This window comes from Rhincodon typus, chromosome 7, assembly GCF_021869965.1.
Source record: "Rhincodon typus isolate 14 chromosome 7, sRhiTyp1.1, whole genome shotgun sequence".
In the NCBI taxonomy this organism is placed as follows: domain Eukaryota; kingdom Metazoa; phylum Chordata; class Chondrichthyes; order Orectolobiformes; family Rhincodontidae; genus Rhincodon; species Rhincodon typus.
In genome coordinates, this window is record NC_063338.1 from 92,389,434 (window position 1) to 92,460,990 (window position 71,557).

Consider the following 71,557-nt stretch of genomic DNA (forward strand, 5'->3'; position numbering starts at 1 on the left):
CCCCTCCCTCGGTTTCCCCCTCCCTCGGTTTTCCCCTCCCTCGGTTTCCCCCTCCCTCGGTTTCCCCCTCCCTCGGTTGCCTTGCTTGCTCTTTGATGAACCTCCCACACAGCAGCAGCTGGCACCAAACCACAAGCAAAGATTCTTCGCTGTGAGGACCCACCCAGTGTTCGAAGGGAAATTCAATAATATCACATGATCATCTGTCAACAATCAACCATCACACAATCAGACATCATATGGTCAGCAATGATGCGTCTGAATCTCCAGAAATACCTCCAAACAGAGTTGTCTCGCTGGTCCAATATTACAAGCATTGAGCAATCAAATTCTTTGACATTTAACTTCACCTTGCTCTGATCACAGCTGATGTTATCACTGGAAAAGTCAGATCCCAGACTGAAATCTGGCTTAGAAGATCATTGTTTGTTTTGTTTTGGCTTTAATGATGTTGTCTCTCACTGATACTGAAGCACGCAATGTTGCAGATATTGATGTAGCAATAAAACAGAAGTGAATTAAGCAAAAAAAATTTAGATAAAATAGATTAATCTGGTCTATTAAATATAACAGAAATTTGAAGATTTTTAAACACACAGCAAAAGTATAATCTCAAAAACACTTCACAACAATTTTTAAAGAAATCCTTGTACAGTATTTACACTAAAACCCCTTTGTCTATTATAAAGGTAAAGTTATTATAGTCCTAGAGAGCTGCTCTCCCACTCGACAGAAAGAGAGAGATGACTGGTGACGAGTTCAACTTAAGGATCTCTGTGCCTCAGGCATGGAGTAAGATAGGACCTTCATGGTAACCTGAGCCAATGCAGGAATTGAACGCACACTGTTACTATCAGACAGACCAGCTATCCAGACAACTGAGCGAACCAACTCTTGTTTCTCTACCACCTTGATACGCTTGAGGTAACTAACTTTAACACCTATCTTGGAACCTCTGATAGCTTATTCCTGGAATTATCATACATTTAAATAAATTCAGCTTCAATTCCTCTTCAGGGTTTTATCTCAACACTTCCGTACTGAAACTATCACTCATTCCTTCCTCTATGGTCAATTGGCTGGATGGCTGGTTTGCATTGCTGGGTGATGCTAACAGTGTGGGCTCAATTCATAGACCAGCTGAGGTTATTATTCACCTTCTCAACCTCTCCCTTTATCTGAGATGTAGTAACCCTCAGGTTAAGCCAGCATTCATTGTCTCTCTGTAATGAGAGAGCAGCCCTATGGTCTGGTAGAATTATGGTGACTTTACCTTTACCTTTGATCTGAATCCATTTGTCAAGATGTTTGCATTAGACAAGTCAACTTCCCTGAGGATTTGATCTAAATTGCCTTAGTTTCTCACTTCAATTTCACTTTAGACAGAAAGGGGTTAGGTTCTGAGGAAGAGTCACCGGACCCGAAACATTAACTCTGATTTTCTCTTCACAGATGCTGCCAGACCTGCTGAGCTTTTCCAGCAACTTCTGATTTTGTTCCTGAAGGGGTTAACTGAGATTGTCACATTAGCTTCCTCAATGGAAGGCAATCCTCAGGACAAGAACATTGCTGACAAATTAATGGGTTTTTCTGCATTTACCATGGCAACAAACTTCTGTGCTTTCAAACTGGAGGGGAGGGGGTTGGAGCATTTGCTGTTTATAATATATAAAGGGAGAAGTCATTTGTGACCCAACTTGGAGCTTGTTAGGTTTTTCTTGGGAAGTGTAGTTGGCTAGAAGGCGAAAACATTATGTTTTATTTTGTTAACAAGAAGCTGACTTGGTGGAATTGGGCAAGGAATCTCGCCCTCTACTGGAAAGTGTCCAGGCAAAGCTACCTTGAGGGGTTGGAGACCTGGACAGCTGGTTTTTGAAGAAGATAGACTTGTGTTTATTTCACTCAAGCATCCCAGTTTTCAAGTACAGTGAAATGCAGTCACTGTCGTGATGGAAGAAACAAAGAAGGCAGCTTGTGCACAGTGAGATCCCACAACCTGCAATGCGATGGATGACCAGATAACCAATTCTTAAGTAAACTTGGTAGAGGGATATACATTGATCGCTGGTTACCAGGGAGAATTCCCCTCCCGCTGTTCTTCAAAGTGGAGGTTTGGAATTTTCTTTTTAATCCAACTGCAAATGAAGTAAGCAAGGGAAAGAAAAATGGCTTAGTTTATTTAAAAGTGCCTTAGTGGGTAGCACTCTTTCTTCTAAGTCAGAATGTCTCAGACCTTGGCAATGAAAACACAACTGCTGCACCACTGACAACGTGCAGCGCTGTTGGAGAGGCCATCCCGTAGAAGAGATGTTACACCAAAGCCTTGTTATTTCGGATCAGTCACCCATTAGACATCTCTTACCCCAGTTTTTGGGAGAACTGACCCGATGCTGCTTGGTTAAAACGTCCACACAAGGTGCAAATGGCCGCCATACTTGTTGTAGCAGAGGTTCCTGGAACCCTGACTGCTCTCAGCCTCATCACCAGCCTTCCTCTACCCTCACCCCCACAGACCAGGAAACAGCATGGCGCTGACCATGAGATTCGGTAAAGTTTAATTCGCCCAGTTGGGTAGATATTTTTAATCAAGCTGTTCAGACATTTTGAGCTGGGGCAGCAGGGCTTCTGGCCCAGAGGTTGGGATACTAATTCTGCAGCTTAAGAGTCCTTACCTGATTGGGTAGATTAACCCACAAAGCCATTGGTTCAAAAACAACTTTGCCAACATTCTAACCCAAACATAGAGATGCCAATTTGAACTTTTAACCCTGCTCCACTATTCAAGATATAATAAGGCTGATCTCCTAGCTCAATTCTCCCGCCCTACACTAACCCTGTATTCCTTCATTATGTCAGTAACCAAAAACATAATCAGCCTCTGTCTTGATAATATCCATCACCTGAGCATCCACAGTTTTCTGAGGTGGAGAATTATAAAAGGTTAAAGTAGGGAAATTTCTGCTCCTCTTGGTCCTATTTGGCCAATCATTTATGTTGAGACTGACTAATTGCGTTAGATTCCCCAGCCAGGGATAACATTACATAAAATTGCACAGGAACTAAGGCACAGAACAAGGCCACTCAACCTAAACAGTGAGCCATCTCCCACATTTCCTCACCTGAATCTATTGTCAAAACCCTCAATTTCCTTCATTTTCATATCCTTCTCTAGTTTCCGAAAATCATTTTTTTAATCACTGCATCCACTCCCTGTAGCAAGTTTCGCATTCCAACCATTGACGGTGTTAAGATTTTCTTTCTGATTTCCCTATTAGGTTTCTTGAGGATTACCATATATTGGTAGCCTCTAGTTCTGCTCTTCTCCACAACAGGAAACATTGTCTCTGCATGCACACAATCAAAACTGAAACAACTCTACTGAGCCTGGTATCCCATCACCAAGACACCCTTTATTTACACTTGAACAGTCCATGACTAAAGCTATGCCTCATTCAGAGTCAGATATCAGAGTGTCAGTATCTCCGACACTCACCCATTTTATGTCAGCCAGGGATCCCTGATTGGACCAGATTAACATCCCCAATGAGGGAACTCATATTCTATGAGGTCCGGCTAACTGACCTCATTGCAATCACTACAAAAACTTTCCATCATTTTAAAGACATCTATGAGGTTTTAGTACACATCCTGCAATAATATTGCACTTTAAGATAAACAAAATTTCCAAGGCACTCCATAACAATGTAATGAAATAAAAAGTTGACACTATGGAGAAGAAGATGACATTATGCCAGGTGACTAAACAATTAATCAAAGACAATGATCTTAGGAAGCATTTTGTAGGAGGAGGGATAGATTATGAAATTTAGGGAGGGAATTCCAGAGTTTTAACCTGCATCAGAGGCATAAAATCCCTTCAGTGTGGAAGCAGGCCATTTGGCCCATTGAGAATCCACATTAAACCTCCAAACAGCATCCAACATAGACCCAACCCCTACCCTATCCTTGTAACCCTGCATTTCCCATGGCCAGCCCACCTAACCTGCACATCTTTGGACTGTGGGAGGAAACCGGAGCACCCAGAGGAAACCCACACAGACACAGGGAGAATGTACAACTTCCACACAGATAGTCACCCAAGACTGGAATCAAACCCAGGTCCCTGGCGCTGTGAGGCAGCAGCACTAACCACTGAGCCACCATGCTGCCCTGTCTGAATCATTGTAGCATCGCACTTTGACATGCATGTGGTAGCCTGGAGCTATAGATAATGATGATAGAGGCACCCATTATTTTCCATCACATGGCTAACCTTCTTTCACCGCCTGTTACTGACATAAATTGATAGAGTCATAAAGCTGTACTGCATGGACACAGACACTTCAGTCCAACTCGTTCATGCCGACCAGATATCCTAATTAATCTAGTCCCATTTGCCAGCATTTGGCCCATATCCCTCTAAACCCTTCCTATTCATATACCCACCCAGATGCCTTTTAAATATAGTAATTGTACCAGCCTCCACCACTTCTTCTGGCAGCGCACTCCATACACACCTCACCCTCTGCATGAAAAAGTTCCCCCACAGGTCCCTTTTAAATTTTTTCCCCTCTCACCTTAAACTTATGTTCTCCCCTAACCTGGGAAAAAGACCTTGACTATTCACCCTATCCATGCCCCTCATGATTTTATAAGCCTCTATAAGGTCACCCCTCAGCCTCTAATGCTCCAGGGAAAATAGCCCCAGCCTGTTCACCTCTCCCTATAGCTCAAACCTTCCAACCCAGGCAACGTCCTTGTAAATCTTTTCTGAACCCTTTCAAGTTTAACAACATCTTTCCTTCAGCAGGAAAACCAGAATGAACACAGTATTCCAAAAGTGGCTGAAACAACATCCTGCACAGATGCAACATCATCTCCCAACTCTTATACTCAATGCATTGAGCCAATAAAGGCAAGGGTACCAAATGCTTTCTTTACTAGCCTGTGTTGGACATGCATTGAAAGGGTTTGTAGATTGATACTCAACTAATTTGATTGTGTTATGAGAACACCTTTCTTGACCATCAGGTCCTGGGGTGCAACTCAAATCCAGAGCTTCTGGCTCAGAGACAGGGACACTATACACTATGCCAGGAGATCTCCAAGCCTCTTTCCTCTATCTATACCTTTTGGTTATAGACCCCTTAACAATGGTCAACACACAGACTCCCTATCCACTTTATCAAGATGCTCATTATTTTAGTCAGTTCTGAGGAAGGGTCACCGGATCCAAAATGTTAACTCTGTTTTCTCCTCCACAGGCGCTGCCAGACCTGCTGAGCTATTCCTGCAGCTTTGTTTTTGTTGCTCATTATTTTAGATGCATTAATTCATTATTTCAGCCCCCTTTGCGCTCAAAAGAAACTACCCCAACCTATCAAATCTTTTCTCATAACTAAAACTCTCCAGTTCAGGCCATATGTAAATCTGCTCTAGTTCCTCTCTTGTGCAATCACAGTGTTTCTCTAAACCAGAACTGCATTCAATATTGCAGCTGTAACCTAATCAATACTTGATACAGCTCTTATATTTTTCCCAATTAACCTGTTCAGAGATGTTACTACACACTGCTGGAGCAGGTGAGATTTGAACCTGGGACTCCTGGCTTGATGCTGGGAAACTACCACCACACCCCAAGACCCCTATCAGGGTAGCTTTTAACTCCAGTTTTTCCTTTTAACTGAATTTGGATTTCCCATCAGTCATAATGGGATTTGAATCCATATCCCAGAAAATGAGGCTGGGGCTCTGGAATAGCAATCTAGTGATGTTACCTCTACACTGCCTCCTCCCCCTGTGCCTTTTTAACCATATTACCCATCTGTTCAATATCCTGTAGGAGGTCCGTGGGCAGAATTCACAGGTAAGCACAGGGGGAGCAGAATTCTTAAAATGCATTGGGGGGAATTACCATTATAGGTGCTCCAATAGAACCCATCATTGTCATGAACCCACTCCGCTTGCTGAGACTGTGGGGATATTCTTCTGATAAAAGATCAAACAGCTGAGACTCTGTTCTCTAGGTGTAACCTAATTGATTTTGAAGGGACTTCGTAGGGCAGATGCAGACAAATAATTTCCACTTGTGGGAAACTCCCAAACTGGGGGTTCGATAGACTAAATTTGAAATTCAGGAAAATGGTGAGAACACGAAACTTGCGACAGCACAATGTGATTGAAACAAATATTTTTTTTAATTCATTCATGGGATGTGGGCTTCACTGGCTTTTATTGTCCTAATGGCCTAGAGTGCAGTTAAGAATCAACCACATTGCTGTGGGTCTGGAGTCACAAGTAGATTAGACCAGGTAAGGATGGCAGTTTCTTTCCCCTAAAGGATATTAGTGAACCAGATGGGTTTTTCTCCAACAATTGATAATGGATTTGTGGTCATCACTGGGCACTTTATTCCAGATTTTCTTGTTATTGAATTCAAATTCCACCATCTGCCACAGCGGGATTTGAACCTAGGTCCCCAGAACATTACATGGGTCTCTGGACTAACAGCCCAGCAATAATACTACTAGGCTATTACCTATATTGATGCATTTATGGGGAAGCTATATAAGCACATGAAAGAGCAATTGATATAAGGATCAATGAAGAAGAGTGTCAGGATGGTCATGTGGAGCATAAATACCAGCATCTACTCACTGTGAAGAACGGCCATTTTTATATTGAAGATCGCATGCTGTATAATCTAACCAATTTGACATTCAGTACATCAAGCGCTAATGGATCCAATTGTGAAAAACGAGGCAGGAATAGAATGTAAATGAAAAGACAAGTGGAAGAGTGATGGGAACAACATTTAACCTCCTTGCCATTTTTAACAATTTTATATTTTGTTCCTGATGCCGTGTTGATGTTACGTAGTTCCTCAGACTAAACGTCTCATGTCTAGGATCTGTCCAGTGTCAACAGACTTGCCTTGAGGGGGTAGGTGCCCAGTGGAGAGGCAGCACAGTGAGAACGGAAACATCAGGAGCTCTTACACATATCCCCTAACAGCAGGCTGTAAAGCGACTTTGGCAAAGACCAGTGAGAAGGTTACATTGCCAGGCCACACACAGCAGGAACTAGTGGATGCTGAGGGGCAGTGTGAGGGGGAGAGGTGGGGTAAGTTAAAGAGTGGGAAAATAATTTAGAAGGAAAGAATGTAAGTATTGTAAAAGAAAAATATTGTGACATGGTTAGAACAGCAGGAATATAGATATTAAATGATTATTAATGACATTCCTTCTCCTCATCTGAATCAGACAAGGTTATATGATGGCTCTGCCTGTAAGGTTCAGCTTTCACCTTTTTTTCAGTAACTTTGAGATCAGTATTCACGAAATTTGCCATGTTTCTAATCCTGAAATGACCTATACTTGACATCTATTCAACACCTAAAGCGCAAGCCCTCCAGCCCTTTGTCATAACCCCTGTGCTCCCACAACAATCCAGTACCCAGCCCAGTCTTAATTTTTGTCTTCCACCAATGAATCAGTAGGCCATTCAGCCCCTCAAGCCTATTCTACCATTCAATAAGATTACAGCTAATCTGGTGACTCCACCTTCCCACTGACCCACAATAAACTTCCACTTCTTTGATTATCAAGTATTTGTCTGCTTTTGCCTTAATTGCGTTCAAGGACTCTGTTTCCACCTCCTTCTGAGGAAAGCTCCCTGTGAGAAATAAAAATTGGCCTCACCTCCATCTTAAATGGGTGACCCTGTCCTTTGAAGCAGCAACTCCTTAGTTGATGGCAGTTTGGTTTTGTTATTAGCCCATGTTATATTGTTTGTTGATTGGCCAGCTTTTTCTCCAGCACTGTCTTTTAATTGGCCAGTGTTACCTGGCATTTAAATTTTTGATTGGTCGATTTTGTCCAGCATTGTTTTCTAATTGGTCATGTACGAGACCGGGTTGTCAAATGCTTTGGGATAGCTTGAAGTTGTGAAAGGCACTATACAAATGCAAGCCTTTCTTTTTTGCAGCCTCCCCTTTTTCCTACAATGGTTTCTAGGCCAGTATGCTTCCCTCACACAGACACTCAGTAAATTGGGCCTATACTCTCTGGAGTTTAAACAAATGGCAGACAATTTCATTCAGGGACTTAATTAGATTTGGCACTGACAGACTATTTGCACTGTTTGGGGAATTTATTACACAGAGCACAGTCTTAGGATATGGGCCAGTCATTTAGGACTGAAAATTGAAGGAAGTACTCCAGTCAAAAGATTGTGAATCTTTAAATTCCCTACCTCAAAGGGTTGTGAATGCACCATTGCTGAGTGCATGTAAGGTTGGGTAATGAGTTTGTTGTTCTCTCAGGAATCAAGAGATATGGTGAGCAGGTTGGAAAATGGAGTTGAAACTCAAGTGCAACCATGATCATATTGAATGGTAGATCGGATTTGATGGGCTAAATGGTCTCACAGAATCATAGAATTTTCCAGAAGGAGGCCATTCGGCCTATTGTGTCTGTACCAGCTGGTGGAAGTGCTACCCAGCTGGCCCCACTCCCAAGCCCTATCTCTGTAGGCCTCTTGGAAGCAAGTCTCTTGCTTCAATTTCTGTGTTGTCAGTCAACATCACTAACATAGATTGGGCAACATCACTGGAGGGAGAATCAGAGTTAACATTTCAAGTCCGATATGACCTGTCTTCAGGTCATCTCTGCTCTACAGGATTTAAATAATTGGAAAGATATTGATCATCAATATAGGACAAAGATTCATCTTCCTGTATATGTCCGCAGTGGCACAGGGATAGCACGCCCACCTCTGATTTGGAAGGTTGCTGATTTTCTTTCTCTGCGTGGGTTATTTTCAACCAGAGGTAAAGGATCAGGGCAATGGGATGAGAAGATTTACACAAAGAGGAACAGAAATAGGAAAGATCAGAGGTATGACTTTGGGAAAGAAAGTTGTGTTTTAACCTAAGATAACAAGGTGTAGAGCTGGATGAACACAGCAGGCCAAGCAGCATCATAGGAGTAGCCTGTGTTCATCCAGCTCTACACCTTGTTATCTCAGATTATCCAGACAACTGCAGTTCCTACTATCTCTGTGTTTTAACCTAGCACCTAGGATAGCAGCTGTTGAAATTTGAAGTCAATAAATATCTGGAATAAAGCTAAACTAATGGAGACTATGTAACTACTGTCCATTGTTGTAAAAACCCATCTGGTTCAATAATATCCTTCAAGGAAAGATTTCTGGTTTACATGTGACTCCAGAACCGTAGCAATGTGGTTGACTCTTAACCACCCTTTGAACTGGCCCACCAAGCCATTCAGATAGGGATGGGCAACAAATGCTGTCTTTGGCATTGACAGCCATATCCCATGAATGAATAAAGGAAAATACACATTTTGGCTGAGCAGAGAATTAGACTTGCCTTTAGTGCAGCCACAATGTTCCTGAATGAGGCACTAGATGCAGACGTTACTGAAACCGTGCTCAGTGTGAGAGAAGAATTGGCGAGGGGAAGAAAAAGTCAAACTCTGCACATATCAAACAGAGCACCTAAATCAGGTAACCTTGGCTGAGCTACTCTGAACTTTTGTGTTCTGTCAACTTCAGTTTTCTCTCCATTGTAAACATAAGGGTTATGGAGGCAGAGCTATCCCAGCATCCTTCACCATAGTGAAAGCCTCCTATTGAAGATACAGTTTAGAAAAAGGCTTTTCGCTGAAGCGACAAATGCTAGGATTGCTCTAACTTTGAAAAATTCTCTCATTTCATGCAGTAAAGGCTCAAGATAGTTTAGCCCTTTATTTTAAAATCATCTGCACTACTACACTCCAGGAAGTTTAATCATGTAACACTGGAACGTCATCACTGGCTCAGGCAGGAGATAGCTTCAACTTTGTTAAAGAAAAGCCATGGAGAACTTTTACCGAGGACTGCTTTCTCTTGTCAGTTTTAATGTAAAACATGCTCAACAGAAACTTTAAATGTTTTCTTTAACAGTAGCACTCTCATCTTTGATTTGGAAGGTTGTTGTCTCGATTCCAGAATATTCGACGCATAATCCTAGCTGACATTCCAGTGATATTTGGAGGGGCTGTGTAGTGATTGGAACCAGGTTGACCTCGTTGACTACAAAGTTGTTGATTGGGGCTGTTAACCTGGGCCAATCAGGAATCCCTGGCTGACCAATATAAATAGGGAATTCAGAATTTTCTCAGTTTAGGTGACTGACTCTGAGCTGGTTGGCCACAGCCAGTGTACTGTGTACAGTAAATAAAGGGTGAGTTGGTGACAGGATACCGGCCTCTGTGCAGTTATTTCAGGCTATTGTTCAGATAAGGTCAGGAGCCTGTCTTCCCTCTGTAGTAGATACCGTTAGATACTCTTTAGAAAATGACAGGGGTGTCTTCTCAGTAATCTGGCCTAAATGAACATTTCGTCAAAACAGACTACCTGCTTGTTACCACATCGCTGTGAATTAAGATTGCTGCATGCAAATTGGCCTGCAATATTTCCTCCATTGCACGGGCTGTCAAATGCTTTGGGATGGTCAGAAGTTGCAAAAGGCACTATACAAATGCAAGTCTTTCTTTTTTTGCAGCCTCCCCTTCCCTCTACAATGTGCAGTCATTTAAAGACTAAGCTTGGCATCAGCTAATGGCTGATTCATCTCAAACTTTTTTCTAGACTACATTGTTGTCCACTGCAGATCTTATATCTTATTATATTTCTCAATGTGAAACAGTTGTATGCAGTATTTCCATACCACATGTAATGATGGTATTTTTCTTTGCAGCTGCTTCTTTCTTACACACATGCACCCTCTGTCTCCATGAATGATGAAAGCTATAATTCAAAAGTCACCAAGAAATAAGTAAAAAAAAAAGTAGTTCATAATGACATCCTTTTGCTTGCCAGGAATAATACCCAAGTTTGGAGCTGTAAGCTGTAATAAAGTGCACAGTTTTTGGGAAGATTTAGCAAACAAAAACATGTTTCAGCTGCCTTGGTTTCTGAACTGATTACAAGCGCTGTCTTTTTACATGTTTTCTGTTAAAATACCAGGTTTAGCTCAACCACCAGACACTTAATAAATGCAACCAGCGCCCTCTGCAGTGCGTCCAATACATAACCATGCCAAATCAACCCTCTGATCAGGACGCTGACTGTGTGATGACAATTTTTAAAATTTTACTCTGGGATGTGGGCATCACTGGCAGGGCCAGCATTTATTGCCCATCTCTAGTTGCCCTTTGAGAAGGTGCTGGTGAGTTGCCTTCTTGAACCGCTGCAGTTCATGCACTGTACACAGATCCACATGTTGTTAGGGAGGGAATTCCACGATTTTGACCCAGTGACAGTGAAGTAACAGCGATTATATTTCCAAGTCAGGACAGTGAGTGGCTTGGAGAGGAAATTGCAAGTGGTGACGTTCCTATATATCTGTTGTCCTCGTCCTTCTAGATGGAAGTAGCTGTGGGATTGAAAGGTGCTGTCTAAGGACCTTGGTGAATTTCTACAGTGCATCTTATAGATAATACACACTGCTGCTACTAAGCGTCAGTAGTGGAGGGAGTGGGTGCTTATGGATCCATGTGGACTGCGGTGGTTCAAAGCGGCAGCTCACCACCACCTTCTCAAGGGCAACTAGGGACGGCAATAAAATGCTGGCCAGCCAGTGACATCCACATCTCATGAGTGAAAAAAAAGGAAGTGGGGCCAATCAAACAAGCTGCTTTGTGCTGGATGGTGCTGAGCTTCTTAAATGTTGTTGGAGCTGCACCTATCCAGGCAAGTTGGGAGTATTCCATCACACAGTTGACTTGTGCCTTGTAGACGGTGGACAGGCTTTGGGAGTCAGAAGGTGAGTTACCCACTGCAGGGCTCCTAGCCTCTGAACTGCTCTTATAGCGACTGTGTTTATATGGCACATCCAGTTCAGCTTCTGGTCATAAGACAACACATATGCAAAACCCCTTCTTGTCATTCATTTTTTCATTAGATGTCAATGCCACTAGAAAAGGCAGCGTTTGTTGTCCATTCCTAATTGCAGTTGACGGCAGTTAGGTGTCAACTATGATAACAACAAAACTGAGGAGGCAATGGCCTAGAGGTATTATCGCTGGACTTCTAGTCTAGAGACCCAGGTAACATTCTGGGGACCCAGGTTCGAATCCCGCCACAGCAAATGATGGAATTTGAATTCAATAAAAAAATATCTGGAATTAGGAATCTAAAGATGACCAATTGTCAGGAAAAACCCATCTGATTCACTAATGCCCTTTAGGGAAGGAAACTGCCATCCTTACCTGGTCTGGCCTACATGTGACTCTAGACCCACAACAATGTGGGTGACTCTTAGCTGCCCTCTCGGCAATTATGGATGGGCAATGAATGCTACCTAGCCAGTGATGTCCTCACCCCATGAATGAATAAAAAAAGAGTCTAGAGTCACATTTAGGCCAGACCAGGCAAGATGGCAGATTTCCTTCCCTAAAGAGATGAGTGAATCAAATGGACTTCAATAATAATTGATTGATTCACAGTCACCATATGGTGACTAGATTTTCCATCTCCAGCTTTGCTATTTGGAACTAAATTCCACCAGCTGCTATAGGAGATTTAAGCCCGTTTTGCCTGATGCTATTCCAGTGATATGACTATAATGCCACTGTCTTGCCTTAAATATCTCCCCTGGCATTTATATGGTGCCTTCATTCCTGCAAGGTTCGAGACGGCTAATGCAAAATCAGTTAAAAACTGCCACAGTCCTAGTAGGAGAGACTGTGATAGGGGTCTGAGAGATGTTGGCATTGGTGAGATGTGTGATAGAATTAGACAAAAAAAATCTGGCAAGATCCATCCCAACTTGGTGATCATATCACTCCATCTTTCACACCTTCCACAAGCAACGTGGTGAGATTCTCACCATGCAGCGGAGAGATGCCAATTGACAGGATTAATGCCTGCCAATGCCACAACTCTCCTCATTGAGGACTCTGGGTCTGTACATGATGGAGTTTATTAGGATTGGGCGGGGAGTCTCATTGAAACTTACAGAATACTGACAGGCCTGGATAGGGCGGACGTAGGAAAGGTGTTTCCACTAGTAGGAGAAAGACTACGACCCAAGGGCACAGCCACAGACCCTTTTGAACTGAAATGAGGGGGAATCTGTGGAAGTCATTGCCACAGAGGGCTGGGGAGACCAAGTTATTGATTGTCTTTAAGACAGAGATAGATAGGTTCTTGATTTGTAAGGGGATCAAGGGTTACAGGGAGAAGGCAGGAGAACGAGTTTGACAATAATATTAACCATGACCTAATGGTGGATCAGACTCAATGGGCTGAATGGGATAATTCTGCTCCTATATCTTACGGTCATTAATATTCAGTCCCCTCTGTCTTACCAAACTCACCAGACAAGCTCAGCGTTGAAAAAATTTGAGAAAGAAATCAGACTGTGTAGCCAGTAGATTCAGGCTGCTGTTTGCTCTGAACAACATTTGAGGTGCCTATGAGCCCAGGACATGATGAATGGGCATTAGGCATTCACACCCCTTGCACACAGACATTGGCATCTGGTACCTGCTGTCCCAGTCTGACCATTTTGGCACTTCTACTGTTAACTGGCAGTGCACTGCGGAAGAACATAGCAGGACATATAAGTGACGAAAAGTGGACAGGACAGCTTCCAACTCGCAGAGTGGACTAGGCTACATCTCAGGGCTGCTCCCTTGCTCTCTCTGCCAGCAGCCAGCAGACTGCACAGGGAGCAAGCTACGGCTCTGTTTCAATGTCTTAGGTGAGTAGTCCTCACTGAAGTCCATGGAAGAACCAATCAGGCACATTAATCCAATACTAGTCCAGGATATTGACCAAGGTGAGGTGGCAAATTGGGCTGTTCCAGTTCAGGGAGTTTGTGCCTCTATAATAACGGGTGTGGGTCCATTAGCTCCATTGCAGTAAGAACAAGGATTAGGGCTGATGTGGTCAGAGAGATATAGGGGCAGCAGGCAGAGGTCTGCCTACATCTTAACCCCAGACTGTCCTGTCTTATCACATAAGGGGGTTGGCCATGTCATCCATCAAGTCTGTTCACGGACACTAATGCGTGTATGTGTGTGTGTGTGTGTGTGTGTGTTTGACTGTGTTTACATGTATATTTATGTGTGCGTACCTGATCCCCAACCCCCTGTATCTGACCCTATACCTGGTGCCTGATCCTGTACCTGATTCCCACCCCCTGTACCTGACTCTATACCTGACCTGACTGCCTGTACGTGACCCTACTCCCTGTACCTAATCCCCCACCCCGTTACTGATCCTAACCCTTACCTGACCCTGTACCTGACTCAATATAGTGTGGAGCTGGAGGAACACAGCAGGTCAGGCAGCATTAGAGGAGCAGGAGAATCGATGTTTTGGGCCTACACCCTTGATCAGGATTGGGGAGGGGGAAGGGAGCTGGGAAATAAATAGGGGGAAGAGGGGTGGGGTTGGGGGAAGGTAGGTGGGATGGTGATAGGTGGATGCAGGTAGGGGTAGTGGGGATTGATCAATGGGAAGGTGGATAGGAGGGGAAGAAGATGGACAGGTAGTGTCAAGTCAAGGAGTTGGGGATGAGAGGATGGGTCAGACCCCACCATACCCAGCTCACTTCCGCCACCTGCAATCTGACCCCACCACCAAGGAGATATTTCCCTCCACCTACCTATCTGCCTTTCATAGGGACTGCTTACTCCGCGACTCCTTCATCCACTCCACACCTCACACCAACTCCAAACAGCCGACACCTTTCCCTGCAACCGCAGGAGGTGCTACACCTGCCCCTACACCTCCCCTCTCACCTCCATCCCAGGCCCAAGACAAACTCTCCATATGCGACAGGGGTTTTCCTGTACATCCTCCAACCTCAAATACTGTATCCGTTACTCACCATGTGGCATCCTCTACATCGGTGAGACCAAATGTAGACTTGGTGACAGATCTGCGGAACACCTGCGGTCCATACGCTACAATCAACAACACCTTCTGGTCGTCAACCATTTTAACTCTCCCTCCCATTCACTTGATGACATGTCCATCCTAGGCCTCTTCCAGTGCCACAATGACGCCACCCGCAAACTGGAAGAGCAACACCTCATATTTCACCTCAGGAGCCTACAGCCTGATGGCCTGAACAGAGAATTCAACAGTTTTAAAATCTCCCCACACCCGGCCCATCCCATGTCCGACCCTCCCTCCCATCCCTTCCTCCTTGACCTGACACTACCTGTCCATCTCCTTCCCCACCTATCTGCCCCACCCTTCCCACTGACCAATTCCCACTACCCATACCAGCATCCACCTATTGCCAACCCACCTACCCTCCCCCAGCCCCACCCGTCTTCCCTCTATTGACTTCTCAGCTCCCTTGCCCCTCCCCAGTCCTGCTCCTCTGATGCTGCCTGACCTGCTGTGTTCCTCCAGCTCCACACTGTGTTGTCTCTGACTCCAGCATCTGCAGTTCTTGCTAGCTACTTGTACCTGGCCCTGTACCTGACCACATCCATTCTCCCTGCCCACCTCTCCCTGGGCACACCCTCCTCCCCGGAACCACTTCCAACCCATGCCATACCCCTGAACCCTCCCCTCCCACCTGCCCAACGCTCTCGTCCTGCCCTCTTTCCCTGGCTCCCCACTCTCCTTGACCTTTCCCCAACCTTGTCCCCTCTCCACAGACCCCAAAGGCCCCACCCCACCCACTTGGCTTCGCCCCTCCCCTGCATCCCCATCTTGGCCCCGCCCCACGCTTGGCCCCGCCCCATCTACCGTCATCAACAACACTTGTCCCGCCCCCTCGCACCTGGCCCCGCCCCCACGCCTGGCCCCTCCCCTCCCGTCCCCACCCCACCCCTCCCCTCATGGCCGAGCCCTCCCACTCCCCTCCCCTCCTGGCCCCGCCCCTCCCCTCCCCCTCCTCCTGCGGTAAGATGGCGGACTGGGTGGATTCGCTTTTTGACTCTCGATCCTTCCCGTGCTGTGGGCTCCAGGAGTTCAGCGTGAGTGTTTTCGCCTCGTGTTGATGTTAGCCCTCTCAGCTCCCGGTGTCGGGGAGCCCGGATCCGGAGGTGGGCCCTGGGCCTCGGAGTCGCGTTTGCCCGCTGCACGGTGCCGAGTGCACTGCCGCTGGCCCAGGCCCGCCACCCAGACCGGGGATCGGGGCCTGGTGGCTCCTAGGCCCCTGAGGCTGTTTCTATCAGTATTTACCGTCCACTTATTATCAATAGTTTCTCAGTGTGGTATTGCCAGTTGATTATTGTGTATTATTTTATGAAAAGGTTTGTAATTTGGGGAGTCGAAGAGGTCAAGGATGAGGGTAATTTAATCAACATGGAGTGGGGGTGGGGGCCCATGAAGCAGAGGCTGGATCGCATGGACAAACTGAACCTGGGTTGGAAGGTCATGATCTGAAAGAAATTAGAAGTGGAAATGGAGCAGGCCTTTGGGCATTGGAACAGGTTTGGACAAGGAGAAGCGATGGAGCTAACAAAATCCTGCTGTTGGTGGGACGTAGATTTGTAAACCCTTTAGCATATTAATGGGATCAGGTTGGGAGAATTAGTTGGGGAATCTAGAGGAGTGTTTAAAATAGGAGAACCAGATCAGATCAAGAGTAAAATTAGGGTGATGGGGAATTGAAATTCTCTTCTGCAAATGGCAATTAATGCTAGGTCACTTATCTGAAATTGATATTTTGCAAAGTAAAAGGTAAAGAAGAATGTTGAGGAAAAGTGACTATATGGTGTTAGATTGTTGATCAGCTTTGCAGTCTGAATTTACAACTGCTGGGCCCAGTGCTCAGAATAGAAAGAACAGACAGAGAGAGGATGGTTTAATGGGAAGCCTGTCAGACAAAAGGAATGGCTTTGCTCTTCAAGATAATCCTTAAATGATTATGATTAAACTGGTGGTTCATGGCTCATTGGTTAATTCAACCATGATCTAAACATGTTCAAATCAATATGGTCCTGAGATTGTGGAGTCCTAGAATAGTGGTGATGTTACTGGACTAGTAATCTAGAAGCCTGAATCATCTCAATACAAATCCTGTGGCAGTTGGGGAAAATAACTGAAATGGATTAAAATAAATCCTGAAAAGAAATTACTATCAGTAATTGTGTCAATGAAAGTCCATGCATTCTGTAAGAGCCCATCAGGTTTCCTTAATGTCTCTGATCTGGCCAATATGGGATTCCAGATCCACAGAATGAAGGACTTTTAACTGCCATCTTAAGTGGCCCATTCAAGAAGACAGCACATGATTACCATCTGGAGGGCTCTTAGGGATAGACACTGACTCCAATGACTGCATTCTGTGAATAAATTTAAAGCAAAAAGCATTGAATGGTAATGATGGTGACTGCGCCAAGGAGAACAGCTACATTGGGCGACAATGAAAATTTGGCTCGGGGCATGAACAACAAAGGAAGGGATGAGATAACAGGGTGGAGCTGGAGGGACACAGCAGGCCAGGCAGCATCAGAGGAGCAGGAGAGTTGATGTTCCGGGTCGGAACCCAGAAGGCTGACTCCAGCATCTGCAGTTCTTACTATCTCCAAAGGAAGGGATGAAACGGTTGAACAAATCAACAGTTGCAAAATTATGTAAATAATTAGCCAAAGTAGCTGTAGTGCTTGTTGCATTGTGTAATTAATAGTGTACGTGATTTTAGTATTGCTATTCAGTACAACGGTGTGAATGTAGTTATACTGTCGTTTGTATGCTACTGTGAAGTAATTTCGATTGAGAGTTGGAACACAAGTCTGATCATGGAGTATTTCTTCAAACCTCAGCACAGTGTCAAAAAATGTCTAATGCATATTTTGTAAGGGCTTTGTAGATTTGCTGCGACATCAATAAACCACATCAGTTTTTTTTGTATCTGTTAAGCAGCTCAGCACTCCACTCATATTTCCACAAAATTGCTGAGTAGGGAGCAGAACTTTGCCAAAGTGTGTCTGCTGTTTCGGACCATTAGCACAGTGACCCCAGCTTCAGGCACCCCTTGTTGAGCCAGGCTGAAGTTGAAATGTTTGATGGAAATGCAATGGAAAGAATAACATGTCACTTGTTACTCGGGCAGCCAAAGAAAAGTTTGCCATGTGGGCAGACCTTCCAACCCGATGAAAATTTTATGAAGGTAAAGATTCAGCCAAGTGTTAATGGTGTGAGGTGGAGTCCCATATGAGGTTTCATTGGCTTTCTTAATGTACCCGAGTACTCGCTGATCTCTGACAAACCGGTGTGATAGCAGTGCCAGTAAGATTAAGTATGAAGGAAGAAGCAAGAGAGAAATAGTAACGATTAATTCATGTGCTGGTTTGGAACATCCAAATAGATTTCTTCTAAATGGTGTTATGAATTTTGAGATAAATTAAGAAACTCTATTTTCATTGGCTGGTGAGTCAGTAACTAGTTTTTAGCATTGGAGAATGATGGGAGAAAATAAATCTAATATATTCTAGCCACTGTTATATCCTGTCAGTAACAGTGGGGAAAATAAACTGATGTTGAAGAGGAGATGGTGTAATATTTACATGATATGCAGAAGAGAAGAAGGTCATTCATTCCAACTGGTTCATGCTCCAAACAACAACACTGAAGGTGCTTGACTGTCCAGGACAAAGCAGCCCTCTTGATTGGCACCACATCAACAAACTTTCCCTCCCTCCACCACTGATGTTCAGGAGCAGTAACGTGTACCATTTAAAAGATGCTGGAGAAATTCACATAGATTCCTTGGATAGCACCTTTCAAATTCATGACCACTACCATCTAGAAGGGCAGGGATAGCAGATACACCATGACCTGAAAGTTCCCCTCACTCACCATTCCTTCAGTATCATTGGGATAAAATTCTGGAATTCCCTCCATGACGACATTGTGATTCTACATACTGCATATGGATCACAGTGGTTCAAGAAGGCCGCTCACCACCACCACCTTTGGGGCAATCAGAGATAGGCATTGTTGACTGGGCCAGCATTTATTGCCCATGTCCCACAAGAGAATAAAAAGTTGTACTCTCTCACTTTCGTTCACCTCATCTATCTTAGTCCATGGTCCATTATGCACTTTGCTTCAAATGCTTGTTAGTAAGTGTATTTTAATGACAGACCTATTTGTTCAGTTTCATTCCTGTAAGTCGGTAATGGAGACCAGCATTGTTTTGATGAGCCTTAAGGTTGCTTTGCCAAATCCAGTAATTTTTAGGGCAGTCAAAGGGCTAAATGACTCTCTATGAAGGGTGTGTCCATGTTTGGGACATTCACTGCCTCACATGATAAAAATTCAAAGCCAGTGTATGCCAGATCAGAAGAGGCTCATTGGTAGATTTGAAGGGTCATTTCGATCTCACAGTGTTCTGTGACGTTCTTGATAACTAATTCCGGGAGAATGCTGTTACTCCTGAGAGTGTACAAAAGTCAACTCCTAAGGTGGCTCCTTGCATCAAGCATGTTTACTTGTTCCAGAAAATTATAGAAGTACATTGTTTGCAGCAGGGGTGTAACTGGTAAGGTTGAGATCATTCAAAAGAACATAATCCAGAAGCTTAAAACTAACACTGATCACTTTATGATTTGGGCAAATGGTACAGCAACCTTTCACTGCAATATCAGACTAACAGTAGTGAGTTATGACAAGTTGTGAGATTAAATGAACTAAACCTAGCAATTTATGACCTTGAACCAAAGAACCGATGGCCATGAATTTGAATTAACTTTGTCACATGAGTACAGTGAAAAGTGTGCAAGTTGCCACTTACAGTGCCAACTTAGGTACAAAGGTACCTAGGTACAGATCCTTAAGTACAAATCCTTCGGTAAAAAGAAAATAAATAAATAAAAGTTCAGCTTACAGACCTTCAAAAGTACAAAACCATAGTAACAAATTGGAACAATAGAAGAATAAAATGTTCAAAGTAATAGCCCTTCTAAGATAGCATAATTTTAAAGAATCAACATCTCTTTAAAAAAAGAGAGTTTAAGACAGGCCATTTTAGTCTATTTCACAGCTCTGGACTTGAGGACCTGACGCACCCCGCCCCCAGTTGCAAGCTGGACCCACCACGATCAGACCAATGCCGAAACCAGCATGAGGTGACCCAGACCGACACTGATGAAAACCGCTGCCATACGGAGTCTAGGCCACCACTGAAGCCACCAAAAAGGAGTTCCAGGCCGGTCATTTGAATCCTGGACCTGGACCCATTTCATCTACAAAGTTGCTGCCGAAGCAGCCTGGTCAAATGACCCACCAAGATGCAGCCACGAGAAAGGGCTGGATCCACACCACATTCTCCACTGCAGCCGCCTCTTGGAATTTCCTTCTTTACCGGAAGCCACCAAAAGAAGGAAAGATGAACTTGTAATGATCTCTACCATCTGAAACGACCAGGGCAGTTGATGCATTGGGCGACCTTCAGCTACAGGTACACCTCCACGCCATTCAAGGTTGATGTAAACTTGAGAAGCAGGCATGAATAGAAATTACTGAAGCTAGATTCTGCTACTTATTCAGCTAACAGAGTTACAGATAAATAAAGAGCTAAATAAGAATAGCTGAATAATGAGTAAAAAGAGCGAGAATAACTTGTCTTGACATGACACCCTTCATCATGCTCTCAGAATGTCACAAAGCACAAGTCTTCTAAACTCCAATGAATGCAAGCTGAATCTGTCAAATCTTTCCTCATAAACCAGCCCCTTCATCCCAAAAATCAATCAAGTTAGCCTTCGATTAGACTGCATCTAATGCAGTTATGCTTTCCTTAAATAAGAAGACCAAAACAATGTGGAGTCAATCGAATACAGTTGCTGTTGTGCTGTCGGAGTGAGGCAGATGATTTGTACACCACCGGTTTCCACAAACCATAATGAGATGATGACCAAACTAATTTTTTTGGGGAGATTGGTTGAGAGTTAAGTTATACAGTAAGTAGAATTTTTCTGTTGCTTTTCTTTGAAATAGTGCCTTGGAATCTTTTGTGAATGACATGGCAACTTTTCTTTTTGGAATTATGTGATTCCTGTATTGTTTAATCTGATATCTTTTACTTTGAACCAGACAACAAAGTGCTACAGGATGTGCACACAGTACTGAAGCTTTCTAAAATATTAGTAGAAAGATATGGGCTAAATCATTATGATCTTGTCTGTACTGCTGGTGCTTGACTGGTGAACCAGGGTATGAAGGGAGGGAACAAACAGCCTCTATACCCTTTACACTTTGGTAAAACAGCCAATGAACAGAAGAGGGGAAAAACATAGTGGGTCAGAGGTACTGATGGTGTGACCTGAATGATCAAATTGTAAAGCATGCTATGTCCAGTACTTGTAAAGACTGCCTTCACCGTTTTAAAAAACGATGTCAGAATTTGAATGATGTTCCTAATATCAAGTGGAGAGAACTATCAATTCTCAGGCGTTATCTGCAAGTCAGTAATTTGATCCAGAAGTTTAGAATCATTCCCATGCACTTTATTTTAAATGATACATTGCTGGTGCAGTTTCATGGCTCAGATGGTGCCATGACGAATAATTCCTGGTGTATTGTGTAAAGTTACAATTCTGTTGCATTATCTTAAAAGTGGAAGGGCTGAAAACATCCAATCCAGTAGTTTATTTGGAAATAGCATATTTAGTATGGTATCAACACAGGCCATGTGTTCAAGATAACTATTGAAATAAGTCTTCTGTTCTTTGTATTTAACTTGGTAAACCTCTGCTGGTTTCTCCTTTTAAAATTCTTCATAAGTTGCACTCACAAATGTCTGCAATTAGTCTCTGCGTAACCGACAAGATAATGGCCTGGATTTTGGTTTGTAGTTTGAGCATCAGTTTCTATGTGTGGAGTTCAGTGTAGAAATCCAGAGAGTGCACAGGTGAATTACCAGGAAATGGAAACCTTTACAAATCATTTGAATTAACAAGGATATCCATCTTTTACACAATTAATCACACTCCAAATCCATTGAAAATGTTAACCTTGTTGAATGAGTTGTAAGTGGGGTCTTCAATGATGTACTAAATTCATAACTATTATTAAATAGCATCTATAGTCCTGTAAAACTAATTTTATGTTTGCAAGATGTGCATTTATTAAAAAGAATTAGAGCTTTGGAAATTTAAATTTATACTGTAATTTCATGTCTAGGTTCTAATCTTTATTTTGCTATAAGTAAAATAATTAAACATGTGAAAGATCATCGATGGTTTTTGCTTCATGTGTCCAGCCTGAGAATTTCTCTGTGTGATTAGTGGTTGTTGGTCACCAGAGATCCTTTAAGTTGACTCTGGAATCAAAGTTATGCCGTACAAAAGGAAATCCATCCACAGAAATAATTAAATCTCTGTGGACAGCTTTCTTCAACATTAGTGAATTTTCATCCCTTGTTCCCATACTGTGTCTTGCCTGTAAAAGGTACTTGCTCATTCATTTAATACTTCTGGTCACAGGATTTAATGGTTACTGTGCAGCTTAATTTTCAGGCTGCCATTCTAGCCTCTTGTACATCTGTTTTGATTGCTGCAACAAGGGTGGCTATGTCATCAGCCCATGCAGTTCAAGGGCAATTAGAGATGGGCAACTGATGCTGGTTGTGCCTATAACACCCACATACCATAGAAATATCAAAAAAAAATGAGCTTAAATATTCTCCCTAAATTTGTCAGACTCTCACTCATTCTTCCCTTAAGGTATTCCTTAACACCTAATCTGATGTGGCTCAATTTGAAATTTATCTCGATAGTGGCCCTTGTGAAGGGCCTTGGACTGGTTTTACTGCTTTAAAAATGCTCTATAAATGGAAATTGTTGTAATACTGCTTGGCTGCAATTCTTGTTATCTCTTGTGGAGTTATGCATAGTTTTAAGTTACACATGAAGACAATGGGATCAATGAGAGTTGTCTCCACAGCTGATGCCAGACCTGAGTTTTTACAACAATTTGTTTTTGTTGACAATAAGGGTTGTGTCACCTAACACTCGTATTATTGACCACTGCAGCTTCTTCCTGGCCACAGCAAGTTGACGGAGAGAGTGAAAAAGCGACTCTACTACGGTCGAGACATGGACTACAACATGGATGCTCTGTCCTGTCCTGTTACCGGTATGTGTATGCGTTATAATGCATATGGTTGGACTTTGATTTTTCTTTGATATTTGAAACTTCCAAAAACATCAACAGTGAGAAGATTTCACAGTGTTGGCTGATGCATAAGGGCCGTAGGACGCCTATTTGAGCCATATTATCCAAGTTTACATGGGGTATTGTTGGATGTTGTGGTTGTATCTTTAGCTTTCTGACCGCAGCTTTCTCCTGTTGTCAGAACAAGGGCTGTCGTTCAGAGCCCATATTACCAATCAATTTCAGCCAGCATATTCAGATTTAAAACAAAATAGTGAAAGCCAGAGGTGCCAGTTTTCACACCCTGGTGATGCTGCTGTGAGTACTGTGGTGTAGATAACGCCTTGACATAAGAAAATATGATTTATGAGCAGAAATAGGCCATTTGCCAGATCTTATTGTGGCCTTTACATTCCAGTTTAAGCCCCATACTTTGTGACTGACTTGCCGGTCAGGATTCTACCAGTCATAAAAATATTGAAGTGAATTATACAGACTAACTACCCTCTGAGAGAAAAGAAATTCTGCCTTTTTTCCTGTCTTAAATGGAAGACCTCTTATTTGTATACTGTATCCCCTATTTCTAATCTCTCCCACAAGGGAAGACATTCTCACAGCATCCACCTTTCAAATTTCATCGTAATCCTTTATTCAGCATTTCATTCTTCAAAACTCTCAATATGGCCCAATATGTTTCCTCATAAGACAACTCCTTCATCCCAACTGTCAATCAAATAAACCTTCTGTGCAATGCATCTAATGCAGTTATGCCTTCCTTAAATAAGACCAAAACTGTCATATTTGGTCCCTCAGTAATGCCCTGTACTACTCAGGAAAGCCTTCCAATTATGCGCAAGTTCAGTGATAGAAATGCAGTATTTATATGTTCCCATAACCAATACGAAGTTATGCTTAGCTTAGGAAATGTGATAGTTGCTTCCAAATGGAGTTGACGTTTAATTTACCAGATCTGCAAATATGCATGTAGTCTAATCTTTTAAACACGTAAATAAAATTTGAATTTATAAATGTATCTCGCATTTATCAGACATTGTCATGCACTTGTCTGTCCTTGATTTGACTTTTGAAGTACAGTTTTGCTGTGCAGACAAACATTGCAGCCAACTGATTGTGCAGAAAAGATTAACAAAGGTGTTGCCAGGACTGGAGGATTTGAGCTATAGGCAGAGGCTGAATAGGCTGGGGCTTTTTTCCCTGGAGCGTCAGAGATTAAAGGAGTGACCTTCTAGAGGTTTATAAAACCATAAGGGGCATGGATAGAGTGAATAGTCAATGTTTCTTCCCTGTGGTGGGAAAGTCCAAAACTAGAAGACATAGGTTTAAGATGAGAGGGTAAGGATTTAAAAGGACCTGAGGGATAACTTTTTCTCACAGAGGGTGGTGTGTGTATGGAATGAGCTGACAGGAAGTGGTGGAGGTGGGTACAATTACAACATTTGAAAGGCATCTGGATGGGTATATGAATAAGAAGGGTTTAGAAGGATATGGGCCAAATGCTGGCAAATGGAGCTAGGTCAAATTGGGATGTCTGGTTGGCATGGATGAGTTGGACTGAAGGATCTGTTTCCATGCTGTATGACTCTGTGACCAACATTCAATTAGACTAATTGGTCAGAGACAAAATGCTAGAATCTATTATCAAGAAGGATACAGCAGCACACTAACAAAGCCATGTGGACTTTACCTAACTGCATTAGGATTTTGCAAAAGTAAAATTGTGTCTCTCTAATTTACTTGTCACTTCCTCAAAGAATTCTAATAATGTGGATAATGGGGAACCTGTGGATGTAATTATATAGATAATCAAAAATGTGTTTGATACGGTGCCACATCAGCTGTTACTACACAAAGTGAGACGATATGATGTAGGGGCTAACATTTTTTTATGGAGAAAGATTGGATAACTAACAGGAAACAGAGTGTAGGGATGAATGGTCATTTTCTGGTTGGCAAGCTACAACCAGTGGAGTGCCAGGGCATAAGCACTGCGTCTCAACTGTTTGTAACCTAAATAAATGACTTAGATGAAAGAACCAGGTGTATGGTTATGAAACTTGCTGATGCTACAAAGATGGATAGGAAGATAAATTGTGAGGAGGACACAAAGAGTTTTAAAAAGGGATTTAGGTATCTCTGAGTGAGCAAAAAACTTGGCAGATGGAGTATTATTTGAGAAAATGTGCGCTCTCCTACTGTGGCAGGAAGAATTGGAAAGGTTATATTTAAATGGAAGGTTGCAAAACTGGTACAAAAGGATCTGGGTGTTCTGGTACATGAATCACAAAACAATAGCATGCAGGTACAACAAGTAATTAGGAAGGCAAACGGAATGTTATTTATTGGAAAGGGAATTGAATTTAAAAGCAGGGAAGTTTTTGCCGCAGTTGGATAGGGCATTGGCAAGACCACATCTGTAGTGTTGTGCACACAGGTTTGATTTCTATACTTGAGAGACGATATGATAACATTGGAAACAGTTCAGGAAAGGTTTGCTTGGCTTATTCATGGAATAAGGGGTTACTTTATGTGGAGACGTGTATAGGTTCAACCTTGAACGCCTTTGAAGTTTGAAAGAATCCAACACGCAAGATCCTGACAGGAATTGAAATGTGTACCTCTATTTGTAGGGGAGACTAAAACTAAGATCACAATTTAACAATAAAGGTCTCTAACCTAAGATGGAGATGAAGAATTTTTTGACTGTGAGTTGTTAGTGTGCGGATCTCCCTTCCCCTTTGCACTGAAGAGCTGTGGAGGCATTAAGTATTTTCAAGGCTGAACTAAATAGTTTCTTGATTGACAAGTGAGTCAAAGGGTACAAAAAGTAGATAGCGAAGTGGAGCAGAAACTATGATCAAGAAAATTATCTAAGATTGCTCAGACCATTAAGTAAAGGAATTGGGATGTCATGTTGAGGTTGTACAGGTCATTGGTAAGGCCTCTTCTGGACTGCTGTGTACAGTTATGGTTGCCCTGCTGTAGGAATGATATTGTTAAAATGGAGAGGGTTCAGAAAAGATTTACCAACATGTTGCCCAGACTGGAGGGTTTGAGTTATAAGGGGAGGCTGGATAGGCTCGGACATTTTTCACTGGAGCATAGGAGGTTGAGGGGTGACCTTTTGGAGGTTTATAAAATCATGAGGAGCATAGATACAATGAATACTAGAGAACATTTCCCTAGGGTGGAGGAATTTAAAACTAGAGGGCAAATTTTTAAGGTGAGAGGAGAAAGATTTAAAAGGAGCCTGAGGAGCAATTTTGTCACGCAGAGGGTGGTTCATCCATGGAATGAACTGCCAAAGGAAGTGGTTGATGCAGGTACAGTTATAATATTTAAAAGACATTTGAATGGGTACATGAATAGGAATGGTTTCTGGGGATATGGGCCAAACGCTGGCAAGTGGGGCTAGTTTAGTTTGGGAAACTTTGTCTGCATGGACAAAGGGTCTGTTTCTGTGCTGCATGACTCTGACAGATCAGTTATGATCTTGTCAAATGGCAGAACATGCTGAAAGAGCCAAATGGCCTCGGCCTCTGAGCTCTTATCTTTATATGCTCAATCTATGAGTGAGTGTGCACACTTAATGGAAAAGCACTGAAGGATTTGGATGAACATAGTGAAATAGGAGTTCAAATGCAAAATTACTTGAAAATTACCAACCAGGTAGATAAAATAGTTGAACAGTTCTGGCGAATTTTATATTTTGTAGATGTGGAGTATAGTCGGAGAGTGAAAAGTAATGATGAATTTACATGATTTGTCTTATCCAGCTTTTGGATACGGTTTTATAAACCAAGGCTGTTCCCTCTCAGTTGGCATAAAAAAAACTCATTGCAGCCTCTTGATGAAGAGAAAGGGATTTCTTGACAGTGTCCTGACCACTATTAATCACAGCCAAATATCAACAAAACTTCACAGTTCAAAAAATATGATATCAGATACATAGGCCATGCGCCTCTATGATTAGCTGACTGAAGTAGCCAATGCTTACAAACCTAAAATGAACCATGTACAGCTTGTCTAAACAACCATCTATTGTGATTCTGCAATTGGGCAGCATTTGCTGAATAATTCTGAGAGCATTCTCAGCTGTACAAACAATCTTAGCCTCCTCCAGTGGTCCCCAGCATTACAGATATCAGTCTTCGGCCAATTTGATTCACTCCACGTGATATCAAGAAACGGTTGGAGACATCAGATACTGCAAAGGCCACAGGCCCTGACAGCTTTCCAGCACAAGTACTGAAGACCCGTGCTCCAGAACTTGCCACTCCCCGAGCCAAGCTGTTCCAGTTCATTTATAGCACTGTTAATTGGGGGCACGGTGGCTCATTGGTTAGACTGCTGCCTCAGAGCGCCAGGGACCCAGGTTCAATTCCACCGTCATGCAACTGTCTGTGTGGAGTTTGCACATTCTCCCCGTGTCTGTGTGGGTTTCCTCCAGGTGCTCCAGTTTCCCCTCTCAGTCCAAAAATGTGCCGGGTAGGTGGATTAGCCATGCTAAATTGCCCATAATGTCCAGGGATGTTTAGGTTAGGTGGGTTAGACAAGTGGGTAGGGGAATGGGTCTGGGTGGGATGCGCCTCAGAGGGGCGGTGTGGACTTGTTGGACCAAATGGCCTGTTTCCACACTGTAGGAACTCTCTGATTCTGTATCTACCCGACAATTTGGAAAATTGCCCAAGTATGTTGTGTACACAAAAAGCAGGGCAAATCCAATCCAGCCAATTACCACCCCATCAATCTACTGTCAACCATCAGTAATGTGATGGAAGGTGTCATCACTAGTGCTATCAAACAGCACCTGCTCAGCAATAACCTGCTCAGTGACGTCCAGTTTGGGTTGCGCCAGGGCCACTCAGCTCCTGACCTCATTACAGCCTTGGCTCAAACATGGACAAAAGAGCTGAATTCCAGAGGTGAGGTGAGAGTGACAGCCCTTGCCATCAAGGCTGCAGTTGACAGACTGTGGCATCAAAGAGCCCTAGCAAAAATGGGTATTGGAGTCAAACTCTTGGAGTCATACCTGACACATAGGAAGATGTTTGTGGTTGTTGGAGGTCTGTCATCTCAGTTCCAGGACATCTCTGCAGGAGTTCCTCAGGTAGTGTCCTCAGCCCAACCATCTTCAGCTGCTTCATCAATGACCTTCCCTCCGTCATAACATCAGATGTTCTCTGATGATTTGACATTGACCTGCACCATTTATGACTCCACCGATAAAGAAGCAAGACCTGGGTAATATCTAGCCTTGGGCTGACAAGTGGCAAGTAACATTCATGCCACCCAAATGGCAGGCAATGACCATCATCAAAACACAGACAATCTAACCACTGCCCCTTGACATTCAATGGTGTTACCATCACTGAATCCCCCACTATTAACATCCTGGGTGTTATCATTGACCAGAAACTCAACTGGACTCATCATATAAAAACACTGGCTACAAGATCAGGTCAGAAGCTCGGAATACTGTGGCAAGTAATTCACCTCCTGACTCCTCAAAGCCTGTCCAACATCTACAAGGCACAAGTCAGGAGTGTAGTGGAATACTCCCCACTTGCCTGGATGAGTACAGCCCATCAACACTCAAGAAGCTTGACACCATCCAGGACAAAGCAGCCCGCTTGATTGGCACTACATCCACAAACATCCACTCCCTCCACCACTGACACTCAGTAGCAGCAGTGTGTACTATGTACAAGATGCACTGCAGAAATTCACCAAAGATCCTCAGACCGTACCTTCCAAACCCATGATCACTTCCATCTGGAAGGACAAGGACAGCAGACATATGGGAACGCCACCACCTTCAAGTTCCGCTCCAAGCTATTTACCATGATGACTAGGAAATATATCGTCATTCCGTCGCTGTCACTGGATCAGAATCCTGGAATTCTCTCCCTAGTGGCATTGTGGGTCAACCCACAGCCAGTGGACTGCAGTGGTTCATGAAGGCAACTCACCACCACCTTTTCGAGGCCACCTAGGGATAGGCAAGCCAGCGATGCCCATATCCCATAAATGAATCTTAAAAAATGTGAAACCAGTTTAAGATAATCATCAAGCTGTATATCATGGCTCATTTACAATTGCTAGCAGCAAGAGCGGGGACATGTTCTTTGCAGACAAAAAGATGATGTTCAAACCTTGTCTCCTTATTGAATCATTCAGGAATCTGCATTATCTATAATTTCCCTTGCTTTGTCTGTGGCAATGCTTCAACCAATCAAGGTTAACATACCAACCCTGTTTCTCTAGTAGTATAAATTGCTGTGAGTGTTTGAAATTTGAAATTCGACATTTGCCCCTATGAGTGCAAGACAGACAGTTCAGCAACAAGCCTTTCTTTTCAGTAAGATTCACATTCTGAACTGCCCAGCAAATGAACTAATTCAAAGATATTTTCTTTTTCAGACATTGCAGTGGAACTGCTTCAGAAATCAGCACCAAGTCCTATTCGAAAACTCCGGAAGAAATATGCAGCTCACGTGGCTAGGTATATTTACACGTTACGTTGCAGTACTGTAGTAATTGTTTTTTTGCATAATAGGGCCTGAGAGTTGCTTGAATTACCAATAGGATCGAACTTGTTTTCCAACCGTAGTTGAAAGTCCTGAGTAGTGCACATATTGTCCTCGACTCTGTCATGTATTTCTTGGAATATATCTTTTCGAATTGGAGAATTTGTATCAGAGAGAAGTTACAGGAGATAAAAGTTGGAGAGGTGTCAAGGGCAGTATGGAGTTGGCTATTCAATGGCTAGGATTGGATTCTCCTCCAAAACTGCCTTATGCAAGATTTTTTTTATTTTACTTAGTTCTGGGATCTATGTTTTCGTAACGCAAGATATATTGTCCATCCCTGATTACCCCAGAAGGATGGTTGTGGCCTTATCTTTGAACATTCTAGCTTTGCTAGATTTGATATTTTCATCAAATAAGTGGAGCTACCGGACAAAAAGTTTGAAATTCCATTGAAAATCATGAACAAAATGATGAATTTTTTTTATTGCAAACAAAAATCCCTGTGTCCTAACACAATCTGCAGTAGAAATTAATTCATTCAGTCAAGTGAAACATGACTGGTGAGAATAAACAGTTCATTTGTTATCAGCTTCAAGCTTAATATTGTTTCCAAATTTTGCATAAAGCTGGACTTTAAGATCTGATTACATCTGTTGAATTCTCTCCACAGGTCTGCAAATCCTGGATCTCATCTAGGAGGCTTTGATTTGTAGACATTCTAGCTTTGAAGACGCTTCAGTTTAGAGTCTAGAGCATTACCGAGCTGTAAAATATCTGAAATAATGCATGGCCATTAACTGCACTGACCGTATTGAAATTTATTACTGATATTGATAATTCAGTATGATTTAAAGTAGTCTGTAAATCTGTCATTTTCTGTCTATTTCCCAAGCCTAGTCACTACCTAATGTACAATCATCAGTGTGCAGTCAAAACCTATGAGGATTAATGATGTCTGCCTTTTCCACAGGGAAGCCTGTATCTCGCCTTGTGCAATGATGCTTGCTCTCGTCTACATTGAACGGCTACGACATCGAAATCCGGAGTACCTGCAGCAGATCTCCTCATCTGATCTTTTTCTAATATCCATGGTGAGTGAGACAATGACTTCACTCTGTCTTTGTGGTTTCAGACGATGATTGAGATCCACTTAGAAACATATAGTGTCTTTCATAAATCTGGGATACCCCTAAGCCCTTCACAGCTAATGAAGAACTTTTGAGATATTGTCAATGGTGTAATACAGGAGCCAGTGCAGCTAGTTTGCACATAAGCTCCCACAACAGCAATATGCTCCTTACCAGATAAACTCTACTAGGGACAAGGATTGAGGGATAAAAATTGACTAGATCATCAGAGATGATGCCCATGTTATAGAGTCAGATATACAGCACGGAAACAGACCCTTTGGTCCAACTGCTGACCAGATATCCTAAATTAATTTAATCCCATTTGCCGCATTTGGCCCATATCCCTCTAAACCCTTTTTATTCATGAACCCACTCAGATACCTTTTAAATGCTTTAATTGTACCAGCCTCCTCCACTTCCTCTGGCAGCTCATTTCAGACACGCATGAAAAAGTTGTTACTTAGGTGCCTTTTAAATCTTTCCCCTCTCACCTTAAACCTATGCCCTCTAGTTTTGGACTCCTCTACCCTGGGGAAATGACCTTGACAATTCACCCTATCCATGCCCCTTCTATAAGGAGACCTCTCAGCCTCTGACACTCCAAGGAAAATAACCATGTCCTATTCAGCTTCTCCCTAGGGCTCTCCAACCCCAGCAATGTCCTTGTAAATCTTTTCTGCATCCTTTCAAGCTCCACAACATCCTTCCTGTAGCAGGGAGACTAGAATTGTCCTTTGAAATAGTGCTGTGCAACCTTTTGCAGCCACCTGAGAGGACAGATGGGGCCTCTGTTTTCATTCCCCCCCCCCACCACCACCACCACTTAGTACTGCAGTGAAGCTTAGATTTTTGTCTTGACGTTGAAGTTCTCATTGGTGCATCTGAGCAGCAAGAGTTTTTAACCTGTTCAGCATACCTGCAGCTTTGCTCTTTCATTGATGGTGTTAGTTTGTGGCAATGATTCTGCTATATGTCCTGTTCCCCACCACAGCTCTAACTCCAGATCCTCCAAGATCAAATGAATCAGGAATTTACTCTATTCTTCTGTCCTTTTGTTACCAACCGTCCTCATTATGGAAACAGGAAACCATTTTCTACATCAACTCCCTGAAAACTTTTCATAATATTGAATAGTTTTTCAAAGTAATTAACTGTATAGGACAAATGCTGCAATGTTTCCAAGACATGAGATAAGGCAGTATATGATTATAAATTATACCTTCACTACTTCAGCAAATGCTTGAAACTGATCATGGTCTATTAAAAAGGATCCTGACTGATTCAGAGAGTCATACAGTATGGAAACTGACCCCGTTAGGCCCAACATGTCCATGCCAAACATAATCCCAACTAAATTAGTCCTACCTGCCTAGTCTCGACCTCCAATAATTTCTTACTGATGTACTTGTCTAAATGTCTTTTAAATGTTGTAACTGCCCACACCTACTACTTTCCCTGTTTTAAAAAAAAGTTTCCCCTGACATATTTTCAAATTTTTTCTTCTCACCATTAAAATATGCCCCATAGTCTTGAAATCCCCCACCCTAGGGAAAAGATACCTGCTATTCACCTTATCAATACCCCTTATGATTTTATAAACCTCTATATTGTCACCCCTCAACCTCCTACACTCTAGTGAAAAAAGTCCTAGCCTATCCAGCCCCTCTGACTCTATGACTCATGCAATCATAAAGAAAGGAACAAACCTTTTGGCCCAACTCATCCATGCCAACGAGGTTTCCTAACTTGAACTAGTCCCATTTGCCTGCATTTGGCCCAAATCCCTCTAAATTTTTCCTATCCATGTACCTGTCCAAATGTCTTTTTAAATGTTGTAATTGTATCCACCATACCACTTTCTCTGGCACCTCACTCCATACATGCACCACCCTCTATGTGAAAAAGTTGCCTGTTGGGTCCTTTTTAAATCTTTCCCCTCTCACCTTCGACTTATGCCCTCTAGTTTTGGACTCCACTACCCTGGGAAAAAGACCTTGGCAATTATTGATACTATCTTTTTCTTTATTTATTTCAATCAGTTTAATTTATTTTCCCCAACTGTCATGAGATTTGTCTCGAGATAGTTCAGGCTCCTAGATTACTAGCCCAGTAACATAACCACTATTCTACCACTCCACAGCCTAAACCCAAGGACCATATTGTTTTGAACATGTTTAGTGCATGATTGGATTAACCAATGACTCATGAACCACCAGTTTAGTCATAATCAGTGAAGGATTATACGGTAGAGCAAGGCCATTCCTTGAGCTGTTATCTGACAGACTTCTCACTAAACCCTTTTCTGTCCGTTCTTTCCATTCTGAACTTCGAGTCAAAAGGAACAAGAGTTGAAAATGCAGACTCCAATGTTGATCCATAATCTAACACCATATAATCACCTTTCTTCCCCATACCCACCTACCTTTTACTTTGCAAAATATCAATCTCAGACAACTGACTTAGCATTAATTGCCATTTGCAGAAGAGAATTCCAATTTTGTATCACCTTTTTGCATAAAGAAATGACCCTTAATTTCATTCCTGATCTGGTCTGGCTCTCCTTTTTAAACTCTTCCTCTAGACTCTGCAACCAATTCATTTTTTCTGCCAAAAGGCTCATCAAGGACGTTGTCACTTTGTCCCACCGAGGACTTTGTTAGGTCCATCCCTTCTCATTGTCCAAACTTATTCAAATGCCCAAGGCCTTCTTTCAAATTTCTTTCTGATCATGAACTTACAATCCTAGCTCAACTTGTCCACGAGACCCAAGCTCTGCTCCATGGGCCTCCATCCCCAATAGGTGATGAACTTTAAATCCCCCCCATCCTTGACTCTGTCAACTCCCCAATTTAACAACCTTTCATTAAAATATAATACAATAATCAACTGGCAACACCACACGAAATTCCTGTCTTGGCAACTCCAGAGACTCAACCAGCTTGGCTGAGGGAACACTTAAACAGAAATAAAATGCTGTGGATGCTGGAAATCTGAAACAAGCACAGAGAATGCTGAAGAAACTCTGAATGTCTGGCAGCATCTGTGGAGAGAGAAACAGAGTAACATTTTGAATCTGATATGACTCTTCCTCAGAACTTTTCTGTAGCATTTATTGTGTTTGCTACTGAGGTGACTGATTCCCCTGAAATAAAAACTTGATTGTTATAAATGGAGATGTTGAACTGCCTGCTCTTAAGTCAAAACTGAAGTAGTGATCTGATTGTGTTTATTCAATCTGTCACAAACTCAACAGTATAAACATTTATCCATTTAACATTGCACTTAACTGCAACTACACTTAGGTCATGATCCAAATAACTGATCAATTTCAAAAAAAAATTCTTCACAAAACCGAACTGATTCACATCCATCCGCCTCTATTTTAAAATCCAAATTTCAAAATAAAATATATGTTGCACATCTTTTATCACACTTATAACTGAGAGAGTTCAGAACTTTGTTTCAATGGGCAATATTATATTTAGCCGTTATTCCTAATCTTTCCCTATTAGTGTTTGTTTTCAAGCTTCTTTCGACTTTCTTGCAGATGGTTGCCAGTAAATACTTGTATGATGAAGGAGAAGAGGAAGAGGTGTTTAATGACGAGTGGGGAGCCGCAGGCAAGCTGGACGTTCAAGTGGTCAACACGTTGGAGATGAACTTTCTGCGAGCAATTGTAAGTTATCTGAACTGTCCATTCAGTGGAATTATGATATTGGAAATCTTGTACATACAGTTAATGTTATGCTCAAAACATCTTACCTGACTTGCTAGGCTTTGCTACGTGACATACAGCATAGCCATTTTGCCACCATTTGGTCACAAGAGGCCTGGTGTAACAACTTAATGGTGTGGAGCTTCCAGTATAGTACCAGTCAGAGCTGGGCCAAGAGCGCTGTTGTCCTGTGTAACCCATTTGGGCTTGCTGTTTGCAAGTCTGTGTATCAGCAGCAGATCCTTATGAAACTTTAATAATTGGTTCTAAGCACTGTTTGGGAACAAGGATCAGTAGACAATCTGAATGAATTCTTGTGATCACATGGAGTCACAAAATAATACACAGGAAACAAAAACCATTGTGCTTGTTCCCAGTTCTTACTCCCTTGCTTTTTCTTTGCAACCATGTAATTTTCCTACAAATATTTTATTAAATTTAATTGTAGAAGTTACAATCAAATATTCTACCTCCACCCGTTCAAGCAACACGTTCTAGATTACACACCACACATATTTTTAAAAAAGAGTTTCCTCACTTCACCTCTGATTCTTTTGCCACTTCCTTAAATCTGTGTCCATGTTTCAGTCCTTCCGCCACTGGCACAATTACCTCCCTGTTGACTATACAAATTCAGGATTTAGAACAGTTCTGAACAGGTCTTCTCCAAATCTTTGATGCTTTGAAGAGAACAATCCTAGTTTCTCAAAGTTAAAAAACAGAAATTGCTGGAAAAACTCAACAGGTCTGGCAGCATCTATGGAGAGAAAGCAAGTTATATATAAATATATGCTAAAGAAGGGGTGGGAGGAGGGGGATGGAGTAAACGATAGATGGAGATGGAGCCCAGAGAGAGAACGATAGTTGGGCAGACAAAGGAATAAGTAAAGGTCAGTCTGGGAGAATAGACAGCTGCTAATGGGAGCTGTTAGTGGCTAACAATGGGTTGTTACTGGTAGCAGCCTATGTGATGACAAGGCCTGGTGTGTGGGAGTTAGGGTAAGGACGTGGAGATGTGTGTTTAGGCCGTAACATTTCAACACTTTAGGTCAATGTACTTTCAGCAGGTCAGTGAGACTCAGTGAATTTTTACTCAGTTTGTTCTCAAGCGACTGCTGACCAACTAATTTGGAGGTTGAGCTAAAGTAATTACAAAAAGATATGTGATCATTGATAGAGGTTTATAAAATTATGGGGAGCACGGATAGGGTGAATAGCCATTGCCTCTTTTCCAGGGTAGGGGAGTCCAGAACTCGAGGGCATAGGTTTAAGGTGATAAGGGAAATATTTTAAAAAGTCCTGAGGCATAATGTTTTCGCACAGAGAGTGATACGTGTATGGAATGAGCTGCCAGAGGGATTGATGGAGGTGGGTACAATTACAACGTTTAAAAGGCATCTGGATGGATATATGAATTGGAAGGGTTTAGAGGGATATGGGCCAAATGCTGGCAAATGGGACAATGGGATGTCTGGTTGGCATGGATGAGTTGGATCGAAGGGTCTGTTCCCATGCTGTACAACTGTATGACTCTGTGACTTTAGAATTTTGACTTAAAAGTGACCTTACTTCTTTGGTCTGCAAGCTGAGAGTCTCCCCATATCCCGAACAAGTAGGATGATTTGCAGGTCTCAGGCCTCAGCCTGTGTTGAATTGTGGAAGCCTTTGCTTGCTATGAAACTAAAAAACTATGTTCCTTACCATGTGAGAAGTGTCACCAGGCAAAAATTAAGTTCCAAATTGAAGGTCTCCCAGTAACTTGGGAAGTTGTTTTAGAAAAACACATCAGTGCACAATCTCTTTTTAACTTGAACAAGGCACATTCTTCCCTAGGTCATATTTCCCTTTTGATTAGAGTTGACTTTTTTCAATCAATAAACTATATTAAGTTTCTTGTGTTTGTTGTACTGTGGATTAAAGATGCTGCTAGATATCCAACAGGTGAAAGGTTGAAAAAGGGGCTTATGGGTTAGATATCTGCACAGTGACAATTGATCTAAAGGTTTATCTCCTGTTTATGCTGCAGGATTGGAACTTGTACGTAAATACCCAGGAATTCTTTGAGCTTTTGAGTCGACTGGAGGGAAGGTGAGTCCAGGGAGTTGGTGAGAAGCGCTTGCTTTGATGTAAATTGTGTTCTGAAGCTGCAATCTGTAGTAGTAATATGAAAAGTAATAGGAAGTCATATATTAGCAAAACCTACTGTCCTGTTGTCATAGGACTTTTAGTAGGTTATGTAGATAAACTCTGATTTTGGATGTTGTGCATTGGTGTTGCCCAATATAATTTTAGCCGTGTGTGTATTTGTTTTAATTCACTTGGGATGTGGGTGTCGCTGGCTGGCCAGCCTTTATTGCCTGTTCACAGTTGCCAGTGACATAAAACACACCTACCACCATTCAGCAACCAATGATGTAAATTAGTACTGTACCACAATTAACATTGGCCTTGTCTTCTTACTCTTGGCGCGATGATGGCCTAGAATATTATTGTTAGGCTATTAATCCAGAGACCCAGGTAAAGTTTTGGGGGCCGGGGTTTGAATCCCGCCATGGTAGATGATGGAATTTGAATTCAATAAAAATCTGGAATTAAGAATCTAATGACAACCATGAAATTATTGTCGATTGTCAGGAAAAACTCAGCTGGTTCACTGTTGCCCTTTGGGGACGGAAACTGCTTTCCTTTCTTGGTCTTGCTTACATGTGACTCCAGATTCACGTCCTATGAATGAATAAAAACAAAGCTAAATAAATACTCAAGATGGTTGTTTGCCATGCATAGACCATGTGAATGAATAATGAGATTATTGTCCAATGGCAGTGTCATTCCCTGATTTTAATTAAATTCAGTTTGCTACATCCGAATTTCCAATTAGCTAAATGTCTAATACAGTAGCCACTGGCTACAAAATTATGTATTGTAGACTGCCACCAGATCATTTGGTGATTTCAGAATTGGTTTTGAGTTTCCTCCCTTCCAACAGTCACTACCGTGTAAAAGTGGTTCATTGGCTGTAAATCTCCAAAGAAACGTAACAAATAGGAGCTGGAGTAAGGCGTGCAGTCTCTCCAGCCTGCTCTGTTACTCATTCAATGAAATCATAATTGGTCTTCTCCTTCCCTGCTGTTATCCCTGTACTTCTTGATTTCCTTTGAGTCCAAAATGCTATCGATTGCAGTCTTTAATGTATTCAATGATTATATTCATTCCCAGCCACGTAGGGTAATGAAATCCCAATATTACAACCCTCCAAGTGAAGAAATTTCACCTCATCAATCAGAAATGATCAACCTTTTATCTTCAGGCTTTGACCCCCTAGTTCTAGAGCCTATAGCCAAGGAAGACAGCTTCTCAGCATCTTAACATTAAATATCAATTCACATTTTCTTTCACACACCATAATTTTAACACTGCTGACAGTCATGAGAGAAAACAGACATTACCCACTGTAAGAAGAATTTCAGTATTGTCAGCAGCAGCACATACAAGGCATCAAATGAGAGCCTGCACTGAACCTTGGGCTATGAATGGTACAAGTACAATATTTGCATTTGTTGTTCCTCTGATGGGAGGTTTTTGCTTCAACTAGCTATTTGTGGAGCTGCTTCTGAGCATAAACTCCTAACTGAAGCACAGGAGCAAAAGAAAATCCATTATTGCAGATATTTGTGTTTGTAATATTCAATCCGATATAGTGGAAATTAAATAAGATTTTATAAAAGGGAGTTACAACAGGACTAAGATGACACAAACACAGAGAATGCTAGAGAAAGGCAGCAGGTCTAGCAGTATCTGTGGCAAGAGAAACAGAATTAACATTTTAAATCTAGTGTGACATACCAGACTAGAAGCATAAACTGTTTCTCTCTCCACAGATGCTGTCAGACCTGCTGAGTTGCTTCAGTATTCTGCGTTTGTTTCAGATTTCTAGTATCTGCAGTATTTTAGTTTTATTTGAGTGTACAGTCTTACTGTAATCACCTGAGATTGTTATGGACTGTTAGCAAGCTCCTCTGACTCATTCTCTTTAGAACGGTCACTAAACAGCAAAACATTGTATGCCCTACCGAGCACTTTAATTTTTAATCTGTTCCTCCGTGTTCTGCAGAGTTGCTGAGTCGCAAGGACTGAAACGAGGCTGGTTTACGTACACAGACCTGTGTGTAATACTGGAACAGGCACTGTGGCAACAGGCGTTTACCGAACTCTACCAGCATGTTATTAAGGTAGTGTGCATTTACACCCTTATTACTAATTTGATCTTTTGTCAAAGGGGAAGAAGCTGCAGTGAAACAAGGTGCACACATTCATTGACATTTAATAACAAAGTTTCCCCATAAGACAACTAACTGCAGTGCAGGCAGTCCTAGATCTACCACAGGTGTATGATGAAGTCCGAAGACATGCTGTAACCACATTTTTACTTTAGTTGAGCATACTGTTGGGACATGGATAATGCTGGCACTACAGTGCTTCATGGAGTCACCCCGAAACCTTTGTCAGTTTACAGCAGTCTGATAGTTCCATGGTTATTTTTCTGGAGCGCAGTGAAAAATTATTTGATACAATATCCCAAGTTGTCGCAGTGAGGTTCAAAGCCCTGGCATCTAGAGTGCTAGTCCAGATCCATGGTCACTCTGGATGGGTATCCTTCTGGACAAAGCTGGATCAGGACACTTGATCAGATTCAAATATGTGCCCATTATCCTCCTCAAAATCTTCATCCATGATAAAATGTCAAGAAAGAAAGAGGCCGTCCATTCCAGTGATCCCATTGGAAACTTGGTATTAAAGCACCTATCTGGGTGGGTACCTGGTTTTAAAAAAGCTGACTTCCACTTTGTCCAATATGAAAAGACAAAGGTGACTTTTCACAAAATTCCCACAGTGTCCCTCGTTTCCCAGTATTATCAGAGCTACGTTAATGCAAAGTAGTGGTTATATCACTCGACTAATAATTAAGGCTAAATCTCTGGGGGTGCAGGTTCAAAATTCACCATGAAACTGGTAGAATTTGTCATAGAATCATAGAGTCCCTACAGTGTGAAACCCATCAAGTTCACACCGACCCTCTAAGAGCATCCCACCCAGACCCATCCCTTTACCCTATCCCTGTAACCCAGCATTTCCCATGTCTAACCCACCTAATCTACACATCCCTGGATACTATGGGCAATTTAGCATCGCCAGTCCACCTAACCTGCATGTATTTGGACTGTGGGAGGAAACTCACGCAGTCTCGAGGAGAATATGTGATCTCCACACAGACATTTGCCCGAAGCCGGAATCAAACCAGGGTCCCTGGTGCTGTGAGGTAGCAGTGCTAACCACTGAGTTCCTATATTAGTATAAATTAATTTTTAAAAAAGTAGAATTGAAAGCTAGCCTCTAATGATAAGCATGAAATGACCATTGATTGTCACAAAAACCCATCTGGTTCATTCATGTCCATTAGGAAGGAAAATCTGCCATCCTCATGTGGCCTGACCTACATATGACTGTAGACCCACAGCAATGTGGTTCACTCCTCGCTGTCCTCTGAAATGGCTCGAAGTCACCCACTTCGTGGGCATTTGGGGATGAGTGGGTGACTGTGTCATTTGAACATCTGTTTGGAGGACTGGTCTTCTCCAGGACACAGCCCATCAAAGACTTAAAAAAAACAAATGAGAGTTCCTATGTCCTGGAGAAGACCAGCCCTCCAAACACATGTTCAAATGTCCCTGAATTTTAGGTAGAAGAAAGATGCTGTGTTTCTTTCCACACCTCTTCATAAGTTACTTCAGCTGGTATCTTGTCCAGCTGTAACAATGGCTTTTTGCCACAGTTCCTAAAGTGTGGATTATAGAATCATAGAGTCACACAGCATGGAAACAGATTCTTTGGTGTAACTTGTCCACGTCAACCAGACATAGTCCCATTTGCCAGCATTGGCCCATATCCCTCAAAACTCTTGCTTTTCATCCACCCATCCAGATGGATTCACGGTCATCGTTAGATCTTCAATTTCAGATATTTTATTGAATTCAAATTCCACCATCTGCCATGGTGGGATTTGAACCCGGGTCCCCAGAATGTTATCTGGGAAATGTCAGACATATGAGGAGAGATTGACTAGGTTGGGATTATTTTCGCTAGAGTTCAGATGAATGAGGGGGCATGTCATAGAGACTTATAAAATTCTAACAAGACTGGACAGGGTAGATTCGGGGAGGATGTTCCCGATAGTGGGTGTGTCCAGAACCAGGGGTCACAGTATGAGGATTCGGGGTAGACGATTTAGGACGGAGATGAGGAGATATTCCTTCACCCAAAGAGTGGTGAGACTGTGGAATTCATTGCCACAGGAAGTAGTTGATGCCAAACCATTGAATGTATTCAAGAGATGACTAGATATAGCACTTGGGGTGAATGGGATCAAAGGTTATGGGGAGAAAGCAGGATTCGGCTATTGAGTTGAACGATCAGCCATGATTGTGAAGAATGGTGGAGCACGCTTGAAGGGCCAAATGGCCTCCCCTTACTCCATCTTCTGTGTTTCTATGTCTCCTACCTTCAAGCCAATTTTGTATCCAGTTGACTAGCTCTCCCTGGATCCCATGTGATCTAACTTTATTTACATAAGAACATAAGAACTAGGAGCAGGAGTAGGCCATCTGGCCCCTCGAGCCATTTAATAAGATCATGGCTGATCTTTGAGACTCAGCTCCACTTACCGCCCACTCACCATAACCCTTAATTCCTTTACTGTTCAAAAATTTACCTAGCCTTGCCTTAAACACATTCAGTGAGGTAGCTTCAACCGCTTCACTGGGCAGGGAATTCCACAGATTCACAACCCTTTGGGTGAAGAAGTTCCTCCTGACCTCAGTCCTACATCTGCTTCCATTTATTTTGAGGCGATGCCCTCTAGTCCTAGTTTCACCTGCTAGCGGAAACAACCTCCCTGCCTCCACCTTATCTATTCCCTTCATAATCTTATATGTTTCTATAAGATCTCCCCTCATTCTTCTGAATTCCAATGAGTATAATCCCAGTCTACTCAGTCTCTCCTCATAATCCAACCCTCTCAACTCTGGAATCAACAGTCTACTGTGCAGAACCTTATCAAACGCTTTGCTGAAGTCCATATATACAATGTCTACTGTTCTTGTCACCTCAATCTTCTTTGTCACCTCTTCAAAAAAACTCGATCCAGTCAGTGAGACATAATTTCCCACGCACAAAACCATGTTGATTATCCCAAATCAGTCCTTGCCTTTCCAAATGCATGTAAATCCTGTCCCTCAGAATCTCCTCCAACAACTTACCCACCACTGATGTAAGACTTACCTGTTTATAGTTTCCTAGTTTTTCCTTACAACTTTTCCTAAATAATGGCACCACAGTAGCCAACCTCCTGTCTTCTGGCACCTTACTTGCGACTGCCGTTTATACAAATATCTCAGCAAGGGACCCAGCAATATCTTTACTAGCTTCCCATAAAGTACATCTGATCATGTTCCAGGGATTTATCTACCTTTATGCGTTTTAAGACCTCTAGCACCTCCTCCTCTGTGATACAGAACTCTTTTCAAGATGTCACTATATATTTTCCAAGTTCCCTGGCTTCCATGTCTGAATGCTTATATTTGGTGTTGTGAGCTTCTCCTTCTCAATGGCAACAATGGCTATTGTGGGGAGGAAACTGCTTCGTCTGGAGGCTGTGGCTCCACCCTCCTGGATCCTCCACATTAAGGTTGCTGAACAGTACAAGCCCAAAATCCCTAACTTTGCAATCCACTGTCTGCTCAGGTTGCCTGCATGCCAAAATCGTGCAGGCAGAGGCTGATAAACATAGCTCGAAAGTCACTGAGTGGGTGAAGGAAAAAGCACAAGGCAAAGTGGTTGAGCTGGGAAGCTGAATGGTGGCTTCTATCAGACTATTGTACACACTGTGCTTTACAGGCACTGGAAACTACCTCCCAAAGGGCAAGAAGGGCAAGTGTGTATGTGTGAGAAGGAGGGGCCTGATAAGAGTGTGGGGAGGAGGGCCTGCCAAGTGAGTGACATTTGCAGTAGAGGTCACTGAATGAACAAGTGGAGGGATTTTGAGAAAGAGCCAACTGTGGTGAAAGTTTGATGAGAGAGGCTGCTGAGTGAATGAGTGGGGAATGGTTGGGGTGACAGACTGCCATTTGGGAACAGGCTGTTATGAGAGTGGCAGGGGATTGGGAAGAGGGACCCATGAGAGAGAGTGATTGAGTGAGTGGAGGTGTTTGGGAACTATGATGCTGAGTAAGAGTCTGTGGAGGCAGGACATTTGAGAAGAGGAGTGTGTCTCTCTATGTCTATGTGCATGCATAGTAGGGGGATGGATACCATACGAGGTTATGGGTTGCCTGTTGGAAAGGGCCTGCACTATCTTCTGTCATTGGGCAATATGGCAGAAACCTACAGGAGTACATAAATTAATAAAATTGTTACAAGTACTTTAAAATGTTCATATATATATATATATCTGATGAATTGAAAATTTTCAGTAATGATATTCTGAATGCTTTTGGGCTGCTTTATTTCTGCTTTGTGCTTGCTCATGCCTGGAATCACTTTAATTTTCACATGTTAAAATGGCATTACATTGGAAGATAGTTTTGGGCAAGACTGACAAGTTGGTTATGTTACTGACACAGAAATCCACAGGCTGGAGTTAATGACCTAGGAGCAAGTTCAAATCCAACTGCAGCAGACGGGGAAATGTAAATTCAACCCATTAAATTTTTAAATTATTCTTTCTGGGATGTGGGCATCACTGGCTGTGCCAACATATATTGCCCGTCCCTAGCTGCCCTTTGAGAAGGTGGTGGTGAGCTGACTTCTTGAGCCGCTGTAGTCCATGTGCTGTAAATTGAACCACAATGCTGTGAGTTCCATGATTTTAGTATGTAGAATTAAATGTCAATAATCGTTACAGTGATAACATGAGCAAAATCCTATCCAGTTCACTAATGCCCTTTGGGAGGGAAAATCTGCCAACCTTAACCTGTGTGACATGTGTAAGTGACTCCAGATCCATGGCAATGTGGCCGACTCTTAATTGTCTTCTAAAGTCGGTGTAATTACTCCAAATACTGAAATGACTGTGAGCTCCTGTACACACGCAGCCAGAGCCAGTGACGTCAACTGGCCATGCTAAGCTTCAGCATGTGTTTGCATATGAGCTGTTGATGTCATTTTGCCAGAAGCGGTCAGTACCAATACATGCGCAGACTGCTCCACCTTTATTTCACGTTAATCCATTGTTAAAGGTGATGGCCAAACCCTGTGCTGCCTCAAACACTTCCTCTCGTGCTCGTTTCCGGCTCCTGGTGCTGATTTCAGTCTGGGGCAGGGGCACAGATAATAGCGCTGGTTAGTCCCTCATACCGTCAATTTTCTTCTCCTCTGACATTTTGCTTTTCCTTTTTGCTGAATATATAAATTGTTATCTAGCTCACCACAGACCTCAGTGAATTCCATCTGTGCTGCTTGAACTTTGTGATAGTTAACTCCTGAAAACATTAGAAAGATTAATCTCCAAGACACTACCCAAATAACTTAGCAAAACAGTCTTAGGGGCCAAAAAATTGTCAGTTTCCTATTTAATTTGGAAAACTAATTACAGTCATTATAAAGCTTTCCATCACCTCCAAGTCATGTTGGCTTTCTGAGAAAATTTCAGATCTCCTGTATTTGTTGGTTCATAAACTCCCTTGGCTCAGTTTAAAATCTTAACTATTGATTTTTAAAAACTCATTAATGGAAAAAGAGCACTGAGGGGTAAGGCCAGCATTTGTTGATCAACCTTAATTAACTTCGGGTGACCTACTAGGCTGTTTCAGAGGACTGCGAATGATTCAAACACCTCTTAAGTGTCACAAACCGCACACGTGCCCAAAGAGCTAAGTCTTGTGCCATTCTTCAGTAAATACTTCGTTAGGATAAATTGGTATTCCCAGATATCATCCACGGATTCTAACAACCAAGTTGGACTTTGGAAGAGTTACTGTTTTATATATACATAAATGAGAGAGAGAAAAGACAAAACCACAGATGCTGAAAATACTGTATAAAACAGGGAATGTAGAAATATGCAGCAGGTCTGTAAAGAGAGAAAAAAATTCATTTCAGGTCGATGACCTTCCAACAGAATTGAAAAAAAGTTAGGATCGTTTGTGTAGATTTTTGTTTCTGCACCGCACTCATTACCACTCTGTGGCTTTTGCATCATGAAATCTTTTTTCATTGAATCTCCTCTGGCCTCCATTCTAAAACAGACCTTTGTCATTCTTGTCCCTCTCCACTTCTTATAGTTCCATATTCCTTCAGTTTTGCTGAAAGATTATCGACGTGAAAAATTAACTCTGTTTCTAGCTCCATGGATACTGCCGAACCTGCTCATTGTTACCAGCATTTCTTGATTTTACAACAGAAGGGAGGGTCTGTGTTAGGGTGGAAAGCAGGAGAGGTTCAGTTGGAGGTGAGCTGCCAAACACTTTACATTAGCATCGTTGGTGTTCGGGAGCTTTGCTTCATTTTTTAGCATAAAACTCATGCAAGTTTTTGGGAAAGAAGCTGTGACCAGTTTTCTTACCCGCCCACATACACAGCCAAAGCACATAGAGCAGTACAGCACAGGAACAGGCCCTTCAGCTCACTGTGTCTGTGCTCACTGTGATGTCATTTTAAACTGATCCTGTCAGCCTGCACATGGCCTGTATCCTCCTATTCCCTGCCTGTCCGTGTTTCTGTCTAAATGCCTCTTAAACATTGCTATCGTATCTGCTTCTACCACCTGTCCTGGCAACACGTTCCAGACAGCTATTACCCTCTGCATAAAAAAACTTGCCTCGCACAATCCCATTAAACTTTTTTCCTCTCACCTTTAACCTTTATCCCCTGGTATTTGACATTTCCAACCTGAGGGAAAAAGACTGCCAATCCACCTTATCCATGCTTCTCATAATCTTATTTACTTCTGTGATGTCATCCCTCAGCCTCCGATGCTCTGATGAAAACCATCCAACTTTGTCCAACCTCCTTATGACTAATGCACTCCAATCCAGGCAACATTCTGGTAAACCTGTTTTTCACCCCTTCCAAAGCCTCTACATCCTTCCTATAGAGTGGCAACGAGAACTGCACAAACTACTCCAAATGTGACCTAACCAAAATTTTATACAGCTGCAACATGATTCGCCAACTTTTATGCAGTTGGAGGCTCTGGCGGGCTTGAAAATGGTCAAACCCTCTGGCTTGGATAAATTTCATCCCAGGCTGCTGTGGGAGGTGACACAAGAAATTGCAGGGGCCCTGGCACAAATTTTTAATTCCTCTCTGGCGATGGGGGGAGTTCCAGAGGACTGGATAATGAACAAAGAACAGAGAAAATTACAGCACAGGAACAGGCCCTTCGGCCCTCCAAGCCTGCACTGATCCAGATCCTCTATCTAAACCTGTCACCTATTTTCCAAGGATCTGTATCCCTCTGCTCCCTGCCAGTTCATGTATCTGTCGAGATACATGTTTGTCCCTAGCAGACAGGGAAGATGGGGTTGAGTGAGGGAGCCTTGGTTCTCAAGAGAGGTTGAACGACTGGTTAAGAGGAAGAAGGATACTTATGTAAGGTTTAAGAAACAAGGAACGGAAAAGGCTCTAGAGAGATACAAGTTATCCAGGAAGGGGCTGAAGAAAGAGCTTAGAAGAGCTATAAGGGAACATGAGAAAACCTTGGCAGAAAGGATCAAGGAAAACTCCAAGCCTTTTTACACGTACGTGAGGAATAAGAGAATGACCAGAGAAAGGGTAGGGCCGATCAAGGATTGTAAAGGGAATTTGTGCACGGAGCCTAAAGAGATAGGAGAGGTCCTTAATGAATGCTTTTCTTCAGTATTCACAACCGAGAGGGACCTAGTTGTAGAGGAGGACAGTGTGAAACAGGCTGGTTGGCTAGAGGAGGTCGATGTTAGTAAGGAAGATGTGCTAGGAATTTTGAGGAAGTTGAAGATAGATAAGTCCCCCGGGCCTGATGGGATTTATCCAAGGATTCTATGGGAAGTGAGGGAAGAGATCGCAGGGCCTTTGGCGATGATCTTTTCGTCCTCACTGTCCATGGGTATAGTGCCGGAAGATTGGAGAGAGGCAAACATCATTCCCTTGTTCAAACAAGGGAATAGGGATAACCCTGGAAATTACAGGCCAGTTAGTCTTACGTCAGTGGTGGGCAAATTATTGGAAAGGGCTCAGAGAGGTGGGATTTATGATCGCTTGGAAAGGCACAGTTTGATTCGTGATAGTCAGCATGGATTTGTGAGGGGTAGGTCATGCCTCACAAACCCTATTGACTTCTTTGAAGAGGTGACCAAACACGTGGATGAAGGTAGAACAGTGGATGTGGTATACATGGATTTAAGTAAGGCGTTTGATAAGGTTCCCCATGGTAGGCTCATGCAGAAGGTAAGGAGGCATGGGATAGGGGGACATGTGGCAGATTGGATTCAGAATTGGCTGACCCTTAGAAGACAAAGGGCGGTAGTGGACGGAAAATATTAACATGGTGCTCAGTTACGAGTGGTGTACCACAAGGATCTGTCCTGGGTCCTCTTCTATTTGTGATTTTTGTAAATGATTTGGATGAAGGAGTGGAAGGGTGGATTAGCAAGTTCGCGGACGATAGGAAGATGGGTCGCGTTGTGGACAGTGCGGAGGGCTGTTCTAGGTTACAAAGGGACATTGGTAGGATGCAGAGTTGGGCTGAGAAGTGGCAGATGGAGTTTAACCCTGAAAAGTGCGAGGTGATTCATTTTGGAAGGACAAACTTGAACGCAGAATACAGGGTTAATGGAAAGATTCTTGGCAGTGTGGAGGAGCAGAGGGATCTTGGGGTCCATGTTCACAGTTCCCTGAAAGCTGCCAGCCAGGTGGATAGAGTTGTTAAGAAGGCGTATGGTGTGTTAGCTTTCATTAATAGAGGGATTGAGTTCAAGAGCCGTGAAGTTATGCTCCAACTATACAAAAGCCTGGTTCAACCACATCTGGAGTATTGTGTCCAGTTCTGGTCGCCTCAATACAGGAAAGATGTGGAGGCGTTGGAAAAGGTGCAGAGGAGATTTACCTGGAATGAAGGGAAGGTCTTGCGAGGAAAGGTTGAGAGAGCTAGGGCTTTTCTATTTAGAACGACGAAGGATGAGAGGTGACTTGATAGAGGTGTACAAAATGATCAGAGGTATAGATAGAGTGGACAGCCAGAGACTTTTTCCTAGGGTGGAGGTAGCTATTACAAGGGGGCATAGTTTTAAAGTGAGTGGAGGTAGATACAGGGGAGACGTCAGATGTAGGTTCTTTACTCAGAGAGTGGTTGGGGCGTGGAATGTGCTGCCGGAGAGGGTAGTGGATTTGGCCTCGGGGGCATTTAAGCAGCTATTAGATAGACATATGGATGATAGTATAAGGTAGGGGTGGAGGTTAGATAGACCTTAGGTTTAGGGTAAAGGTTTGGCACAACATCGTGGGCCGAAGGGACTGTACTGTGCTGTACTGTTCTATATTCAATGTTCTAAATGACGCTATCGTGCCCACCTCTACCACCTCCGCTGGCAACGCGTTCCAGGTACCCACCACCCTCTGCGTAAAGAACTTTCCACGCATATCTCCCTTAAACATTTCCCCTCTCTCCTTGAAATCGTGACCCCTAGTAATTGAGTCCCTCACTCTGGGGAAAAAGCTTTTTGCTATCCACCCTGTCTATACCCCTCATGATTTTGTAGACCTCAATCAGGTTCCCCCTCAACCTCCGTCTTTCTATGTAAATAATCCTAATCTACTCAATCTCTCTTCATAGCTAGCGCCTGCCATAACAGGCAACATCCTGGTGAACCTCCTCTGCACCCTCTCCAAAGCATCCACATCCTTTTGGTAATGTGGCGACCAGAACTGTACGCACTATTCCAAATGTTGTCAAACCAAAGTCCTATACGCTGTAACATGACCTGCCAACTCTTGTACTCAATACCCCGTCCGATGAATGAAAGCATGCCATACGCCTTCTTGACCACTCTATCGACCTGCGTTGCCACCTTCAAGGTACAATGGACCTGAACACCCAAATCTCTCTGTGCATCAGTTTTCCCCAGGGCTTTTCCATTTACCGTATAGTTCGCTCTTGAATTGGATCTTTCAAAATGCATCACCTTGCATTTGCCTGGATTGAACTCCATCTGCCATTTCTCCGCCCAACTCTCCAATCTATCTATATTCTGCTGCATTCTCCAACAGTCCCCTTCACTATCTGCTACTCCACCAATCTTAGTGTCATCTGCAAACTTGCTAATCAGACCATCTATACCTTCCTCCAGATCATTTATGTATATCACAAACAACAGCGGTCCCAACACGGATCCCTGTGGAACACCACTGGTCACAGTTCTCCATCTTGACAAACTCCCTTCCACTACAACTCTGTCTCCTGTTGCCCAGCCAGTTCTCTATCCATTTAGCATGTACACCCTGGTCCCCATGTGACTTCACTTTCTCCATCAGCCTACCATGGGGAACCTTATCAAACGCCTTACTGAAGTCCATGTATATGACATCCACAGCCCTTCCCTCATCTATCAACTTTGTCACTTCCTCAAAGAATTCTATCAAGTTGGTAAGACATGACCTTTCCTGCACAAAACCATGCTGCCTATCACTAATAAGCCATTTTCTTCCAAACGTAAATAGATCCTATCCCTCAGTATCTTCTCCAGCAGCTTCCCTACCACTGTCGTCAGGCTCACCGGTCTATAATTACCTGGATTATCCTTGCTACCCTTCTTAAACAAGGGGAGAACATTAGCAATTCTCCAGTCCTACGGGACCTCACCCGTACTCAAGGATGCTGCAAAGATATCTGTTAAGGCCCCAGCTATTTCCTCTCTCACTTCCCTCAGTAACCTGGGATAGATCCCATCCGGACCTGGGGACTTGTCCACCCTAATGCCTTTTAGAATATCCAACACTCCCCCTCCACCCCCCCACCCCCCATTATGCCGACTTGACCTAGAGTAATCAAACATCTCTCCCTAACCTTAACCTCCATTATGTCCCTCTCCTCGGTGAATACTGATGCAAATTACTCATTAAGAATCTCACTCATTTTCTCTGATTCCTCGCATAACTTCTCTCCTTTGTCCTTGAGTGGGTCAACTCTTTCTCTAGTTACCCTCTTGCTCCTTATGTGCGAATAAAAGGCTTTGGGATTTTCCTTAACCCTGTTTGCTAACGATATTTCATGATCCCTTTTAGCCCTCTTAATTCCTCGTTTCTATGACTAATGTGGTAGAGATAGACCAGGAAATTACAGACCGGTGAGTCTCATGTCAGTGGTAGGGAAGTTGTTCGAGAAAATTCTGCAGGAGAGAATGAATATCTACAAAGTTGCTGGAAAAGCTCAGCAGGTCTGGCAGCATCTGTGAAGGAAAAAACAGTGTTAACGTTTCGGGTCCGGTGACCCTTCCTCAAAACTCTGTTTTTTCCTTCACAGATGCTGCCAGACCTGCTGAGCTTTTCCAGCAACTTTGTTTTTGTTCCTGATTTACAGCATCCGTAGTTCTTTCGGTTTTTAGAATGAATATCTACTTTGAAAAGCATGGGTTAATTAATGATAGTCAGCATAGCTTTGTCAGAGGGATGTCATACCTAACAAATATATTAGAATTTTTGAAAACGTGATCGAATGTGTAGATGATGGAAGCTCAGTTGATGTCGCCAATTTTATATACTGGGACCTTTATTCCTTTTTATATAATGGATGGCAGGACACAAGAATAGAAGGATCTTGGGATAATTATTCACAGATCCTTGAAGTCGGCAGACCATGTAAATAGGATAGTTAAGAAGGCCTATGGGACAGTTGCATCAGTCGTGGGATAGAGTATAAGAGCAAAGAGATAATGTTGGAGTTGTACGGAGTGTTTGTTAGGCCACAGCTGGAGTATTGTGTGCATTACTGGTAACTTTACTAGAGGAAGGATGTGATAGCACTACAGGGGTACAGAGGAGGTAGGATATTGCCTAGGATGAAGAAATTGAGCTATAAAGAGAGACTAGATAGGCTTGGATTGTTTTCTTACAATCTTTAAAAAAGTATTTGGATGAGCACTTGAAATATCATAACATTCAAGGATATGGGACAAGTGCAGGAAATTGGGATTAGCGCACCTTTGGTGGTAGTTATTGTTGGTGCAGCCTCAATGGGCCGATGGGCCTTTTTTGCACTGTATGTGTCTGTACTCAGTGCCCTGACATGCCTTCTATACCACCTTATCCACTTATGTTGCCACTTTTTGAGAGCTGTGGACTTGCGCCCCAGGATCCCTCGGTAAATCAGTGCTTCAAAGGGTCAAGCCATTTACTGTATACTTTCCTCTTGCATTTGACTCCCAAGAATGCATCATCTCACACTTGTCTGAAATATCTCCATCTGCTGTTTCTTCACCCAACTTTTTGACTGATCTTTTTCCTGTTGCATCCTTTGACAACCTTTGTAACTATCCACAACTCCACCAATTTTCATGTTATCTGAAAACTTACTAATCAGACCACCAGCATTTCCATCCAAACCATTGATATATATTACAAAGATCAAAGGTCCCAGCACTGATCCTTGTGGAACACCACTGGTCACAGACCTCCAGTCAGCAAAACACCCTTCGCGACTACCCTCTGTCTTAAAAAATCAAGCCAATTTTATATCCAAATAACCAACTCGCCACAGATCACGTGACTTAATCTTCTGGATCCTCGTCAGATGCTTTAGTAAAGTCCATGTGGACAGCATCGACTGCCTTACCTTCATCAGTTATCTTTGTCACATTCTCAAAAGAGCTTAATCAAATTTGTGACATAGGACCACGCCCAGACAAAGCCATGCTGACCACGCTAATAAGTCAATTTTTTTCCCAAATGTGAGTAAATCCTCTCCCTCAGAATCTTCTAATTTCCCACCATTGGTGTTGGAAAATTACACTGGCCTGTAATTTTCTGGATCATCAGTTATGGATAGACATTGGCTATCTGTTGCTAACAACACAGTAGCATTTCTGGTGTGGTAGGAGAGTTTTGGACAATTAATCTGGAAGCTTGTCACTGGTTCATGACTAACATTTGCTTTTCCGCTGCTGTGCTTAACATTGACAGTTAAGTAAAGCTTCAAAAGTCAGCTTTGACATGTCGATGTGCTCTGTTGGTGTTCTGAGTGCATCACAGTACTCCGTTAGCCAGTCCAGTTAATCATTCAGTGATGATCACAATCTGTTTCAACAGTGAATCTAATAAATTGGATAGATTTTGTGCAGATTCCAGGAAGGATTGACAAGTGAACTAGGTTTGACTGTTAAGTTTCTGGCTTCTTTTGTTTCATTGTAGGTTGCCTGCATGATGGGACTTGTGTATCTTACCAGCGTCGCAGGAATTATTGCTGGAACTGCAGTCCTGCGCCAGGCAGTGTTTTCAAAGGGCCAGATGTGTGTGATCGTCCGGAACCAAGAGCCTGTTTTGAGCCAGGGGGTTATCCTGGACCCAGTGGAATGCACCAAGGAGGCCAAGACCTTTCTGTCAACACCATTTGAAGCAGCAGCCAGTAGTTTGGCCCAGTCTGGAGGCTCTCCTTCCAGTCTTCCCTGCTGTATCTTAGAAGCTGATGGTAGCAGGGCAAACTCTGGCATTGGGGTAACTGCACTGTGTCTTTGGGGGACTGTCCTGACTTCACTCACTTACAGTAATGACCTGAGGACCACTCGAGAGAGGTCTGGAATCGCAGTGCCCATTTCTTGTTCAAAGTGTTGTAAGCTGCAGAGTGAGACCAGGTTGGCCGTTAAATGCCAGTCATCAAACCAGACATCTGTCCAGATCGCTTTTCGTCGCAACCCATTGGAAGTGTATGCCTCCCTCCATTCACACAACGCCTTGTCTCATGTTGGATGTGATGGTTGTACAAAAGAGACTGAGTTAACAGGAAAGCCACCTCACAGCATTGAGCGACTGATGGACATCTTGTGTCTCCCTGGTTCCCGAAGGATGAACAGATGCCCTGTGGAAACAGCACTGGCATTTGACCAGCTTGCGATGCCAATCTTACCCAGTTAGGAGAAGCGAATTTCCATCGGTCAGATTTTTTGGAATCGATAGTTACAGCTATGTCAGACTGAATTGTTTCCTCTTCTTTGCCCCCATCCCTATCCAAGTTAAGAACATTGAAATGATCTTAAATCCAGCCATGAAATCAGCAAGACAGACATTAAAATCACAACTTAACCTCAGTCAACTACAAAAATCTGGTGTCCAGAATTGGCAGCTATACCTAACCTAAACAATAGTGAAATACGCCATAAATTCACCAAATGCCATCAAGTTTGTGCTTGGTACGCAGCTGGTCTTTTTGTCTTCAAGACAAAAATTATAGACACGGGGGCTAATATGAGCAATAAATCTGATTTATAAAAAGACCCTTCCGTTTATCTTGATCCTTGTATCAAATATCTCAAGGTGCTTTGCATACAATGAATTACCATAACTTGCAGCTGTCCCTCACCTAGGAGAACACAGCAGCCTTATGCATAGCAGATTCCCCCAAGGGAAAACAAGAAGAATGGTTTGTTTGATGCTATTGGGTGAGAGAGGGATGTTGACCTGGGCAAGAGAAAGGCAGAGCAGTGAGATTTTCTTTCACATCCAGCCTAACAAACTGGAGCAAGAAGACAGTAGCTCTCTTTGACATTTCAGCTGAAAGACAGTATCTCTGGCAAAGCAACACTGCTGTGCCGTCAGCTCCCGCGCATCTGTAATGTGTGCTGACATGTTTTAATTGGAGCCGGAATCCAAATTTTTTCACTGCAAATGAAGGAAGATATGACGTAAACACTGTTGGTTTGTTGTACTTTGTTTATTTTTGAGTCATGGGCCCTGATACATCTGGGATTTCAGGATTGTAAATTTCGATATTTTTTATTATGGTGATCGATGAGCTTTTTTTTAATGGAGAAGTTTAATGAAAGTGGCTAAGAACTGGGCATGGGATACAAAAAAAAGTCGACATCTCTGAAATCTTAGCCATATGTTGACCTTTGTTGAGAGACAAGAAAAAAAGGAGACACCATTTTTAACTTTGGGAACTTAACTTTACAAAAACAAAACACCTTTTGTACTATGAGTGTCAATTGTACTTTCTGTTGTATTCACAATGCAGCTTTACAGTTGGGTCTTAGAGAATATCAGAAGGCAAGTTTGACTTTCTAATGGATATTTCTTCAAAGGGTGAGTTTTTCTTAACATGAACCATTTCAGTTCTGTTTTAATCCAGCAGTTAGAGAGCTTAGAAAAATCCTGACACAAAAGAACAAAACTCTTGAAATGGTTCTTTGGGAAAATTAAACTTTGGGTATGTGTGCATCAAAGGATTCAGCCCCATTGAAGTGACACAATTGATGATTACCACTTTGCTCTGAAGTATTCACTGTGGAGTTGGGAAAATCAGGCCCTGTTGGGCTCGTTGCTGAGTGATTGAAGAGCATCTGGATAAGGAAGCATTGAAGGTTAGGAAAATTTCATAATTAGCACTTGGTTTAATTCGGTAGTCACTTAACCAGGATTTAGCTGCAAAGATCAACTTTTGGTTTCTTCCTAAAGGATTTAATTGTGCTCTGCTACGTGTAGAATATACAGTCAAAATGTAAACAGTTCCCTCTTCTTTCTACACAAATGTGTAGTTCTGCATTTTTGATGCTGACTATATTTTTGCAGTCTCTGTGTTGTAATTTAAAACAAAGATAAGTTCAAGAGTAAACTTCATTCTCTCCCCAGTGCCCAAGCCTATTTTCTGGTCTTCCTGGATTACTGTCCTGTGGTAAGTAACCAATTCCTTTGAACTGCTTTGGTCCTGGTTTTTCTGATTCCAGATGGGATGTTTGGAGTGATGGAAGGTCCAATCTAGCGGGACTGCTGCTTCCGATCACTACCTAAATAGGCCAGGCCATGCAGGATATTTGCATTGGCAAGATTGTTAGAATGGAATTTGTCCTCACCCCTGCCCCTTACAGTTTGAGTGTGCCAAACTGTTGAGGCTTAAAACATTGATTGGGTTAAATGCAGGAGGACAAGGTGTACGTGAAAGAACTCACCCAGCAAGGATCATGTGCCTCTGGAAACAGAAGGCATTAGTTTAAAAAAACACTTTAAGACATGTTGAAGAAATGTAGCTCCCAACAGGTGAAATATTTTGTATAAAAAAACTGTATATCCACCAGTTATTTTGAATTTGGGAATTGTAGCCTTGAAAGTTTCAGATGGTCATTGAATTGGTAGTGAATCAAAATAATCAGAGCAGTTTTTGCTACCAAGCATCATCACAGCAAGTATCCTATATAGTGCAACAATAGGCTTTGTACCTGTTAAATTTGGAATGATGTCTAGAAAGGACTAGCATTCTAGAAAGATTCAATTGCCTCCCTTCCTCTGGTCATGAAAGATAATCTAAATTCAACAAGCAAGCAACATTTTAGCTATAATGAAAACCATGCTGGTGAAACTCGGCAGGTCTGGCAGCATCAACGGAGAAACAGAATTAATGTTTTCAAATCCAGCGTAACCCTTCATTGAACTCAAAACTTTCTGTCTCTACAGATGCTGCCAGACCTGCATTTCTCCAGCACTTTCTGAACTGATTTCAGCTGTCCAACATCTGCAGTACTTTGCTTTTATTTTAGTGTTTTTGCGAATGTTAAGGTGGAAATTTATTTTTCAGATATTTGTTTCAAGTTTAAGTATCTATGCACCAATACTTCAGTGCAGGTTCCAACAGGGCTGCAGACCCAAAAGAAAAAGCTAAGCAGAAAATGCTGGAAACTTGAAATAAATGCTGGAAACACGTAGTAGATATGTCGGGTGTCTGTACGCAAAAACCCGTTAAGATTTTGGCTTCCAATGCCCCAGCCAAACAATAGCCATTGATTGTTAAAGGTATTTGATATACCACCTCTTGTTGGTTCTGCTCACATTAAGTGCTTTGCAGACGATGTCACACTGAAGTATCATTCACCCACAAGTAACACACACATGCAGGAAACTTTCAGCTGGTCAGGCAGCAGAATGAGAAACACAGTCAGTGTTTCGGGTCAGTGACCTACTGTTATTATTTCAGGTTTCTGGCATCTGCAGTGTTTTGCCTGTATGCCCCTTGTAAATATTAAATGCCTTTCTATTCAACTGACTTTTGAGGAACACGGCAGGAATAAAGCATGCATTTATCGGATTAAATTTAATTCAATGGTGAAATTTCCAACTAACTTGCTTAAACAATGTAAAGGCTCAGAGGAAGCTGAAACTTTAAAAGTACTACTGTTGAGTTTTCAGTTGATTAAAATGTTAGAATACAGTTCCAATCTTGCAGTGCAGGACGAGTGTACTAACTACAGTATTTCTAATTTCTTTTCATTGGCGAATAATGCTGATTAAAGAAGCACATCTGAACTAATTTAATTTTTTTTAACAGGACTTTATTGTTACAGTTCACTTATTATGACTGGGCTTTCCTTCCACAGTACTCTCCTTAAGTGAAATTCTTATTTGGTGAATAATGCAGTTGTTGTGGAGGAGTACTTCCATTTGTTGTAATACAGTTTCACTCCGTAAAGACACACCCACTTATATTATATTTAACACATTTGAAATTGTTACATGGTAGTATTAAAAACTGCAGAATTATTCCTGCATTTTTATGGTTTTGCTAGTCTTGTACTCTTGTCAGTTCTTTGTGATGCATCTATAATTTTCAGGATTATTTGCTCTACTGTGGTCACATCGTTTTCATATCATTGTTTGTTTCAGCTAACTTCTAATAAATGATCTCGGTTGCATTTAAATTCATTTTTATGTGTCACATACTGGCGTGTGCCTTTGAAAATTAGATTATATTTGAATAACCCCACAGATGGTACTGCTTCAATGTCACTGTGATAGAAAGTAGGAACATCAATAGACCATTCAGCCCAATGATCCTGCTCCACTGTTCAACATGATCATGGGATCGATCTCAGGGTCACACTCGCGCGCTCTCCCCATCATGCCACCTTTAGCTTCTAGAAATCTAGATCTTTATTTTGTAAAAGTTAGTGGAATCACGCAGAAGGGGCCTGCAGCAGTTCTATTATCTAGTCTGACTATTATTTAGTGCTAATCTCCTGCCTTTTCTCCATGTCCCTGCACACTATACTATCTGAAAAAGCACTTTTGAATGCCTGCATTGATCCTGCTCCCATCACATTCCCAGGGAAGTGCATTCTACGTCCTAACTACTTGCTGTGAGAAGTCTTTTTCTGACATCACCCTTGATTTGTTTGCACATCACTTTAAATCTGTGCTTGTTCTATTCTCGTTTCTTTTATAAGCAGAAACACCTTCACCTAATTTACTCTGTCCAGCCTGCTCATGATTTTGAAAACCTCTATCAAATCTTCTCTCAGCTGCCTTTCAAGGGAGAGCAATCCCAACTTCTTCAATCTATCCATCTGGCTGAAGTTCCTCATTTCTGGAGCCATTCTATTAAATTGTTTCTGTGCTGTCTACAATGTATTCGCATCTTTCCTATAATGCAGCATCCACAACTCTAGCTGAGGTCTAAAAAAAATCTTGTACAACCCCCAGATGAAAAGAGATAGTAAGAACTGCCGATGCTGGACTTGGTGATCTTCCTGCATCTGAAAATGAGCCCAAACACATAACGTCTTTGATAGAACTCAGAAATTGTTTTTGTTTTATAACACAGCCGCACTTAGAATCACGCAAGGGGCGGTCAAATTGAAAAGGATAAAGAGGTTATTCAATTAGTAACAATTTAAGTACAAATCACCTGAGGAATGCCAGGTTATCAATGTCCTTGCTTTTAAGATGGAGTCCAAAAGCCCAAAGCTGGCATAAACAGTTGGGAATTCTTTTGTGGGGTAGTTGATTTGCTAGGTAGCAGTTCAGGAGTCATTAACAGTTTATTTTTAAAATTCCTTTGAAGGTCAATTGAAGAATATTGCTGAAATATAACTTCTCCTTCAGTTTTAAACTTGAAAACATGAGAGAGTAGGCCATTTAGCCATTCAAGCCTGCTCCTCCATTCATTGTGATCATGGCTGATCATCCCAACTCAACAGCCTTATTCCTGTTTCTCCCCCCAATATCCTTTGATCCCTTTAAACCCAAGTTCTAATGATTATTTGCATAAAGTACAAAGTGCAGGTTGTTGACTTTTTTGTGGCCAGTCCTTTGTAGCCCAGAGCTAGAGGTTTTTACATTATCAGTCGATGTTGTAAAAAATTACATCGACTCCTTAACTGACAAATTTATCATAATTGTATGGTTAAAAGGCTAAAAGGGTTAAGCACTGTGGACATCATGTGTCCAAAGGGAGATGGGGAGGAAAACAGTTACCATTGAGACAAAGGGTTGCATTGCAGATAGCCAATTGCCTGTGGCCCATCTTGGATGTTACGTAGAGCCATTAATGCATCTTGCACTATAGGGATATCTCAATTCTTTTGTAGAAGGATTCTCCTCAGAGTAACTCTGCCTCTATGGCTGTTTATACCCACTGTAGTCAGCATTTCCATAACATCAGGAGGTATATGATTGTCTGGTTGGCTTCATCTTCTGAAAAGCTTCTGGAGGTTTATTGCTAAGTCCAGTGACATTACAATAACCGTTGGGTTGTTTGAAATTTTTTCTCTAAACAGTCACTAAATATATTAATATAGATTTGTATTAAAATTGTTTTTTAAACTGTTTATGACACCTTTCACCCTTTGAGAATTTTTTTTTAATGAGTCCCAGTAAAAGGTAAGGAATGAGATATAGATTTTTATTCATTCTCCTGTTCTCAATCAAAGATCACGTACTTTTGTTTATTTGATGGAACCCTTCACTTAATGTCCCTCAGTTAAATAGGCACATAACATTCCATTCCCAGAAAGGAATGTTGTGGCAAAGGGTCACTGGACTCAAAATGTTAACTCTGGTTTCTCTTCACAAATGCGACTAGACCTGCTGAGCTTTAACAGCAATTTCTGTTTTTGTTTCTGATTTCCAACATCTGCAGTGCTTTCGGTTTTTACACAACATTCCTTGTCTGGACATTGCATTATACAAAGAGACTTCAATGCAATTCAGGATTAGAACCAATTCAAGGTTAATGACACCTGGTAAACAATTAATTGCTACTAAGAAATGCATCAAGGGACAGCTTTTAATGTATATAATTTTCCCTGCCCGCTTGTGGAGGGAAACTGTAAGTATTTAACATTTTCAGTGCCACTTGCACCATTCCTGTGTCTGGCAGTCTAATGTAGGAGCAAATTAATACTGATGCTGTAATCTAAACTTAAAACAAGAAATGCATTTTTCTGTTTGCAGTTCTAGCAGTCTAATGTTGGCTTCTCAGATAAGATTTATAGGTCGGAGTATATTAGTTTAGGATTCTACAGAGATCTGTGGGTATGTTCCTTGGGGACACGGAGCTACTGGGCTCAGTCTGAGAAGTTGCAGACCAAAGCCTATGTTTAATTTTAAAAATTAAATTAAAATTAAAATTAAATCAGCAGACTTAGTGAGGTATCCACCCACCCATCTGTTTGTTGTCATGGAAACCCTTTTGGGTATCATGTAATTTGGGCCATGAAATGGTCTGCCAGTTCAGGCTTACTACCTTCAACTGTTAATTTCTGTGGCCTTTCCGTGACTCCTTATACCTTTTTTGGTGTATATTTAGCTCTTTGAGCTTACATCTTTGATACCACTGCCCTCTGCAGACCCCCTGCACCTTGCCTAGCTTTTTGCACCTTTTTAAACTCTTGCTGAAGTAGCTTGTGTTCTAGTGACCCTTCCTTTCCTTGGGAGCCAGGCAGAATCTGCTTTACTTAATGGGTCTCCGCTTGCCTCATTTATTTCTACTGTCACTGGGCCTGAGACTAAACTACACTGTGTGGAGGGAATCAGACATGTCCCTCCACCTACTTCCCTGACCTGAGCCAGACTCAGAGTGAAGTTTTAGAATCCTCCATGATTTTAGGGATTGGGTTGTCCCAGTGTCCTCGAGTAAAGCAATAGAGTTGCTTGCTTTCAGGGCAGTGTACTGGGACGCTGTTTGTTTGTATCAGGTCAAAACCCCTGCAGCTTTTAGGAGAGTTTACCTTGGTAGGCCATACGTAGAATCCCTACAGTGTGGGAGCAGGCCATTCAGCTCATCGAGTCAACACTGACCCTCAGTGTATCCCACCCAGAACCCCTGAATTTCTCATGGCTAATCTCACTAACCTGCACATCTTTGCACTGTGGGAGGAAACCAGAGCACCCAAAGGAAACCCGTACAGGCACAGGGAGAATGTGCAAACTCCACACAGACAGCTCCTGAGGATGGAATCGAACCCAGGTCCGTGGTGTTGAAAGGCAGCAGTGCTAACCACTGAGCCACCAGTGGCATTCTCCCAAGTGACTAGATTCTACAGCATAGATCCTTATAGGTTTTGCTGCACCCTTGCCTGGGATGTCTTCCTCAGAAGTGATTGAGTCAGTGTGCTATTTCTATTTCACTACTTCTGCTGCCTTCCCTTTAAAACTCCCAGATCTGTTTGGTAATGCCCCACTTGATTGAGATGGGAACACACTGGGTGTTTTCCTTGTGGGCTTGGGGAAGGGATTTACTCACACTCATTTGTACTCAACTATAACATTCAAAACTTGGTTGTAGGTTAAGCAGTTTTAGCTTGTTACTGTGTGGAGACAAGTTGCCCCTAGCAATTTTCCATCTGTCTTGAGGTCTTTCTGAGCCTGTAACTCAAATTCCAATTTCCAGTGATGGAATATCCTCTCTCCCCTGTTACTCTCACTATATCTCTCTCTTTCCTTCTCACACTCCTTCCCTTATCTTTCTCTCTCCATAAACTCTAGCCGTATTTAACCTTTTCCAGCTCTAGTTGTGTACATTGATTGGTTTCCAGTTCTAATTCCTCATCAATCTGATCTGATTGTGAACCGTGCCTGGTGCTCAGCCAGCAATTCATTCCATTGTCCCTTGTTGGACAGTTCCACATATAATTCTCTGGCTTTAACTTTTAATTGGACTGTAACCAGGGTGGCTAGTATTTCAGCAGTTAAACTATATTGTACTACAACATCTCTGAATCCGAATGTGTCATTTTCTAATGTTAGAGAAGAAGGTTTCAGTTGGAGTTGTTGATTTTATTTTAGAAATCATTTCTGTTATCCAATTTTCCCCTTTTGACTTCCAATCAGTTTATTTGACTTGTTTCTTATATTTAGACTTTTGTCAAATCTCATCTTTCAATATCATGGGTTTACTTTGGAGTAAAGACCCCAATTTCAGTTACAAACAGATTATGAGGTTTGAAGTGAATCTCTCTCCCTGTTTTCACACTTGTCCATAAACAGAATAAGATTAAACTTTTACCTGTTTTAAACAGTGGTGATGTGTTCCCCTGTTCCTCTATTTGTGGACTCTGACTTTGTAAAAACACTGTTATGAAGTTAAGTCAGAAGTAGGATTTATTCCACACATTCTTAAATGTCCAGAGGATGGGAAAGTACTTCTCAACACAGACTCTTGCAATCATACAAAGTGAAATAAAAAATGATAACGAGGTTAATCAAGTAACAAAAACTTAATTACAAACAACTGACGGATATTAGTTTATCACTGACCTTACCTTTACAATGGAGCCCATATGTCCAAAGCATGAATTAGCAATTGCAAATTCTTTTATGGAGGCTATTGATTGGCTAACTGTCAGTTCAAGAGTTGTAGACCATTTCTTCTCTTTAAAATTCTTTATGAAGATCACCTGAGCAATATGGTTAAAATTTTACTTCTGTTTCACTGTTTTAACAAAAGAAAGTTGATCACTTGTGGAGAGCACAAAATTCAGGGCTTTGGTTAGTTATTTCTTACAGGACAGAGCCTTTTCTCACTGTAGTCTGAAGTTAGGGGTTTTGATATGGTCAGTAGTTGTTGAATGAAGTAATGTTGATCCTTTAACTGACTAGAGTCATATTCATAGAGTCATACAGCATAAAAACAGACCCTTCGGTCCAACAAATCCATGCCAACCATGTTCTCAAACCAAACTACCCCCACATCACTGTCGCTGGGTCAAAATCCTGGAATTCCCTCCCTAATAGCATTGTGGGTCAACCCACAGCAGAAGGAGTGCAGCGGTTCAAGGAGGCAGCTCACCACCATCTTCTCAAGGGCAACTAGGGATAGGCAAGAAATGCTGACGAGCCAGCGATGCCCACATCCTGTAAATGAACAGAGAGAAAAAAAACTTGCCTGCATTTGGTCCATATCCCTCCAGACTTTTTCTATTCATGTATCTATCCAAATGTCTTTTAAATGTTGTAACTGTACCTGCAATCATCACTTCCTCTGAAAGAATTCAAAGAATTATGTGCCTGAACCCCTAGGCTTCTCTGTTCTACAACACTGCCCAGGGCCCTACCATTAACTGTTTCAGTCCTACCCTTGTTTGTTTTACCAAAATGAAATATCATGCATTTATCCAAATTAACCTCCATCTGCCACTTCTCAGCTCTTGGGTTTAATCACTGGGACTTTAAACGAGAGAACTGGGGGGAAGGGAAGGTGAAAATGACAGGAAGCATAATGGTAAACAGAAAAGAAAGCAGCAGGTTAATGTGTGCAGGAGGGTTTAACTACATTGGAACACTCTGAAAGAAGTTAAAAGGAAGGAAAACTCAGAAGATGGTATTAATGGAGATGTTAGAATTCAAAAAAAAGGTATAAAAACTAGCATAAAGGCACTTTACCTAAATGCTCGTAGTACTCAAAACAAGGTAGATGAGTTAACGGCACAAATCACAGCAAATGAGTATGGTTTAGTAACCATTATGGATACACGGCTGCAGGATGGTCACAACTGGGAATTAAATATCCATGGGTATCAGACTATTCGAAGGACAGACAGAAAGGTAAGGGAGGTGATGTTTAAGGTTTTAGAGTAGATTCGTAGCTTGGGTTGTGGACGTTGTGCTTGGTTGGCTCGCCGAGCTGATTCGTTGTTGTTCCGTAGATGTTTCATTACCCTACTGGGTAACGTCATCAGTGCAGCCTCCGATGAAGCGCTGTTGTGTTTTCCCGCCTGATATTTGAACTCTGGAGTCCGTTGAGCTGGATTACCTCACTTCGGGTTTTCCCTCGCAGTGGAGTGTATATGAGGTTGGGCTCTGTGTTTGTTGATGGCTTTGATCGTGGAGTACCAGGCTTCTAGGGATTCTCGTGCCTGTCTCTGCTTTGCTTGTCCCAGGATCTTGGTGTTGTCCCAGTCTAATTGGTGGTTCTCCCTATCCACGTGGATAGAGATGAGTGAGTATTGGTCGTGTCTTTTTGCAAGCAATTGATGTTCGTGTACCCTTGTTAATTTCCTTCCTATTTGTCCGATGTATTGTTTGTCACAGTCTCTGCAAGGAATCTTGTATTTGACACTGGTCCTGCCCGTAGTGGGTCTTTGGTTTAGGTGAGCAGCTGGCATAGGGTTGATGTGGGTTTGTGTGATACTCTGATGCCCAGTGGTTGTAGGAGTCTTGTGTTCAGTTCAGAGGTGTTCCTGATGTAACGTAGCGTGATGGGTGTGTCGCGGTTGCTCTGATATTTAAGGATGACATCAAGGCAGAAGTGAGAGATGATATAGGTTCTATGGAGAATGAGTTTTGGTTGGAAATTAGAAATTCTAAGAAGAAAAAGTCACTGATAGGTGTAGTCTTTAGGCCCCAAATAATAATATCACGTTGGGGTGGGTAATAAACAAAGAAATAACTAATGCAATTATCATGGGGGATTTTAATCTACATGTCGATTGGTCGAACCAGGTCAGTCAAGGCAGCCTTGAGGAGGAATTCATTGAATGTATCTGCGATAGTTTTCTTGAACTGTGTATAATGGAACCGACGAGGGAGCAAGCTATCCTAGATCAGGTCCTGCGTAATGAGACAGGAATAATTAATGATCTCATAGTTAGGGATCCTCTTGAAAAGAGCGATCACAGTATGGTTGAATTTAGACCACAGATGGAAAGTGAGAAGATAAAATCCAATACCAGGGTCCTGTGCTTAAACAAACGGGACTACAATAGGATGAGGGAGGAGTTGGCTAAAGTAGACTGGAAGCAAAAACTTTATGGTTAAGGAACAGTGGAGGACTTTCAAAGCAATTTTTCAAAGTGCTTAGCAAAAGTTTATACCTGTGAAAAGGAAGGACTGTAGAAAAAGGGGTAATCAGCCATGGATGTCTAAGGAAATAAGGGAAGGTTTCAAATTGAAAGATAAGGCGTACAAAGTGGCAGACCAGTGGGAAACTAGAGTTTGGGAAAACGTTAAAGGTCAACAGAAAGCCATGAAGAAAGCTAGAAAGAAAAGTGAGATAGATTATGAGAGTAAACCAGCTCAGAATATAAAGACAGATAGCAGAAGTTTCTACAAATATATAAAACGGAAAAGAGTGGCTAAGGTAAACATTGGTCCTTTAGTGGATGAGAAGGAGGATTTTAAAAACAGGAAATGAGGAAAGAGCCAAGGCATTGAACAGGCATTTTGTGTCGGTCTTCACAGTGGAGGACATGAATAACATGCCAGTAATTGATGACAAGGCGACTAAGGTAGGTGAGGACCGAGAAACGATCATTATCACGAAAGAGGTAGTGTTGGGCAAGCTAATAGAGCTAAAGGTAGACAAGTCTCCTGGCCCTGATGGAATGCATCCCAGAGTACAAAAAGAAATGATGGATCTCTTTTAGCAAATGCGCTTGTGGTAATTTTCCAAAATTTGCTAGACTCTGGAGCAGTTCCAGCAGATTGGAAAACAGCAAATGGGACGCCACTGTTTAAAAAAGGAGGTAGACAAAAGATGGAGAATAATAGGCCGGTTAGCTTAACTTTTGTAGTGGGGAAAATGCTTGAATCTATCATCAAGGAAGAAATAGCAAGACATTGAGATAAAAATTGTCCCATTGGGCAGATGCAGCATGGGTTCGTGAAGGGAAGGTCTTGTTTAACTAATTTACTGGAATTCTGTGAAGACATTACAAGCGTGATGGACAACGGGGACCCTGTTGATGTGGTGTATCTAGATTTCCAACAGTGGTATTCGGAGGAAACCCACACAGACGCAGGGAGAATGTGCAATCTCCACATAGATAGTTGCCCAAGGGTGGGAACCCTTCCTCAGAACTCTGATTTCTCACCACAGGCTGTGGTGCTGGACCTGTGGGATTGAACATAGCCAACTCCCTGGTTGTTATGAATGCTGGCACCCTGACCTAACTACCACAAGCAGCCAACTAACTGTGTCGAAGGCACTGGATAGATATCAACACTGCCTCGACTTACTGTGCACAGACCACCTGATTGAAGCCTAGCTCTAAGTCATAAAAGCATAATAAATTGGAGCAGGAATAGGCCATTCAGCCCTAAGGTCTACCCCACTCAGCTGCTTTGTGCCAGCTCAGCATAGCCAAGAGCTCCCGGATATTTAAAAAATCATTTGAATACTTTCTGTGATCTAGGTTCTGATATATTTGGGGCATTTAACAACATTAAAGGTGTGCAAGTTGTTGTTAGTCACATTTGATCTCATCCAAAATCACATTATCTGTAACCTAACTCTCTCTATCTCATTCATCTATCAACTGCTAACCAGATTGGCTTTCCATGGTAAAAAAAAATCCCATGTGGGGCTATGGGGATGGGTTACAGGTGTGGGATGCTCAGTACAGACTCAATGGGCTGAATGGCCTCTTTCTGCACTGTCAGGATTCTAAGTTCAACGTCTCCTCTTCACTCTTGTACTCTGTGCCCCTAATAGTAAAGCTAAGAACACTGTGCTTTATTTACTGCTCTCTCTCTACCTATCCTGCCATTTCCAATGATTTGTGCACATATACACCCAGGCTGCTCTGTTTCTCCACCCCCTTTAGAATTGCACTCTGTGTTGTCTTTGTGCTCTTCCAACCAAAGTACATCACATAATATTTTTGTTTGTATTTGATCTCTGTGCTGTTCGCTGCCATCCAATCCACATTGGCATTTGGCCAACTGAGCCAATCAGCCCATTTACTCAGTGACCTTGCCTCCGCTGCCTTTTGCACCATAGAATGTTCATTGTATGGGATAATGGCCCTTCAGCCCATCCAGTCTGTGGCTATCATCAAGCATCTATCTACTAAAATCCTATTTCCCAGGCCTGTAGCCTTGTATGTTGTCGCATTTCAAGTGCTGATCTAAATACTACTTAAATATCTTGAGGGATCCTGCCTCCACAATAGTCTTAGGTGGAAAGATCCAGATACCATGTAAAAACTGAAAGAACTGCAGATGCTGGAAATCAGAAACAAAAACAGAAAACAGGTCTGGCAGCATCTCATAGAATCCCTACAGTGTCAAAGCAGGCCATTCTGTCTATCAAGTCCACACCGATCCTCCGACAGCATCCCACCCAGATCCACTTCATCCTTGTAATCCTGCATTTCCCATGGCTAATCTACCTAGCCTGCACATCCCTAGACACTATAGACAATTTAGCATGGCCAATCCACCCTAACGTGCACGTCTTTGGACGGTGGGAGGAAACCAGAGCACCTGGAGGAAACCCACACAGACACAGGGATAACATGCAAACTCCACACAGACAGTCGCCTGAGGGTGGAATCACACCCAATCTGAGCCACTACTGCACTGTGGTGAGAAATCAGAGTTCTGAGGAAGGGTTCCCACCCTCAGGTGACTGTCTATGTGGAGTTTGCACATTCTCCCTGTGTCTGCGTGAGTTTCCTCCGGGTGCTCCGGTTTCCTCCCACAGTCCAAAGATGTGCAGGCTAGGTGGATTTTTTCACCTCCTTGCTCTTGTATTCTATGCCTTGCCTATTAAAGACAAGTATCCCATATACTGTTGTAGCCACTTTGTCTCTGTGTCCTGCTGACTTCGAGAATCTGTGGACATGCACACAAAGGTCTCTCTGATCCAGTCTACTTCCTAGGGTCCTACCATTAAATTTGAACCCCTTTGCCTTGTTAGTCATCCCAAATGCATCACTTCACATTTTTTTCAGGATTGAATTCCATTTGCTATTGTTCAGCCCATCTTCTAGCCAGTCTAAATTGTCCCATAGTCTAAGGCTTTTCTCTTTGCTATTTACCACATCACCAATTTTTGTGTCATCTGTAAGCTTACTGATCATACCTGCTACATTTGAGTATAGATCATTAATGTACACAATAAACAGCAAGGAACTCAGCACTGATTTTGAAATTTTTTGGTCGTGCTAAATTGCCCATAGTGTTCAAGGATGTGTAGATTCGGTGAGTTATGGGGGATGGGTCTGGGTGGGATGGTTTCAGGGTCAGTGTGGACTTGTTGGGCCAAAGGACCTGTTTCCTCACTGTAGGGATTCTATGATTCTATGAAGGGTCACTCAACTTGGAAATGTTGACTCTGACTTCTGTCCACAGATGCTGCCAGACCTGCTGAGTTTTTCCAGCAATTTCTGTTTTTGTTCCAGATACCATCCCCTGCTAAAAGCACTTGTCCTCACATATCCCCTAAACCTCCTGCTCCTTACCTTAAAACTGTGACGCTGGTTACTGACCTCTCAAGTAGGGCAATATTTTGTCCCTATCTACTCTATCTATGCCTCTCATAACATTGTACCACTCAACCAGGTCCCACTCAGCTTTCTCTGCTCAAAGGAATACAATCCCAGCCTATCTAGACTCTTTTTATCACTGAATCACTCCAGCCTAGGCAACATTCTGGTGAATCTCTGCATCCTTTTCTCTAGTGCAATCACATCCTTCCTACAGAGTGGCAACCAGAACTGAACAGAAATCCCAGCTGTGGCCTAACAAATGTTATGTACAGCTGCATCATAATGATGAAGAGTCATCTCGACTCAACATTAGCCTGCTCTCTCTCCACAGGTGCTGCCTGACCTGCTGTGATTTCCAGCATTGTTTTTTCTTCAGGACACCATTAACCTCCTTGCTCTCGTATTCTATGCCTTGCCTATTAAAGACAAGTATCCCATATACTGTTGTAGCCACTTTGTCTCTGTGTCCTGCTGACTTCGAGAATCTGTGGACATGCACACAAAGGTCTCTCTGATCCAGTCTACTTCCTAGGGTCCTACCATTAAATTTGAACCCCTTTGCCTTGTTAGTCATCCCAAAATGCATCACTTCACATTTTTTTCAGGATTGAATTCCATTTGCTATTGTTCAGCCCATCTTCTAGCCAGTCTAAATTGTCCCATAGTCTAAGGCTTTTCTCTTTGCTATTTACCACATCACCAATTTTTGTGTCATCTGTAAGCTTACTGATTATACCTGCTACATTTGAGTATAGATCATTAATGTACACAATAAACAGCAAGGAACTCAGCACTGAATACAGTGGTATACTATCGAATGCAGGATTTCAGTCACAACTGCAACCTTCAACCCTTGCCCTCTGGTTCCTGCCACCAAGCCAGTTTTGGATTCAGTTTGCCATTTTCTAAATGATTCATTCACAGGATGAGGCTACCATCACCAGCTAGGCTGCATTTACCGCCCATCCCTACTTGCCAGAGAACAGCCAACCCCTTAACAATGTGGGCCAGGCAGCATCAGAGGAGCAGGAAAGTTGACATTTCAGGTTGGGACCTTTTGAGGTCAACTTTCCTCCTCCTCTGATGCTGCCTGGCCTGCTGTGCTCCTCCAGCTCCATATTGTATTATCTCTGACTCCAGCATCTGCAGTTCTTACTATCCCAAATCAATATGGGTCTGGAGTCACTCAAACAGTTAAGGATGGGAGACTTCCTTCCCGAAAAGACATTTGTGAACCAGATGGGTTCTTCGTAATAATCGGTAATGGTTACATGATCGGCCATGGGCTAACTTTTTGTTTCAGTTTTCATTGAATTCTAATTTCACCACCTGCCACAGTGGGTTAAGTGTATGAGCAAAAATCTGGCAGATGGAACCTAATCTGGGAAAGTGTGAGGTTATGCACATTAGCAGGAAGAATAGTTGGAATTGGTATTATGTAAATGGGGGAAAGCTGCAGCACACCGGAATTTGGGATGAGGTGAAGCGGTGGCTCTCGTGCTTGACTCTCAAAAAGCCAGTACCAGGTCCAGCAGGTAAGAGGGAAGGCAAACAGAATGCTGGCCTTTATTTCAAAGGGAAAGGAGTAACAGGAGTACAGAGTACTGGGCTAATGGTAAGATTCTTGGTAGTGTGGATAGGCAGAGAGATCTCGGTGTCCATGTGCATAGATCCCTGAAAGTTGCCACCCAGGTTGATAGGGTTGTTAAGAAGGCGTACGGTGTGTTAGGTTTTATTGGTAGAGGGATTGAGTTTCGGAGCCATGAGGTCATGTTGCAGCTGTACAAAACTCTGGTGCGGCCGCACTTGGAGTATTGCGTACAGTTCTGGTCACCGCATTATAGGAAGGATGTGGAAGCATTGGAAAGGGTGCAGAGGAGATTTACCAGGATGTTGCCTGGTATGGAGGGAAGGTCTTAGGAGGAAAGGCTGAGGGTCTTGAGGCTGTTTTCGTTAGAGAGAAGAAGGTTAAGAGGTGACTTAATAGAGACATAGAAGATGATCAGAGGATTAGATAGGGTGGACAGTGGGAGCCTTTTTCCTCGGATGGTGGTGGCTAGCACGAGGGGACATAGCTTTAAATTGAGGGGTGATAGATATAGGACAGATGTCAGAGGTAGGTTCTTTACTCAGAGAGTAGTAAGGGCATGGAATGCCCTGCCTGCAAAAGTAGTAGACTCGCCAACTTTAAGGGCATTTAAATGGTCATTGGATAAACATATGGATGATAATGGAATAGTTTAGGTTAGATGGGCTTCAGATTGGTTTCACAGGTCGGCGCAACATCGAGGGCCGAAGGGTCTGTACTGCACTGTTATGTTCTATGTTCTGTGGGGTGTAGAAATATGGAGGTCTTGGTAAAACTATTCAAGGCCCAAGTCAGATCACAGCTGCAGTACTGTGAACAGTTCTAATCTCCTTATCTATGGAAGGGTATACTGATATTGGAGGCAGCCCAGAGAAGGTTCACTAGGCTGATACTGGGATTTTCTTACGAGGAGAAGATTGAGTCTGCTTGTCCCCACCAGAGAGCAATTAAGGGTTGCCCACATTAGTGTGGCTCTGAAATCACATACCAAACCAGATAGGGTTTCCTTCCTGAAAGGACCCATTGGATTTTTATGACAATCTGATGTCATTATAGTCACAATTACTGATATCAGTTGGATGTCCTGCAGCTTCTAAATTGTTCAACTGGGAACTGGCACATTATATTCTCCCTGTTCGTGATATCATCTGACTCATTGCATTGATGCATTCCAATTCACTGCCAGTCCATCTGGTACCTTCATGAACAGTAACATCACTGGGCCAGTTAACCAGACGCCCGGGTTAATGCTGTGGGGACAAGGGTTCACATCCCACTGAGGCAGCTGGTGGCATTTAAATTCAATGAATAATCCTGGAATTGAAAGCTTGTCTCAGTAACGAAAAACCCATGTTTCTTTTAATTTACTCATTCACTGGACTGGGCAGTATTTATTGCCCAGAGGGCAGTTAAGAGTCAACCACATTGCTGTAGGTCTGGAGTCACATTTAGGCCAGACCAGGTAAGGATGGCAGTTTCCTTCCCAAAAGGGCGTTAGTGACCCAGATGGATTTTTCCAACAATCAACAATGGAATAATGGTCATCATTAGACTCGTAGTTCCAGATTTTTTGTATTATTGAATTCAGATTCCACCATCTGCCATGGCAGGATTTGAACCCGGGTCCTCAGAACGTTATCTGGCTCTCTGGAATAACAGTCCAATGATAATACTACTAGGCCATTGCCTCCTCGGTCTGGTTCACTAATACCCTTTGGAGGAAGGCAATCTGCCTTCCTTATCTGTTCTATGTGCCACACTCCTCCTAATGTTTCCTGCAGTGGGCCTCCAAAGTCCATGTGTAGCAGTGGCTTTCAGAACCTGAAATCAATGCACATGGGTGCTGACTGGCTCGTGTGAACCCTCCATAAGGGAAAATTGTCTACACGAGACTCCAGACCCACACTAATGTGGTTGACTTTTAAATACTCGAGAAAATGGCAGAGCAACCCACTCTAATCATGGGCTCTTGGGGATGGGTCTTGCCAGCAGCGCTTATGTCCCGTGAAAGCGTTGCAAATGAACGAACAGAAGCCGAAATCTTGGTTTTAAATACCTTGTTGTGACACAACTTGAATGTTAAGGCAATAAGGCTCAGTGTGAGAGTATTCACTGTTATGGATTCAGATGATGTGATATATACTATTTGCGTGAATTCAGAATCTTGGAAGAAGTTTGATTTAAGAAAACAGGTTTGTTTTTGCAAAAGGATAGCAGGAACTGCACATGCTGGAGTCTGAGATAACACAGTGTGAAGCTGGAGGATCACAGCAGGCCAGGCAGCATCAGAGGAACAGGAAAGCTGAAGTTTCGTGTCAGGACCCTTCTTCTAGATGTGGTTGTAGTACCTGGCTTATTTGAATATGTGGTCAAGGAGTTTCAGGGCAGAGGAGATTACCAGAGGGTTGCAGTGGGAGAGAGATCCACTGAGGTCTTTCCGGAAGGAGGAGGACAACTTCTTCAAGGTGGGCATTCTTGGAAGAGGCTTTGCAGTGGGGTTATAACTCAGTCAGAGATAGTAAGAACTGCACATGCTGGAGTCAGAGATAACAAAGTGTGGAGCTGGAGGAACACAGCAGGCCAGGCAACATCAGAGGAACAGGAAAGCTGACGGGACCCTGACCTGAAATGTCAGCTTTCCTGTTCCTCTGATGCTGCCTGGCCTGCTGTGTTCCATCAGCTCCACACTTTGTTATCTCTGACTCCAGCATGTGCAGTTCTTA

General features: G+C 42.5%; 1 protein-coding gene across 1 annotated transcript; it reads left to right on the forward strand.

Annotated features, from left to right (window-relative positions):
* Positions 1–15,868: 15,868 nt before the first annotated feature.
* On the forward strand, positions 15,869–53,044 carry cnppd1 (cyclin Pas1/PHO80 domain containing 1). The gene is made up of 8 exons (XM_020520285.2): positions 15,869–16,010; positions 23,019–23,121; positions 29,581–29,662; positions 30,661–30,781; positions 34,368–34,496; positions 36,562–36,623; positions 38,647–38,764; positions 51,966–53,044. Exons 1-8 carry the CDS (start codon positions 15,873–15,875, stop codon positions 52,683–52,685), a joined length of 1,473 nt encoding a protein of 490 aa, XP_020375874.2. The 5' UTR covers positions 15,869–15,872; the 3' UTR covers positions 52,686–53,044.
* The last annotated feature ends 18,513 nt before the right edge of the window (positions 53,045–71,557 follow it).

Bases quoted from the DNA above. Each gene is read 5' to 3' on its own strand.
- cnppd1 (XM_020520285.2), top strand. From the start codon at position 15,873: ATGGCCGAGCCCTCCCACTCCCCTCCCCTCCTGGCCCCGCCCCTCCCC. The intron at 16,011-23,018 runs GTGAGTGTTTTC...TGACCACTGCAG, and splicing joins GTGGGCTCCAGGAGTTCAGC to CTTCTTCCTGGCCACAGCAA. The intron at 29,663-30,660 runs GTATATTTACAC...CCTTTTCCACAG, and splicing joins TATGCAGCTCACGTGGCTAG to GGAAGCCTGTATCTCGCCTT.